Genomic DNA, 72,089 nt, shown 5'->3' with positions numbered 1-72,089 from the left:
TACAAATCAATTGCTTGGAAATATTTTTACAAAGAGCCTTGATGAAGACACTTTTGCTAGCTTGAAACAAGTAGAACATGGTGTTACAACTTCTCCAAATTTCCTTTAGAAATTACCCACAATCCAACTTGTCTATACTTATCACATCTATTTTCCTCTTGTTCTACCCATAGCATTTCAAACTTTACGCACCCAATCTTCATATGATCATTTTTGTATACCTTGCATATACCCTCACTACTTTACTCAAGCTTGATGTGAACATTTTTGTACATATGTGTAGGACCTTGGTTTTTTCACTCAAAGCAGCTAGAGGCCTTTATTTCAGTGGGGGTGTTGGAAAATGCTAATATCTCACTCTCCACTCAACATAGATTTGACCTATATATATGCACACCTACTCAATATGAACATTACTTTGGGAGTGCATATTGTGTCTTTGTTTTCTCTTCTCTCTACACTCTCAACAATGAGGAGCATCAACTACACATAGTTGGGAGGCCTATGTTGAAAAAGATTGCTTTCTTTCATTGGCTCACATTGCTATGTACTTTGTTAGAAAATCTTGCTTGGTATTAGGAATTTCTCGAATTTATAAGGCAACCCTACAAAGATAGAAATTTTTTATGTAAATGTGTCTAAATGAAGGCCCATAATGGGGTTAGTTTTGCTTTTTCAGGACCTATCTATTGTAGTACCCACCTATTATTATGTATATTAGCCAAACTGATTGCAGATGCCTTCCTAAGACTGTAGTCTCCAAGCCATCTACATTACTATCATGCATGTCTCACATCTACTCTACCACTATCACTTCTATATGGCCCATGACAATTGTCACATCTAGCTCCATCATTCCATCTATGCCTCATGAGTTGGCAATAGACCCCAATCCAATTTTTTGCCAAACCTTGCACTATAACATCACCATGAGAACAAATCAAGTTGTTCTCTTTAGAGTCAAATGAACCCATGAAGAGGTTTGATCCTTTTTTTTTTGGGAATTACCATCCGAGGGTTTGAAGTTGGGTCCTTACAAACCCACCCAAATGCTTTAACCACAAAGCCAAACCCCTTGGTGTATAATGAGGTTTGATGTTATATCGTAGCAATTTCTATCAACAATATGTTTGTCACTAGAGAGAGGGGGGGAGGGGGAGAAGTAGAAGAAGGTAAGAATGTTTCAATGTCATAGGAAAATATCCCTAGAGACCTTAATGATCTATCTCATTATTGATTTGCCGAATAGAGGCAATTGATGAGAGACATGTGCGCAAGCTAAGGGCGGGTTGAAATGATCTAAGTGGTAGATTGCTTGCCAAAACCTTGTTTTCCTCTTGATGTTTAGAAAGAATGTCAACATTTTTCATTCTTGCCAATAATAAAGTGTTGTGATTGAGTGAAGGGCAACAAGGCTTACACTTGATAACATCTAATACATGGAGGGTGGCAACTAGTTTCTTCCGAGGGGAGTTGATCACCAAATGAAAGCAAGGGTGGTTGCTATCACATGAGTTGAAATGGTAGAGCACACAACCACTACAACACATAGGCCCATTACCAGGGATAATACCGAGGGAGTCGTGTGTATTTTTAAATCCTAAAATAATCTTTGTGGTCTCGGAATAGCCTCGGAAAAACCCCCGGTCTCATAACCCCGGTAAAACCCCCGGTATTACCCTTAGAAAAACCCCCGAAAAAACCCCCGAAAATTAACTTACTGGGGGTATTTCCGGGGGTGATATCGGGGGTTTTGCAGAGAAGTACAGAAAACAGTACCGGGGGTTTATAGAAATTTTTGTTTGGGCAGAGTTTGATGGTTGAAAAACCCATCAAACTTTGCCCATATGATGGCTAAAAAATGCCATAATTCAACAACGCATAGCTGAATTTTGTGCAAATGTATATAAAGAAATAACATACTAGTTCAAAACAATTTAAACGAAGACAAAAAATTGGAGTTTGTATTCAAAATTTGGAACATTACAAAAATTTGTATTACAAAAAAAGCCATATATGGCGTCCGAATTGTGTTACAAGACCAAAACTACAAGCAAATACCACCTAAAACTTAACCGGAGTCGGAAACTTCGTCCTTTTGAAGAGGCGAAGGACATCCAGTTTCTACAAAACTATCCTTATTTTGCAACGCCCTCCTCACGTACGCATATCCTTTCGATGATGCGGTATCTTTTTCGAGCCGCGTTTGCTTGCAATTAAACTCCGCTATCTACACAAAGACAATACACACAAAAATCTTAGAATCCTATTTAGTTAAGCACAATACATAAATTTTAGTGTGTGCATACAATACTTACGAAATCTCGTTTCATAGCCGCCGCTCCCCAAGTGGCTGGTTTGGGCACTTGTTTGTTGGGCAAGTGCCCACACTTGTTGTTCAAAGAGGTTTGGATTTTCGTCCCTCTCATTTGCAATCATTGTCCATGTTTCATCTTCCAGCCAGTCGGGTTTTGGAAACCCATTTTTATACCTATCTCGCGCTTCCGAGTGACGATGTGACAGGAGCTAGCCCACGTACTGGAGTAACCACTTTTGTATGAATTCGGCATCCTTGGAAGGTTGAGGGAACTCTTCTTTGATACATTGTACAAAGAAGTCCTTCGTATCTTGGTTCACTTGTTTCCAATTTGTGAGAAGGTCATACCTAAATATGTTCATAGAACATGAACGTATAAAGGTCATCACCGCCTCACCATCATCATTTAAAATGATAGATCTATCGGCGGCAGCCAAATATGAATGACCTGCCAGAGTTTCATCACTGTACGTGTAGTGACGCCGAGGTGCCATCTACACATAGTGAAATTTATAAGTAGAGATTTATGTGAGTGCATACACACTAAATAATGTGTATGTGTATGTGCATACACACTAATTCGTGTGTATGTGTATGGGTTTATGAGTGTAAATACACACTAAGTGTGTGTGTGTGCGCGATATATATGTATACATGTGCATACACACTACTTAGTGTGTATGTGTGTGTTTACACACTAATTAGTATGTGTGTGTGCATGTGCGTGTTTACACACTAATTCGTGTGTATGTGTATGGGTTTATGAGTATGCATACACACTAAGTGTGTGTGTGTGTGTGATATGTGTGTATACATGTGCATACATACCAATTAGTGCAAACACACTAATTAGTGCGTATGTACACACACATACACACCAATTAGAGTGTATGCAGACACACATACACCCAGTGTGGGTGTATGTGTGTGCATACACACTAATTAGTGTATATATACACACACATACACACAAATTAGTGTGTATGTGTGTGCATACACACCAATTAGAGTGTATGCACACACACATACACCCAATGTGGGTGTATGTGTGTGCATACACACTAATTAGAGTGTATGCACACACACATACACACTAATTAGTGTGTATGTGTGTGTGCAGGATGAGAGAATGACAAGTGAGGTGCCACATGGGAAAGGTCAAGATCACAAAATGGATAGTTTTTTATGCATAGTTTTTAGAAAATTTTGGCATGAACTATTTGTATCAAGACCATTTTCCCATCGTAACATTCTCAAAGAGGTCTTACAATGCCTCTTATCATCAAAATTGAATAGAAGTAATATAGAACATGATTGAGAGAGATGAGTAGAGGTAGGAGGTAAAGACTCCCACTCTTCCACTTATTTGACTACAACTACCCTCTTTCAAAACCTCAAAATATTTCTCTTTCATTCATACAAAAAATGCTCAAAATTTGCATCAGATAAAGATTATTACTCCCACATTTAAAGACATAGAAGACTAGACTTCTCTTTATGCAAGCTTCTTTGTAAGCAAGCATAATATTTTTCTCCAAGTTGAGTTTGAACACATGGTATGAAAACATACCTTTCAAGAGGTCCCAAACTAGACAAAGAGATCTAGAGACGAGAGGAGCTTTCTTTTCTTCTGAAGAGCTACGGAAGGAGAGTAGTCTGTTTGGAGACTTCACTTCTCTCTCTTGCCTAATCAAAGAGAGTGTACCATAGGTTAAAAGAACACCATAGCATATAATTGAAGACATAAAATAAAATCTTTGGGCATCTTACCTTGACTCAGGCTTTCCAAGGTCTTCTCTCTCGGAGTAGGGAAGGAAGGGGAGAAAGAGCTTCAAGGATGAGGCTTAGGGGGGTTGACCTCCTCTTCAACAAGTGTTTTCCACCTTCTTCCAAGCTTTGGGGGAGCTTCCAATTGACCTCCACTTTTTTATTTTTGATGAAGAATGTTGACCCTTTGCTTGGCAAAGCACTGCTAGTAACTAGGAGGACTAGTTAAGAAATGTAAAGAAGAGGAGGGCTCACAAGCAAGCAAGGGGGGTGAGGGCTTGGCAAAGAGAACTCAAGGTGCACAAGAATGATTAATAAGGGCTGAGAATATCTTGTTAGCGCTTGCCTCAAGCTTAAGAAAACCAAACAAAATACTAGGGAAAACTCTATTTACAAGATGAAGCTAAAACAAGTGAAAGAAGGGCTCCATGGGCTTTATCTTCCTCAAGATTTCCATTGCTGAAAATCCCCTTTATGCACAACTTGGGGAGTGTTAGAAATATCTCAAAGTCAATTGGATCTTGACCGATTGAATTGGGGAAGAGCTTGGGCAGGATTATGACTACTCTAGGCACGAAAATTGTGTGACTAGCAAGCAAGGGGTATGTGTGTGTGTGTCAAGATTCCATGGCTGCCCCTTGATCCTTGGGTGCAAGAAAAGAAGGTGAATTGAAGATTTAATCTTGCAATTGATCAAGATTAGTGCCCAAGGAGTGCTTGAGAGCAATCTTGCATGGTGCGGGTGCCAAATTGGACAGGGAGAAGAGCATGAGAAAAGTGCGCACTTTAAAGGGGGGAAGGGCTGCTCCAATTTCAGCGCTTGGGTTGCAACTATGGTGGCTATCATGATTGAGAGGCTCCTCTACATGTGGGCAAGGGTTGGCTAAAGTCTTGTGGGAAAAGGAGATGGGGGGAGAGAGATATGAGAAGAGAGGGTTTTCTATAGGATGAAGCTTCCCATGAAAGCTTGGTTCTTCATCCTCTTCAATAGGAATAAGAAAGAATTATGCATTTTTATACTAAGTTGAATCTTTTTTTATAGAAAAGGGTGCTATTTTTTTGTGCCAATACCAAATTTTATCCATAGCCCCCCATTCCCACTCTTAATTGTTCTTGTTCAAAGAGATGGCTAACTTTTATGAGCTTTTTTGGGTACCCATATGAGTAAATGTTCAACTTCTTCTCATTAGAGTTTCAAAAAGCTTCCCTATCATTTGCTTTGATATAGGTTGAGTTTCCCAATTTCTAATTTAGCCTCAAGTCTTAAATATAACCATTTATGAAAGCTTTTTCTCTATCGTGCGGTAAAATTAACTTGAGAGTGATGGGGGAAAATCAGACCCTCATTTTTTCAGCCCTTCTTAAAGGATTAATGTAATTATTGTACAGGAGTTTGTTAAATAATGTTGGGTCTCTGCAGCATATGGAGTACCCTCTCGTGTGTACGATTGGGGAGCAGGAATGAAGGCTTCCTAAGGAGTATGGAGAAATCACATCCTTGCAAGGAGAAGAGGTGAGAATAGCCCCTATCCTAGGTGGCAAGGAGAATTCCACTTGGGTGCAATTACAATTTGCTAAAGGAAAATGTAAAAGGCAAAGGCAAGGATAATTCTAGTTTCAATACATGGAATATCAAACATGTAAATTCAAAGGTGAATATGGAGAGTTGATGGGAAGGACAAAATATGTGGGACCCAGGCAGTAGAAGGCCAAACTATGAAGTGAAAAGGCAAAGCATGGTTCATACACATCAAGTGTGAGGAGTAAAAGTCAAACATGAAGCCAAAGCAGATGATGCAGGCAAGGAGGCCTCATTTTCAAAATGCGCATTCTTGAGATTCCTTCTCTCTAGCTGGTCAATGGCCACATTCTCTCTCCACCTCACTCTCCACTTTGCTCCAAAGATGAAGACTTTCTCTATTTGGCAAAAGGTGGTTTGGCCAACCTTTTTTGAAGAAACCCCTCCCCCACATATTCAAATGTGATTGGACCATCTTTTCCCCTCTTGGCCTCACCTACAAAGTCTCCTAAGTGGAACCCCCCACATGACCAAAGCTTACCTTCACATGAGCTTGGCTTATTTCATGCACGGTTGAGGAGCCTTCATTTCTTTTTTCAAATTATTTAGCTACCACCCTAAGCTATAAGCCCTCCCAAAAATTAAGCTACCCCACACCCCCTTCCATCCAAGTTAGCTTTCTAAAAAATGAAAGTGGGAATCTTGTGACAAATTGAGACCTTTCCTCAATTTTTGAGCGCCTCACACACACATTCAAAAAATCAAAACCCCTCTCTTCTCTAAACCAAAAAATAGAGAATATGGAAGCTCTCTCTGCTCACTTTTTCCTACACCATATCCCCCAAATATTAAGCTTAAATAATTAATCCATTAGCCCATCTCTTCACCTATAAATAAGAGCCATTCCTATGCACAAAGAGAGCAAGTTGGGGGAGGCTAAAGAAGTTGATTTTAGCCATCTTAAGTTAGCATTGTGAGTCTTGAGAGCAAGGATGCCACTTATTTAGCTTCATATTTGGGTGTATTATGCTACAATTGATTGGGATTGAGCCTCCATTTAGCTCAATTGAGTGGGCATTAGGCCTTGGGGTGATCAATTAAGGGTGTAAGGAGTGATTTGCTTACTTCTTATGATATATTTTACATCTATATCACTTAGCGAGCCACTGGGAAGCTTGCATAAGTAATATAATCCCTTAATTCTCTCTCACTTCTCATTGGTGGTGGCGGTTACGGGTGCGGTGCTTCCATACCTTGCAAGCCTTCTACTTCAAATCCTTTGCAATGGTATGCTTTGTTAATTGATGTTGGAATGTCATCTTGTTTCTCATTCCTTTTGTTATGCTACTGAAATTTGAAGAGCAATCAAGTTGCAATTGTTGATTGGTTTGAATGCGAGGCTAGCATAGCCCCATTAATCATTAATGCTGTCGTAATCTCTTGTTAATTGTATGTTTTGGGAAGGCTAAAGTAGCCTTGATTTGAGTGTGGTTTGAGCATTGTTTTGATGTTAAGGCTAAAGTAGCCTTGCTATTGAAATGTATATGTTGTGGTTTGGGTTAAGAGATTAACATAATTGATGAGTATTTTGAGTGTGTATATGGACCACAACCCCGCGTGTGCGTAGCCCCCGAGCGTGTGGCTTGTGGAGAGCGAGGATCGCGAATAGGGGATTGGGGATCCGTGATTTGGATTGAGGTTTGTTGAGAGGTTTGCATGATTGAGATGCCCCATTTTTCGTGGGTGCTTTGTGATGATTGAACTAAGTCTTGAATTGTGAGTGTGTTGCATGAGTCTTACCACGTTAAATTCAACGTTTAGACTTATGAATCCTTGCAACCAAGCATGACCTTGAGTGAGCGTGACGAAGATCTAGTGGGAGGAGTTTGAGTGCAGGTGTATTTCTTGTTTATGTTATGGTGCCTGTTCTGCACAAGACCTTGTGAGGGCAAGGAAGACTTCCAAGCGAAGCCTTGCCAAAGCACTAGACCGAGAGATGACTTGACCGCACGAGTGTGTTTGGTATACACGGGCCTAGGTCCTCTTTCCCCTTTCCGTTTATGTTGTGTCGTGATCAATGTGGTTTAAGTTAGTAAGATAGCCTCACCCACGTGCTCGTAGCCCGCAAGGCCTTAGTGCTGACGCGTGCGGCCTTGATCTTGAGCACCCCGGGAGTTTGGTAGTCTTGCTAACGGACAACCGTTGTGACGTGATTCGCGTGTGCGCGTGGTGAGGATTCCGCCTTGACGGGTGAGACTCCAGCCGTTCATGAGAGAGTTTCCTTATTAGCTTCAAAATAAGGTGGCGCCCCCGCGTGTTCAAATGAAGCAAAGACCCCCGTGGTTGGCAAGTGTGCACGAGTCTGAGGTAGCCCGACTGCACATTTGCTCTCATCTTCTCCCCGCTTCACTGGGATTTGCCTGTATGATTTATTGCAAAGTCTCTCTCTTGAATTAGATGGAGTGAGGAGGCCTAGCCACAATTCCTATTTAATCCTTGGGAAAGCTTGTCTGCAATTGTGATTTGGATTGGTGTGGTTCCGTGATTCTTTGCAAAAGGTGCTCTCTGATTATTTGACTGATCATTGTGAAGTGTTCTGTTTTGATCCCTCTTTGTTGCAACCTACTCTTGACAAAATTTTCTGTTCATCTTGCTAAAAGAAAGAAAATCAATTCACATGTGAAAATAAAGGAAGCTTGGACCTAGTGAAGCTAAGGTGTCTTAAAATTATTTTGATGCACATTCTCTAGTTCCAGATCGCCATAGTTCCTTCTGTTTGCACTTCCTCTAGGATCAATTGGGAATCTCACCGTCATGCATGCTCATTTGATTAGTACAAATCAACATTTGGGAATTAAGAATCTTTGTTGGGCTTGTAACCTTTTTTGCATAGTGAAACTTTATGGCAGCAGACAACTAGCACACTGCATCCCTAGCTCCAGTCGTAGTTGATCGCAATCCATTGACTTTCATTTGGTGATTGTTTTTTCCTTTCTTGGTTTCCTTATTTGCCCAAAATAAGGTGGTGCCCCCCCACATTGGTACCCTCTGCGTGAGCTTGGCAGGTCAAGTTGCACGAGCTTGAGGCAGCCCGATTGTGCTTGAAAGCGTGGCTCATGTTTGGTGCCCCCACTGAGGACAAGCTAGATAAGACCTTCAGTTCACGGATTGCACATGCCAACGGTGCAAAACCCACATGTCTATCTTGCTGTGCAGATGCCCGTCCCATTCATAGGCACCATATTCTTCACTAGTCTAATTGAGTTTGCATCCCTGTTTGAGTTTAATATTAGCGTGGAATTTTCTTTGCATGTTAAGATCTAATTGTGTAGCCCTCTCAGGACTTCCGTCTTGTTAGTGCTACGCTTGCACGGCCACGCCCCACTGCCAGAGAATATCGTCAGCTGTGGGCTGAGAAGTTGCCATCGTCCACCAGGCCAAGGAGCGAAGCCACCAGCAGCAATCAAGGTGACCCTGAGCTGGATGCTGCCGCCAGCCTCTTGCTCAACCTACCCGAAGAAGATCTTGTAAAAGCTGTAATTAAAAGGCTAGCAGAGACTAGGGCTGTCTATGTAGTTGGTACCACCCTGCACATTCACACACTTCGCCTTTGCAAGAGGGACGAAGTTAATTCAATCCTCCTAGCCACTCACTTTGGAGTCGTGAACGAGGTCCGAATTCACAACTTCCACTTGTATCGCTATCTCTTTAGGGGAAATATACATGTTCGTATCGCCCAGTCTCATTGGGGGGCCGTACAAACTGTGTTGTCTTACGTGAGCCAGAGGTTTGGGGGGAAGAGGGGTAGACCGATAAAAATCACATTTGATGACTTTTTGCACCCAGCAGTCACCGCTTGGAAGAATGGGGAGCCTCATGCACAAATAGTATGTGACCTGCCAGAGAGTGTGGCAGGAAGCATAACCACTACCATTCCTATTCCTTTTAGACACCCCAGTCTGAGCTGTTTTGCCAGGGGATACTCCTCCGATGAGGATCGAGAGGTGGACATTGAGAATGACGATTATGATGACAGGGAAGAATTTGAAATCTTGTTGTTCCTAGGATACCCCTCTGTTCCCTATTTTCAGCCCTGAAGATTGTATTTAAATCTGTGTTCACTTAATGGTGATCAAGCCAGCAAACTTTGAGCATCGTTGAGTCATATCTTTTTGTTACATCCTTAACTGTGAATGTTTTCAGGCTTCTCTCCCCGTTAGTGCTGTACCTGGAACTCCTGAAAGATCAGAGCAGAAGCAGTGTGCAGGGCCCTCCAACCTTGCCCACGCAACGACCAAGCCGAGGTGCAGGGTTAAGCAAGTCCATTGGTGTCTGCCTGGGCTGCATTCGGTTGCCCAATTTCTACGAAGTGTGCCTCCAGAGGGTTTCCTTAGCACCATTGTAAGGAAGATTTCAGAGACCCGAGCAGTGAAGATTGAGGGTACCATTCTATATGTAAATCTCATCCGTCTTCGAGAGAGGAATGAGCTAAACCTCATCCTATTAGCTACAGGTCTACAGGTAGTGAGTGAGGTTAGAATCCACAACTTTCAAGTTACTTATTTTCTCACTGCACGAAGGCTACACGTGCGCATCACACAGGCCCATTGGAGAGCCTTTGGTTTTGTGTTGCCTTATATCATCTTGAGTCCCTGGGTAGAAAGTGAAGGCAAAAGAAAGAGAGCAATAAAGATCACATTTGATGAATTTCTGCGCCCAGCCGTAGAAGCCTGGAGGGCTGGGGAATGCAGCAACAAAGAGGGATCACTTCCCTCTCCCCTTCCAAGATAAAATCTTAAATGAAGTTGCCGGGCACGAAAGGTATACTGTATGTGATGGGTACTCAGGCTACTTCCAAATCAGCATTGCACAAGAAGATCAGAAAAAGACAACCTTCATTACGCCATGGGGGTGCTTTGCCTATAGGGTTATGCCATTCGGCCTCACAAATGCACCGGCCACATTCCAAAGGTTTATGAATCATGTATTTCAGCCATTTTTTGGGAAGTTCATTACGGTTTACATTGATGATTTTTGCATCTACAGCTCACGAGTGCTGCATTTGGCAAGGGTAGATGAAGGCTTGAGTAGATTAGCACGAATGGGAGGGCAATTGAATATGGCTAAGTGTCATATTGGGGAAACCCAAGTCACCCTTTTGGGGCATGTAGTATCTGGGGAAGGCATTCAGGTGGACCCATCCAAGGTTAGTGCACTGCTAGCCCTGACGTCACCAACTACAGTCAAAGAACTCACATCATTCATCCAGAAAGTAAGGTATTTTAGTAGGTTCATTCATCAATTATCCCAGCTAGCCTTACCCCTACAACGCTTGACCAATGCATCCACCTTAGTATGGGATGAGGAGAGCGAAGAGTGTTTCCAAGAAGTCAAAACAGTTTTGAGCTCCCTCCCCACTCTCCTTCCTCCCCTTTGGGATCAGCCGTTTTATGTAAATCCGAGTGTAGGATCAGATTCTGTGGGGGCTATCTTATTGCAAAAGGACCCCAAAACCCTTCTGATGAGGCCAGTCTACTTTGTCAGCCGAGTTATGAAGCCGACAGAACAGCCTTATTCAAGTGTAGAGAAGATGGTATTAGCATTGATGTTTGCCACTCAAAGGTTCCGGGCATACCTTTTGCCCAGGCATTTTATAGTCATTACCATGGAGGAGAATTTTCCACATGTATTACAGCACATGGATGTCTTTGCTCGCATTTCTAAATGGGTTGTGCAGCTTCAGGAGTTTGACTACACAGTGATGGTAGAAGAGTCCACCCGCGCAGCCTTGGCTGGCATCTTAACGCACCAGTTTAAGGAGAAGAAGCAGAGGAAAGAAATAAAGGGCATACCAAAACCACCACCTACACCGGCAAAGGAAATAGAGCAAGCATTTCCTCTCTATTTTGATGGAGCATACAGAAGGAAAGAAGGCAAAGCAGCGGCAGGTATTGTGGTGTTTAACCCTGCTAAAGAGAAAGTGATGGAAAGAGGCATAGCATTGCTCAACATCTCCTCCAATAATGAGGCTGAGTATGCAGCTTTGATTGCGGGGCTTGAGTGGTGTGCTTCTAATGACATCAGCCGTCTTAATGTGTATGGTGATTCTATGCTAATCGTAAAGCAGGTACAAGGTATCTGGTCTTGCAAGAGTGATAAGCTTGCATCAAAGCTCAGAGAAGTAAAAGCTCTATTCAGAAGGATCAAGTATCACCAGATACACTATGTGGGGAGGGCTACAAATCAAGATGCAGATGTTCTAGCTAATGAATGTCTGAAGGAAGTCACCATTGGAGCTGTCAAGCTCCAGGAGCCTAAGATGCAGGGGAAGGAATCCCTACAGGATGTTATAGGTTTTCTTCAAACAGGAGAACCACCACCGCATTTAACCAAAGGAGAAAGAAGGTGGTTGGCAAGGAAGGCAGTACGGTACCGATTAATTAATGATGATCTGTTTTGCCAAGGGAGGGATCAAGTACTCAGGAAGGTCCCTTCCCAGGAGGACATCCATCGAATCCTCCACTCATGCCACAATGATATATGTGGTGGACATTTTGCATACGAGCTCACTTGTAGGAAAATCCTACAAGCTGGCTTCGTTTGGCCATCTCTCCAAAGAGATGCGCATTTCTGGTGTAAGTCATGTGATGCATGTCAACGCACAGGTCCCAGACGTCTCATTCATGGGCCATAGCAACCAATTACATCCTTTGGGCCATTCGAAAAGTGGGGCATTGATGCCATTGGGCCACTGCCGAAGACTGCAGGAGGAAAGGAATACATCATTGTGGGTGTTGATTACATGACCAGATGGGCTGAAGCAGTTCCAACTAGCAGAATCACAGCTAAAGATGTCGCAAGGTTCGTCTTCAACAGCATCTGCTGCAGGTTTGGTGTTCCTCTTGAAATCATATCTGATAGGGGACCCGGGTTCAGAGGAGATTTGGTAAAGGAGCTAATGGGTAAATTAGGCATCAAGCACAGGCACTCCACCCCATACTATCCACAGTGTAATGGGTTAGTGGAAAAGGTTAATGGAATGATTTGCAAAATCATCTCCAAACACGTAGGGGAAAAGACACAGCACTGGGATAAGCATTTGAATGCGGCACTTTGGGCATAACGTACGTCATTTAGGACATCTCTGGGGTTTACACCATTCCACTTAGTGCACAGTCAGGAGGCAATTTTGCCAATTGAGGTAGAGCTTTCTAGCTTGAGGGTGTCACTGCGCTCTCAAAAGAAACACAAAGAATCAATGAAGAAGCGCCTCTTGGATTTAGAGAGGCTGGCATAAAGTAGGCAGGATGCCATTCAACATTATGCTAGGCAAGCAGAAGAAAGGAGAAAGAGATTCAATGAGAAAATAGCACCAAGAAGCATCACGGAAGGTTCACTCGTACTGCGCTACAACAACAAATTCGACTACAATAAGAGTCACAAGTTTGTGCCTCATTGGGAGGGACCTTTCAAAGTTATAGAATTATTTGACAATGGGAGTTACCAACTCATGGATGCCTCTGGAGGACTGCACAAGACTAGGGTGAATGGATGGAGATTGAAACCATATTTCTCTCAGGGAATGGGGGATCAAGCAGGAGTGGAACAGGTAATCCTCGACAGCAAAGAGCCCTTGGGGGTAAGTGCCCAAGACCCTTCTCTTGCACAGCATGTTCCCTGCATAGACATCATGAGAATAGGGCCAATTACACGGCCTTGCATAGACACGTTGTTTTGTGACCCAGGCACATCAATGGAACATCTTTCCATTGATAGAGAGGATGAGTGCACAAGCAGGTCACAGGGAAATTTCATTGCAGAAGGATTGGAGCAAGAGGTATGAATGCCTCTTGCGTCTGGGGGAGGGCTAATGATGGGGGAAAATCAGACCCTCATTTTTTCAGCCCTTCTTAAAGGATTAATGTAATTATTGTACAGGAGTTTGTTAAATAATGTTGGGTCTCTGCAGCATATGGAGTACCCTCTCGTGTGTACGATTGGGGAGCAGGAACGAAGGCTTCCTAAGGAGTATGGAGAAATCACATCCTTGCAAGGAGAAGAGGTGAGAATAGCCCCTATCCTAGGTGGTAAGGAGAATTCCACTTGGGTGCAATTACAATTTGCTAAAGGAAAATGTAAAAGGCAAAGGCAAGGATAATTCTAGTTTCAATACATGGAATATCAAACATGTAAATTCAAAGGTGAATATGGAGAGTTGATGGGAAGGCCAAAATATGTGGGACCCAGGCAGTAGAAGGCCAAACTATGAAGTGAAAAGGCAAAGCATGGTTCATACAAATCAAGTGTGAGGAGTAAAAGTCAAACATGAAGCCAAAGCAGATGATGCAGGCAAGGAGGCCTCATTTTCAAAATGCGCATTCTTGAGATTCCTTCTCTCTAGCTGGTCAATGGCCACATTCTCTCTCCACCTCACTCTCCACTTTGCTCCAAAGATGAAGACTTTCTCTATTTGGCAAAAGGTGGTTTGGCCAACCTTTTTTGAAGAAACCCCTCCCCCACATATTCAAATGTGATTGGACCATCTTTTCCCCTCTTGGCCTCACCTACAAAGTCTCCTAAGTGGAACCCCCCACATGACCAAAGCTTACCTTCACATGAGCTTGGCTTATTTCATGCACGGTTGAGGAGCCTTCATTTCTTTTTTCAAATTATTTAGCTACCACCCTAAGCTATAAGCCCTCCCAAAAATTAAGCTACCCCACACCCCCTTCCATCCAAGTTAGCTTTCTAAAAAATGAAAGTGGGAATCTTGTGACAAATTGAGACCTTTCCTCAATTTTTGAGCGCCTCACACACACATTCAAAAAATCAAAACCCCTCTCTTCTCTAAACCAAAAAACAGAGAATATGGAAGCTCTCTCTGCTCACTTTTTCCTACACCATATCCCCCAAATATTAAGCTTAAATAATTAATCCATTAGCCCATCTCTTCACCTATAAATAAGAGCCATTCCTATGCACAAAGAGAGCAAGTTGGGGGAGGCTAAAGAAGTTGATTTTAGCCATCTTAAGTTAGCATTGTGAGTCTTGAGAGCAAGGGTGCCACTTATTTAGCTTCATATTTGGGTGTATTATGCTACAATTGATTGGGATTGAGCCTCCATTTAGCTCAATTGAGTGGGCATTAGGCCTTGGGGTGATCAATTAAGGGTGTAAGGAGTGATTTGCTTACTTCTTATGATATATTTTACATCTATATCACTTAGCGAGCCACTGGGAAGCTTGCATAAGTAATATAATCCCTTAATTCTCTCTCACTTCTCATTGGTGGTGGCGGTTACGGGTGCGGTGCTCCCATACCTTGCAAGCCTTCTACTTCAAATCCTTTGCAATGGTATGATTTGTTAATTGATGTTGGAATGTCATCTTGTTTCTCATTCCTTTTGTTATGCTGTTGAAATTTGAAGAGCAATCAAGTTGCAATTGTTGATTGGTTTGAATGCGAGGCTAGCATAGCCCCATTAATCATTAATGCTGCCGTAATCTCTTGTTAATTGTATGTTTTGGGAAGGCTAAAGTAGCCTTGATTTGAGTGTGGTTTGAGCATTGTTTTGATGTTAAGGCTAAAGTAGCCTTGCTATTGAAATGTATATGTTGTGGTTTGGGTTAAGAGATTAACATAATTGATGAGTATTTTGAGTGTGTATATGGACCACAACCTACCACTAATTCTCAGGAAGGTCACTTTCATTTCTTTTGACCAAGAAGGTTTTGGCCAATGTCTTGAAGAAGTCATGGCTTTTACAATAACTTTGTTGTAAACAATGCCATCGCCGTGCATGTGCTTTGATGAGAAAGGAAGGTCTAGAAAAGAGCTTGTCTAGCCATTAGTTATGGCAGAGTCAGGTAGCAAAAAGGCCATGCTTTTCCTTCCTTAAACAATGTAGCCATGGCAAAGCTTCTACATGCTCAAAATAGGTTGCACAGTGCTATGCACAAATACCGCTCCCTTGAAGATGATCTATGCAAGATTGGCCCATGTCTTCAGCATATTGCCAAGCACATCTCATCCCTTGAGGTTGCACTTGAACCCCTATGATTGCACATAAGGGTTCGTAAGAAATGAGCTGGTAACATTGATAAGGAATTTACTTTGGTCTTTGTTGTGCTCAAGGATTTTGATGCCATGCATGATCTTGAGCAATCCCTTTAGGAAGACCTAGAGTATGACCTTTTTGGCTATGTTGGCTGAATTTCTTGCCTTGAAGAAGCTACGGCCTTCTTGTGTCAAAATTTCCCAATGGCTGTTGAATGGCTTCAAGAAATGGTGGACTTCTTAGACCAGAATCAGATCCTTCAAGATGCCCCAATGAGAAGAATTTCCTCTCATTTGAAGCTCTTGCAGGCATGTCACTCTGCTCTAGATTAGGATAAGCTTGATCGTGGGCTTCATTTAGCATCATTAGACAAGCTTGATAGTGAGTTTCAAAGGTTCCTTTCAGAAGATAGCTTGCTTGGTCTATCTCTTACCAACCAATTTGTTAGGAGAGTTGGTGCTTCAAGCAACAGGAAGCTTCTTGCTCAAACATTGAAGATGTATATTTTTAGCAGCTAGCCAAGCACAATATTTTGTTATGGTTCCTAGACCATGTATGGTGTTGGATTTCTTTACATGTACATATAGATTTTATAGTTAGTTGTGGTTATAATTGTTTCCTTGCCATTTTTGGAACTTAAGTTTTGGGCAAAATATGTTGTAAATGTGGCAAGCATGGCAATGTGTGCCATGCTATTGGAGCACCATTTGTAGTAGATGTAATGCTGGACATAAGACACTTTACTATGCAAGGGAAAACTTATCATTTTTTTGTGGTCATTGCATGTGTATGTCAAGTTTAAGAAGATCACCATAGCTCTCATTTGCATTCCATATCTTGTCTTCTTTTGATTCCAATTCTTGCTTGAATGTATTTGTCAAGTACAATGTCTCAAGGCTTTGTCTCCAAGGATCCTACTATCTTCTTCAAAAGCTCTTGCTATTGCACCAAGGGTGATGCTTCCAATAGCTTTTTAAGACTATGTATGTTAGATTGTGCATTTCTTACCACGTGTTGCACTTGTAGAAGTAATACAAAAGTTTTCTCAAGTGTACTAAGCTTGCTCTTGACTTTTCCTTTTTCAGCACTTACAAGATCAATTGGCAAGGAGCACTCATGCTAACATAGTGGTGCACTTGTTTGTGTGGATCTTTTGGTGTTTGTCTACCTAGCACATTGTGGTGCTTACTTTGAGTGCCAATTGTATGTGAAAACATGCAGAGCATGGAGAAAGCCCTTATAAAAAAGTTTGGGCATCAAAGTGGTGCATTCATTTTGATATTATTCATCATTTTCAAGCTCTTTATCCATTTGTGGATTGAATTAGATTAATGGCCTATTGCATGGTTAAGGTGGTAAGCAATTCAATCATGTTCAAATGGTGAGCTTTTGGGTGAGAGTTCTTGTGCACCATGATTTCATGAAGCTGAGAAAGTTACAAAAGATAATTGGGTTTGGCTAAAGGTGTGCCATCTTGGGAGGTGTTTGTTGCAGCATTCTTAATGACATTAAATTTTCTTAATACAATGCCTAGCTTTGCACGACATGTTCTGAGGAGCAATTAAGTTGCTTGATCATAGCTTGTGATTATATTGTTCTTTATGTGATGTTATGCTTCATGCCCATCTCCATGTCAGTAGGCTATGAATAACATGCCTCACATACGCCAAGCCTTTTAGCCCTTCTTATAGTATATGTGATGCAAATTGTCCTTTCCATGATGTTGTGTTTCATGTCTATGTCCATGTTAGTGGGATCTACATAAAATTCTTGACATGCCCCAAACCCATTTTGAATGTATGGATGACATTTTGCTAGTTGTATTGGTAAATGGTGTTGTTTGGTAGCCATGTGTAGAGGGCCTTGCCTTTGAGCTCCATAGTGTACATACACATTTAGTTTGTAGTGGTATTATTCCTTTCTGATGCATGCATCACTTCAAAGAGCTTGGTAATTCATATGAAAGTGTGATACATAGAAGGGAAGAAAAGTGTGTCACAATCTATACTAATACTATAGATAGCGACAATATGTTGAAGCCTTCTATGGTAGCTCTCACTAGAATCTATCAAGTTATGGTTCTTCTTGGAGCTAGGCAAATCTTGAGCTCTTGCAATTTCTTTTAGTGCTACATCTAGCATTATTGTCCATTTTTTTGTTGCCAACAATTGTTTCTTCCATTTGGTGAGATCAAAGGGGAGCTTTGTTCTAAAATTGGGACACTTGGGAGACTGTGTGTTAGAAACATGTAAGAATATATTTATATCTGAAAGGAGATAAAATCAAAGCTTTGTGCTTGCTGTGTTCATCTTTTGATGAATAATTTGTTGAGGGTCTTGTTCCATGTATATTACTTATCCAACTTGTAGTAGGAAAATGGAAGTGCTACATGTTAAAGATATTATTTGTTTCTACTACATGATATAACTAGGTGGTGGTTTTTCCATATGTAATCCTCGGCATAAGCCTCTTTACTATACAAGGGAAAGATTTATCATATTTTTGTGCTCATTGCATGTGTATGTACTTGTTTTCTAGTAATGTAATCAAACCAATTTTTTCAACAATAGTGGTTTAGATTGGTCTAGGCATACATTGTCTATTTGCATTAGCTTGTGCAGTTGGAATGCTTTCTCCCTTACCCTACTCAATGTAGACCAAGATATGCTGTTGTACCCATGTATGCTTAATGTGGAAGCATGCACAATACTGAGGATGCCTTTGATCATTTACCATATTGTAATGAGCGCTCATGGACATCACTCATTCAAGGATCCCAAATCTCTTTGTAAAACATGCCAAGACTTTGTAAACCATGCCACTTAGTTCTAAGATAAACCATGCCATCTTAAAACTAGGTGGCATGGTTTACAAAGATTTGGCATAGTTTACACAAAGGCTTAGGATGGCATGGTTTACAAAGTCTTGGCATGGTTTATAAAGGGCTTTGTCATCCTTGGATTATTGAAGTCCATGAGCACTCATTATCGTATGGTGAATGATCAAACGCATCCTTGGTAAATTGTGCATGATTCCAGATTCAACATACATGGGTACAAGATAATTGCCAAGCTCTTTAGTGGCACTAAGGTTCTTGTCTTTGATGAGCTGGTGTGCATGCTTGGGAAGAGCAATACTTGAGTGTTTGTGTGCCATTGTCCCCACAATGAGACAACTGCTAGTATTATTGTTGGGCTCAATGTTGCTCGAGTCATCAATATGCCATTTGTTGCTTCCATTGCCTATGGGCAGGACAAGAAGGGAGGGGAGAAAAATAGTCGTGTTTTTAACATGTGAGGAGGAACATTTGATGTGAGCATCCTTTCAATTGACAATGGTGTCTTTGAAGTCCTTGCAGCCAATGGCCACACCATCCAACCCAAAGCCCTTGAGTAAACCATGCCAAGGAAATTTGTGAGATAGATCATGCCAATCCAAAGCCCTCTCTAAACCATGCCATCCCATGAGATCTTTTGTAAAACCATTCCTACATACAATAAACCATGTCATAGCATGTATGAGATAAACCATGCCTATAAAAAGTAAACCATGCCTTAGAAGGTTTGAGATAAACCATGCCATCCCACTTTAGATAAACCATGTTGTCCCACCCTTTTTTTAAGACCACGTCCTCCCATAAAGTGCTTTTGTAAACTATTACCTATTTTCCTTCAACCTCATGCTTTCCTAGGAGTTCTTCACATTCACCTTCTTGAAAAGGGACCCCTTTATTGTATTTTTCCCTAAAGCACTCAACCATAAGAAGTTTTAGACATTTTCTCCTATGGGAAAAGATCCTTCAATCATTCACTCAACTGCTATACTAAATGTGGAAGCATGCACAATACTGAGAATGTAGAGCTCTAATTGGTGGAAAGTCTTGTTGTATATTAGTATTGACACTCACACAAAAAGACCCAACATGATTGATTGGAAGATAACAACTCCCATATTTTTCTATGAGCTTGTAGAAATGAAGAGTGAAAGATCCTTGGTTTTGATTTTCCTCCCCACTAGCAATTTCAACTTTCCCATCTTCCAAACTCAGAATTGCATCAAACACAAACTTGTCACTTGCCTTGAATGATGCAGCTAGTTCCTTTGTAATGTTAATCATGTTCGCTCCTTTATCTCTTCAATTTTTTGTAACATAGATAAAAGAAACAATGAACCTTAGTTACCAATTAATAACACATCCTTAGCACATGTTCCTTGAGTTCATTATTAGTAGGAAATTGGGCATGTATTTTCCTAAGCTATATCATTAGCACTCTAGCACAAACATACATAGTATGTATGCTTGTGGCTAATTTGTGATATAGACTATGGGGAAACAACATTGCACCATTTCCTTGATGGTTGCATTAAAGATGTAATTTGGTAGCTTTCCCTTAAGCACATAGATGCTAACAGTGGTTATCCACTTGCTCTTGTGCTACATGTATTAATGAAAACATAACATAGATTGAAAAGAAATTGAAAGAAACACCAACATGATATTGAGGGCTGCATTTATGAGGCCGCCTTCCCCCCTCAAAAGGAATTCTCATTGACTAATTCTTGAATAATTATAATCATAGGAGAGCTGGTGGCAATCATGGTTGTTTCTCAACATTGTTATGGAAGTTAGCTCCATAAAACATGAGTACAATTGTTAATTTCAAATCAAAATTACATGTTATTCATTTTTTACTGATGTAGTTGGGGTAGCATCACTTCATCCATCATTGATTCTTCATATGTGCTCCACTTTGCCAATTGGATTGGCATACATAAGCAATTTTATGAAGTAATAAGAGAGATTATTTATGTGCAAGCAAGGATGGAAGCACTAGTCTTTCTCTGATGATATGAGAGTAGCATATCACCTTGTAGAGGTGGCTAAGAGCTTCCAATAGATCCTATCAACACTCCAATCTAAGTTTGAATGAGAGAGATATGGCCAAAAGACACTCACATATGTGCTTAAGGCTCTGGCAACTAAAGTTAGGCAATAATGTGGGGGAAAGGGTGTGGAGGAGCGAGAAAGATGAGTGGGGAGCCCAAAAACAAGGGAAAAGACTCCCCTTTTGGATGCACATTTCATTTGTGGCCCTTGGATGGAGGTTGATTCTCCATTCCACCATCCTAGCCATCCATCTAGCTTGCGGCCACCCTTTTCCCACTCTTTAGCCCTCATTCCCACATTTTGAGCCATAATTATTCTATTTTGAGAGAATTTCTTATTCATTTTGAGCTCTAAAAATTGCCTTAGACTCAAGATAATATTTTTTAGACAATTATGCAAGATGTTCCAACCTCTAGACCCTTCCCATTAGTCTCAAATACATCCTTGTTGTCATATACCTTGGCCTCCTTGGTATTTTCTCTCTCTAGAGTGATAAGTTCTAGAGATATAAAATCATTATTGAGGTTAAAAGTGCATCAAAATAGACTTTTGATGACATTACCTCGCCCTTGAAAAGCATAGGCATCCTTGACTATGAATATTATGGGGTCAAATAGCTAGTTCTATACTTAGGATCCTCATTTGGGTATCTGGTCTCATTTTTGGACTAGATGACTAATCTAGTAGATGCTTAGGCGAGGTAATCAGGCTAAGTAGATCCATTCTTAAAACATTATAGCATTGTGTACACAAAAAACATAAAGATCTTTAGAATATTGTTTAATACTAAACCAAATATAAAACAATAAATTGTACAAAGACAAGACTATTAATTGCAAAATCATTGTTTATTGATTATCCACCTCATACAAAAATTTAATATTCTTCAAGAATATCAGAAGAATCTTTGAGTTGAGATTCTCTTGCATCCATCGAGCATCTTTATGAGGATAGTTTCTAAACTTGACCAAATAGTGTTTTAAAGTCTTGCCACTTTGTAATAGATTATCTTCATGCCTTAGGATAATGTTGGGCTGTAAAACTTCTTCTTGTTCTTTCAATTTGGGTGGGTATTCTTCTATTGGCTCCGTAGGAGGCATTCCTTTGAAAGTTTTAAGAGGACTCACATGGAAATCATTATGAATATGCCAAGTTTCTAGCAATTTCAAACTATAAGAGGTCTCATTTATCCTCTCAAGGATTTGAAAAGGACCATAATATTGTTTTATGTAATTAAGCCTTGGTAGGCTTTAATAGAACCCAATAATCTTTATTGAATTCTAATGGTTGTCTATGCTTATCTACAGCCCTCTTTTGCCTCAATTGCGATGTAGATATAGCTTCTTTTATCTTCTTAAATGAGTCTTGTATTTTGTGCACATACTCATCGGCAACAAATATGTTATGATTCAGTTTTAGCATAATAGGACGCTTTGGCTTCCCCTCAATCACTTCAAATGGGGATTTGCCAGTGGAAGAGTGCATCATACTATTATATGCATATTCCACATTAGGCAAATACCTTTTCCATTGATTTCTTTGGTCAACCTCAAAAACATGACTTTTTAATAAATCTAGTATCTTCGAGTTAACTATTTAACTTCATACCCAAATTTTCAAATAGATGTTGCCAAAATAAACTAGTCATCCTGGGATCTATATCTACTACCATGAATGTAGGTAACCCATGATATTTAAAGATTTGGGAAGTGAAAAGTCTAGCCATGTGGTGTGCTTTAATAGTCTTTTTAATAGGAATGAAATGAGCCTATCTACTAAAGTGGTACACAATAGTCCATATAATTATATTTCCTTGCATAGACTTTTGTAATCCAAAGATAAAGTCCATTGAAGTACTTACCCATGGAACATTAGGGTTGACTAGAGGTTGTAACAAGTGTAGAGCCTTGCATCTATTGTATTTAACCTTTTGACATACCATACACTATTCCATATAAGAGTGTATATTTCTTTTCTCACGGATGACCAATAGAAATAGGTTTTTATTGTTTGAGTCATTGCTTGAATACCACAATGTCCCACATATAGTGGAACATGGGATTCATACATGACTTTTTCTCTTAGGTTTTTTGTTATGTAGAGTCTAGAACCATGCAATAAGAAACCATCTTTGAGAGATTATGGTTCATGAGGTATGTCACTGAAAAGATTTTCTACAATGCTAGCATAATCTTCATCATGCACATAATCATTTACCATGCTTGTAGGGTCATGATGATGTGCAATAAAAATAGCATTGACCATTGGTTGTGGTGAGAGAGCATTTGCAACTAAATTGTTTTTCCCTGCAATATGAGCAATATGGAAATTAAACTAGGAAAGAAAGTTTTCCCACCTCATTTGCTTATTAGAGAGTTTGGTATGAGTCATAAAGTACTTGATACTGTGATGATCAATCCATATAATGAATGGTGTACCCAAAAGGTAGTGCTTCAAGGAGTCAAATGCATGCATAACTACAAAAATGTTTTTTCATAAATACCCAGTGATCGTTCTTGTGGTTCCAAATGGAAACTCTCATATGCTATGGGATGTCCTTCTTGAGAAAGGAAAGCTCCTAAACTCTCACCATATGCATCACAATGGACCTCAAATGTCTTTTCGAGATCATTAAGCACTAGCAAGGGTCCAAACATTAGTCTTTTCTTGAGCTCATTGAGGGCTTCATTCTCTTTAGTTGTCCATTGGAATTTAACCTTTTTTTTAGTTAAATCATGAAAAGGACTTGCTATTATAGAAAATGTTTCAATAAATCTCCTATAATAAGAACACATGCCAATAAAACCACGTAACTCATGTAAGTTGGTTGGTTGTGGTTATTCTTGGATTATCTTTAACTTGTCAAGATCCATGCTTATCCTCTCTTTAGAGATAATATGGCCAAGATACCTTATCTCCTTCTAAAACAACTCACTCTTCTTGGAGTTAACATAAAACTTACGTTCTTGTAACTCCTAGAAAAGCTTTGAGAGATGCTCTTTGTGTTCTTTCAACATTTTCAAATACACAATGATATCATTGAAGAAACTCCAGTGAAGAAATGATACTTGCAAAATATTCTATCCACTAATTGATTAAAAGTTGTGAGAGCATTAATGAGACCAAATGGCATTACCAAGTACTCATACAACCCGAATTAAGTCTTAAAAGTAGTCTTATGTATGTCTTTGGGTACAATCCGTACTTTTAAGGTCTATACGACTATAATAGATTGATCCTTGCAATTTTTCAAAGATATCCTCAATTTGTGGAATTGGGAATCTATTTTTTATAGTATTCTTGTTAAGTGCTTAATAGTCCACACACATATGGTATGAACCATCTTTCTTTTGCACTAGTAATACTGATGAACAATAAGGTGAAGAGTTGAGACGTATCATGCCTTTATCTAGTAATTCATTCTCTTGAGATATTATCTCCTCGTGTTGGGCCATCAAAACTCTATAAGGGGCTTTGTTAAGAGGTGAACTACCTTGAATTGGCTCATTTTTATGGTCATCATCTACCCTTATGGGTGGAAGTTCATATGGTATTTCATCCGCAAAACATGAATCATAATTATGCAAAAATTCCTTTAAGTGTGAACTGTTTAGTTCATTATCATTGTCATTAACTTGAGCATACACATTATCATGCACAGAATCATCATTTTTACAAGGGGGTTGGGAGTCTTTGACATGGATCATATAAGCAAAAAGGGACTTCTTTATTACTTTCTTCATAGCTTTGCTACTTACAATGGGGATGGTGTTCCCTTTGCTTTTAACCTTACTTCTATACTCCTTTCCTATATGTGTAAATGTAACTACCTTATCTCAAAACTAAATTTGTGCATATAAATGGTGAAACCATGGTGCTCCCAAGATTACATCTTGGTTTACAAGTGGAGAAATGTAAAAACCTGTGCTATTTGAGCAATTTTGAATATGAGAGATGCACTCTCCCAATCAATGGAGTGAGTGGTACTTGCTAACCTTCAAAAGCCCACAAAGCATGTAAGGGAGGTCCCTTCTCTTCACTACTTATTCCCAATCATTGTGCAAGATCAACTGATATAAAATTATAGGTGGAACCTAAATCCAAAAGAATAAAAGCACTTTGATCTATTATTCTACCCCAAGTATAACATAGTTGAGAAGGGATTTGCACATCCTTGTCATGGTTGGATAGAATGTTAGCTGCTTGTGGAGTTGCTTGATTGAGTATCTTCTTAGGACAACTACAATAATTGTGCCCATGTTCTCTTTATCTATAGCATTGGTTCTCCTTTTGATACTTCTCGAGATTTATAATGGTAATCAATGTTTAAGTGTTTATGTCTTCTAGTTTTTGAAACTAAGACTAAAGAAACATAAATTATTTATATAGTTGTTAAAGACACATCCTTAGCACAGTTCTTTAAGTTCTTTTTAAGAGGAACTTAGGCATGCCTTCCCCTAAGCTTATACTATTGTCACTCATACTCACAAGCATACATAGTATGTGTACTCATGGCCAATTTGTAGTATAGGCTTTTGGTAAGAACATTGCACAAGTTCCTTAATAGTTCCAAAAAACATTGATAGATAGCTTTCCCTTAAGCATATAGAGCCAATGATGGAGCTATTTGCTCTAGTGCACCACATAGACATGAATCATAGCATAAACTTGCAATAAAAATTGAAATAGACAAGACATAAGATTGAGGGCCACATTTATGAGGCCGGCCCCCCCTTGAAAGGATTTCTTGTTGTGTATTTCTTGATATTTACATTCAATAAGAGCTTGAGCCATCATGACTCTCTCTTTCCCACATCAATATGGGATTAGAGGCCCATAAAACATGAGTTGGAGCAATCAAATAAGTAATGAGTTTACCTGTTTTTCTTATTCAATGATGTAGATTAGCTTGCCTCATGTAGCTTGCACTAAATCTTTTGTTGGAGCTCTATTTCTTCAGTGGATTTAGCATAAATAAGAGAGATTATGAGGGAGTAGTAGAATCTAGGTATGTGCAACCAAGGATGGAAGCACTATAACTAGCCGGATGGTAGCAATATTGCATATCACCTTGAAGAAGATGTTAAGAGCTCTCCATAGCACTTGTTTTCACACCAAAAGACCTCCAAGAGAGAGAGAGAGATATGAGAGAAACATGATCTTGAGTTTTTGTTCATGCAAAGAGAGTCTCTAATAGCTAAGAATAGGGAGAAAAGTGTGGGAAAGAGTGTGGATGAGAGGGAAAGTGATGAGGGATGCCCTAAATGTGTGGGGGATCGCTCCTTTTGGATGCGCATTTCATCAAGGACCATTGGATGGGGCCTATCTCATCCCCCTTGCATCCTAGCCCTCTGTTTTGATATGTGTCCATGATCCCCTCTCTCTCTCTAGCCCTTGTTCCTGTAGTTTGAGCCATGATTCTTTGGTTGCAAGGGCATTTCTTACCTATTTTGAGCTCTGTAACTTGCTATAGACTCATGGTAAGATTTTCTAAATACTTATACAAGATGTTCCATCCTCTAGAACTGTCCCATTGGTCTTAGATACATTGTTGCTGTCTTATTACTAGGCCTCCACGATATTTTCTCTCTCTAGAATGATCAATTCTAGAGAGATAAAATCGTAGTTGAGGTTATAAATGCATCAAAATAGATTTTTGATGACATTACCCCACCCTTGAAGACATAGTCATCCTCGACTATGAATATTAGGGATTAAATGAGCCACATTAATAATCTATATCCTCATGTGAGTATAGGGTCTCTTTTGTAGACTAGATGGCTAATCTAGCAAATGCTTAGGTGAAAAAATCATGCTAAGTAGAACCATCATTTAATGAGAACATTGTGTACACAGTAAAACATAAAACAACATTAATCAAAAGTTTAACGTTAAACAACTCATAAAACAAGAAATTACACAAAGACAAGACTAGAAATTGTAAAAGTCATTGTCTTATTATTGATCCAACTCATTCAAGAATTTATATTCATTAAGAATATCCATAGAGTCTTTGTGCTGGGATTCTTGCATCCAACGTGCATCTTCAGGAGGATAATTTCTAAATTAGACTAGATATCATCTTAAGGTTTTGCCACTTCTTAACAAATTTTCCTCATGCTTTAGGATAATCTTAGGTTGTAGGATTTCCTCTTGTTCATCAAACTCAGGTGGGTCTTCTTCTATTGGTTCCGTAGGAGGTGTACCTTTAAAAGGTTTAAGAAGACTAACATGAAAGGCACTATGTATATGCCATGTGGGTAGCAACTTCAAACGATAAGAAGTCTCATTAATCCTCTCAAGGATTTCAAAAGGATCATAGTAGTGTTTAGCTAACTTAGCATAGAACTTATGATGGCCAATCGGTTCACCTTGCCAATCCTTACCTGTAGTATGTCCTAACCAAGCCTTTGTAAACTTAAGTAGAACCCAATCATTAATATTGAATTGCAAAGGCCTTCTATGCTTGTCTACAACCCTCTTTTGCTTGTGTTGCGAAGAAGATATAGCTTCCTTTATCTTTTGGAAAGATTCTTGAATATCTCTCACATATTCATGTGTAGCAAAAATATTATGCTTCATTTTAAGCATAAGAGGAGGCTTTAGCTTACCCTCTATGACTTCAAAGGGGGATTCACCCATGGAAGAATGCACTGTATTATTATATGTGTATTCCACGAATGGTAAATACATTTCCCATTGATTACGTTTGTCAACCTCATTAACATAACACTTCAATAAGTCTAGTATCGTGGAATTAACAATTTCGCTTTGGTCATCTTTTTGTTGGTTATAGGCAAAAGAGAAATCCAATTTTGTAACCAAGTTTTCAAATAGACCCTGCCAAAATCAGCTAGTCATTCTGGGATCTCTATCTGAAAGTATGGATGTGAGTAACCCATGATAGTTAAAGATTTGAGAGATAAAGATTCTAGCCATGTGGTGTGCTTTAATAGTCTTATTAACAGGGATGAAGTGTGCTTGTTTACTAAAGTGATCCATTATAGTCCAAATTCCTATATTTGCTTGCATGGACTTGGGTAATCCAAAGATAAAGTCCATTGAAATACTCTCCCATGGAACATTTGGAATAGGAAGAGGTTGCAATAATCCTAGAGCCTTTCCTCTATCATATTTAACTTTTTGACATACCATACATTGCTCCATGTATGTATGTTTATCTTTCCTCACGGATGGCCAATAGAAATAATTTTCTATTGCTTGCATAGTAGCGTGAATACCTCAATGCCCTACATAAGGAGGAACATGGGATTCATTCATGACTTTGTCTCGAAGGTTCTTTGTCATGAAAAGTCATGAACCATGCAACCAGAAACCATCTTTTAGAGAGTATGGTTCATGAGGAAGATCATTGGAAATGTTACCCATAATGCTAGCATAGTCCTCATCATCTACATAGTCATCAATCATGCTTGTGAGATCATTATGATGAGCTATTGTAATAGCATTGACCATAGGTCTCCTGGATAGAGCATCTACCATTAAATTGTGCTTTCCAACAATATGGGCTATGTGGAAACTGAACTGAGAAAGAAAGTTTGACTATCTCATTTGCTTATTTGAAAGCTTAGTCTAAGTCATAAAGTATTGAATACTTTGATGATCAATTCTAATAATGAAAGAAGTCCATAAAAGATAATGCTTCCATGAATCTAAAGCATGTATCACTGCTAGGAGTTCCTTCTTATAAATTCCCAGTGAGCCTTCTTGTGGTTGCAATCGGCAGCTTTCATAAGCTATAGGGTGTCCTTCTTGAGGAAGGATAACTCCTAAGCTGTCACCCAATGCATCACAGTGGACATCAAAAGCCTTATTGAGATCTAGAAGCACTAATAAGGGTTGAGACTTTTGCCTCTTTTTGAGTTCATTAAAGGCCTCATTTTCCTTAGTTGTCCATTGGAATTTAACCTTCTTCTTGGTTAAATCATGCAAGGGTCCAGCTATTATAGAAATTTTTTCTATAAATCTCCTATAATAGGAACACATGCCAATGAAGCTCCTCAACTCATGTAGGTTGACGGGCTCTGGCCATTCTTGAATGATCTTTAATTTATCACGGTCCATTCTTATCCCATCCTTAGAGATAATGTGACCAAGATAATGTATTTCTTTCAAGAAGAACTCACTCTTTTTGGAGTTAACATACACATTAGGGAGAGAATGGGGTCAAAAAGGGCCTCTTTATTTGCCATGGGACTAAGAAGGTGCTTAAGAGAAGGACAAATAGATACTTGCCATGTGGGCTGAAACCTTGGGTTGTCATATGCGTCATAAGAATCTTGAAAAGATTCTTTTCTTCTTCAAAAAGTGGGGGGGGAGAGTTCTTCCAAATTGAGTGAACAAGAGTGCATCACAATCACATTAGCAAGCTCTTTCCATAAACAGGCTACTTGATATAGTTTTGAGTTTACTATCACATAGTGCCATGTGGCATCCCATCCTCCAAAAATTCAAATTAAAAAAAAGTATCCGTTTCGAGGAATCAAATTAGAAAATGTTTTCCCTTAAGTGAAAAGATTTGACTTCCTTAAACTGCCAAATAAAGAGGCCCTCCTAGACTCCATTCTCTTTCTAATGAATTTATGTTGTTGTAGGTCCTAAAAGGCTTTAGAGAGATGCTCTTTGTGCTCCTCTAATATTTTAGAGTACATAATTATATCATCAAAAAATACTCCAGTAGACAAACAATACTTACAAAAAATTCTATCCATTAATTGGTTGAAAGTTACAAGAGCATTAGTGAGACCAAAAGGCATCACTAAGTACTCATACAACCCAAATTGATTCATCAAAGTAGTCTTGTGTATATCTTCAAGCACTATCCTTATTTGATGGTATCTGCTCTTGAGATCTATACGCTTGTAATAGGTAGGTCCTTGAAGCTTATCAAAAATATCTTCAATTTAGGGGACTAGAAATCTATTGTTTAGTGCATGATAGTCCACAGACATATGGTATGAACCATCTTTCTTCTACACTAACAATACCGGCAAACAATAGGGTGAGGAACTAGGACGTATCATGCCCTTGTCTAGTAATTCATTTACTTGGGCCATGATTTACTCTTGCTGGGCCATGGATACTCTATAAGGGGCCTTATTGGGAGGGGAACTACCTTGAATTAGTTCTATTTTATGGTCATTGTCTCCCCTAATAGGTGTAAGCTCGTTACGTATCTCGTTCGCAAAACATGAGTCGTATTTATGCAAAATTTCATTTAATCATAAATGGTTTGAGTCATCATCATTAACATGAAATTGAGTAGACACATTATCATGCACATATCTATCATTTACATAAGGGGATGGGGAATCTTTGACATGAATGATATAAGAAAAAAGAGATTTCTTTATTACTTTCTTTGCTACATCACTATTTACAAGAGGGATAGTGTCCCCTTTGCTTTGTGCCTTAATGCTATACTCCTTACCATAGTGTGTGAATGTAGCTACTTTATCTTGAAATTGAATCTTTGTGTATAAATGATGAAACCAAGGCATGCCCAAAATTACATGTTGGTGAGCTAGTGGGGATATGTAGAATTCTTCATTATCAGAATAGTTTTGTATATGAAGATGCAACTTGCCAATCAATGGTGTGACTTGTACTTTTTGGCCTTCAAATGGAGATCCCATTTCTTCAACATTGATTCCCAATCTTTGTGCAAGCTCAACTAAAATGAAATTATGGCTGGAGCCTGGATCTAAGAGAATGAAAGCGCTTTTCATCACTTAATCTCCCCCAACTGTATAAAAGTGGAGATGAGCTTGGCACTTCATCATCATGATTGGGTAGTATGTGTGTTGTTTGTGGAGTTCCTTAAGTCTTCTTGGGATAGTTGCGGTAAGTGTGCCCCTGATCCCCGCATCTAAAGCACCAATTCTCTTTTTGATGCTTCTCAAGATTAGTAGGGGATAACTTGTTTTGGCCTTTATACTCCTTACCCTCTTTCTTCTTGTTGTCATTTGTACATTGATCCTTGTTGGTAGGAACCTTGGGGTCTTTATTGGCACGGTCTTTTCCAAAGGTCTTCTCTCCATTATCTTGTTGCTTTATAAAACCCTTATTTGGAGTGAAAATCGTTGCGGCAACCATCGCATGATGGATAACCTCAGAGATGGTTTTGGGCTTCTGTGCATTTATGTAAGTCTTCATATCCTCATTTAAACCTACACAATATCGCTTTTTCTATTTAGAGAGGTTGATCTTCTTATGCACTATCACTTTGAGATGCAATTCCCAAAATTTGTCAGTGTATTTTTGCATTGATTCACCCTTCTCTACCTTGAGCCCACGCTATACCATTAAGACATCATCTTTGACTTGATCTGTTAAGAACTGCTTCATGATTTCCTGACAACACTCCTTCCACCTATGGGGAGCTATACCCTGTGTCCTCAAGCATGCCCACCACTGTTGTGCACTCTTCTGAAAGTGCATGGCTACAGAGCGTAGCTTGGATCTCTCTGTAAAGTGCTCCCCATCAAGTTCCACATCAAATTGCTAGACAAAGGCTAAGACTTTGTTCATTTGTCCATATGAGCCATCATATGAAAGGAAGGTAATATTCTTACCCCCTTCCATGAATGTTTCAAGCCTGTTTCAAGGAAGGTAATATTCTTACCCCCTTACTTGAATGTTTCAAGCTTCTTTTTTGTCTTCCATGCATGATATCATTCTTTGCACTTCTGTGAGGAATGCACCTTGTAGGAAGATCTCGTGGACAAAGAGGATTCTTTAGTCTATGTTGAAGGAGGAGAGATTGAAGGTGGATAGGGAGACCTTCTCCTCTTTTGAAGGTTTCTTCCTCACTTACTTCTCCCCTCATTCAAGAAAGAGTTTGGACTTTGGCTTGGACCGTGGCTTCTCTTTGATGCATAGTTAGGAGAACGGGGAATGCGTCTCCTTTGAGGTGCAACCTCAAACGAATATTCTTCCTTATTAGCATCTCTAGGGCTTCTTCCTCCTTTGGGGGAGGATTCAACCACTTGATTTGGTGAATCAACTTGGTTGTTGGGAGGAAGGACATTGTTTGAATGCATCAGCGCTTGCACCATAGGTTGCAGTGAGGGATTAGTTTGGGCATCATGTAATGATTGCACCAAATACCTCAAACCTTGAGGTCCTTCCATTGAGACTTCATCTTCCCTTCAGTTTATGGTGCATACATCAATTGGTTCCTACATATTATTAAGCAAGGTTTCTAACTTCATGTTCTATGAGAAAAACAAAGAGCTTATGGTAAGAGCACACATGTGAGCAATCCACGATTTGCAAGTGTTAGCTAGCTAGTGAGGGTTAATAGTGCCACCTCCAAATGACGGACCCAAGGGACTTTCCGCATGCTCACTAGCACTAAAATTGTAGGTAACCCTTTCGAGCATGCTAATAAGGCAAGGGCTCCCTTCGGTGATCGCGCAAACGGTTACGGAATAATAGCTCCTCAATTGACTCAGATAACTATTATAGATAGTCGTCTCTATTTGTGAACTTATCCACTCTTTTCTTTCAACATAGAAAAGAAATCTTGCGTTCTCTTACACTCTTATGCAATTCAAGGAAGCAAATTTTGTGTGCAAGGATTTGCACAAAAGTGGCATGCAAATGGTTTTGCTAGAGTATGTTCTTACCCCCTAGATCCTAAAAGCTCAATGGTATAAGTTCTCTCTAGGTACAAATCACTTACATGAAAGTGTATGAATCTTTGACACAAACTTGCTAATCCTTGCGCTTAGAATGCCTAAAGACCATTCCTTTCTTTGCAAGAAAAGAAAAACCTCACTCTGATACCAATGTAATGGTAGTCAACATTTAAGTCTTTATCTCTTCTAGTTTTTCAAACTAAGACTAAGGAAACATAAACCATTTATACCTTTGTTAAAGACACATCGTTAGCACAGTTCTTTAAGTTCTTTTTAAGAAGAACTTAGGCATGCCTTCCCCTAAGCTTATACTATTGGCACTCATACTCACAAGCATACACAATATGTATACTCATGGCCAATTTGCACTATAGGCTTTTGGTAAGAACATTGCACCATTTTCTTAGCAATTGCAAAAAACATTGAGAGATAGATTTCCCTTAAGCATCCAGATCCAGTGATTGAGCCACTTGCTCTAGTGCAACACATAGACATGAATCATAGCATAAACTTGCAATAAAATTGAAATAGACAAGACACAAGATTGAGGGTCGCATTTATGAGGCCGGCCCCCCCTTGAAAGGATTTCTTGTTGTGTATTTCTTGATAATTACATTCAATAAGAGCTTGAGCCATCATGACTCTCTCTTTCCCACATCAATATGGGATTGTAGGCCCATAAAACATGAGTTGGAGCAATCAAATAAGTAATGAGTTTACCTATTTTTCTTGTTCAATGATGTAGATTAGCTTGCCTCATGTAGCTTGCACTAAATCTTCTATTGGAGCTCTTTTTCTTCATTGGATTTAGCATAAATAAGAGAGATTATGAGGGATTAGTAGAATCTAGGTATGTGCAACCAAGGATGGAAGCACTATTACTAGCCGGATGGTAGCAATATTGCATATCACCTTGAAGAGGATGTTAAGAGCTCTCCATAGCACCTGTTTGCACACCAAAAGACCTCTGGAAGAGAGAGATGTGAGAGAAACATGATCTCAAGTTTTCTTTCATGCAAAGAGAGCCTTTGACAGCTAAAACTAGGGAGAAAAGTGTGGGAAAGGGTGTGGATGAGAGAGAAAGTCATGGGGGATGCCCTAAATGTGTGGGGGAGCCCTCCTTTTGGATGCGCATTTCATCAAGGACCATTGGATAGGGCCTATCCCATCCCCCTTGCCTCCTAGCCCTCTATTTTGACATGTGTACATGATCCTTTCTCTCTCTCTCTAGCCCTTGTTCCCGTAGTTTGAGCCATGATTCTTTGGTTTCAAGGGCATTCCTTACCCGTTTTGAGCCCTATAACTTGCTATAGACTCATGGCAAGATTTTCTAGACACCTATGCAAGATGTTCCATCATCTAGACCTTTCCCATTGGTCTCAGATACACCAGTGCTATCTAATTACTAGGCCTTCATGGTATTTTCTCTCTCTAGATTATCAATTTTAGAGAGATAAAATCATAGTTGAGGTTATAAATACATCAAAATGGATTTTTGATGACAAGATCTTTGGGACATAACTTGCTTTGTCCATTGTACTCCTTGATATTCTTCTTTTTATTGCCATTAGGTCTTTGATCCTTATTATCGATATTCTTATTATCCTTGTGAGCATGATCCTTACCAAAATTCTTCTCTCCAATCTCTAGTATCTTTGTAATACCTTTGTTTGGAGTGAAGATTTTTGTGGCAACCATCACATCATGGATAGCTTCAAAGACCATTTTGGGCTTTTGTGCATTAATGTTAGTCTTCATATCTTCATTAAAACCTATACAATACTGTTGCTTTTGTTTCAAAAGTCAATCTTCCTATACACTATTGTCTTGAGATGAAAATCCCAAAAGTTATCAGTGTGTCTTTGCCTGGTCTCACCCTTCTCCAACTTAAGCCCGTGCCATGCCATTAAAATGTCATCTTTGGCTTGATTGGTCAAGAATTTTTTCATTATCTCTTGACGACATTCCTTCCATGTATGAGGGGCTTCACCTTGCATCCTCAAGCTTGCCCACCATTTTAATGCACTCTTTTGAAAGTGCATGACAACGTGGCATAGCTTGGATCTTTTTTATCTGAAGTGCTCCCCGCCAATTGCCACATCGATTTGTTGAACGAAGGCTAAGACTTTGTCTGTTTGTCCATATGAGCCATCATATAAAAGAAAGGAAATATTCTTACCCCCATCCCTAAATGTCTCTAGCTTCCTTACCTGCATCCATGCACAAAAGGTCCCCTTGTGCTTCCTTGAGGAATGTGCCTTGTAAGAAGATCACGTGGATGAAGAGGATTCTGTAGACTATATTGAGTAAGAAGATCTTGAAGGTGGAGAGAGAGACCTTCTCCTCTTTTGAAGGTGTCTTCCTCTTTCACTTCTCCCCTCATTCAAGAAAGTATCAGGACTTGTACTTGGGCAGTGGCTTCTCTTTGATGCACGGTTAGGAGAATGAGGGATGCATCTCCTTTGAGGTGCCACCTCATACAAATGTTCTTCCCTTTCACTATCCTTAGGAATTCTTTCTCCTTTGCGTGAGGATTCAACCACTTGATTTGGTGCATCAACCTGGTTGGGAGGAATGAGATTGTTTGACCGCATCAACGCTTGCACCATGGGTTGTAGTGAGGGATTAGTTTGGGCATCATGCAAAGATTGCACCAAATGCCTCAAAGCTTGAGTACCCCTAGTTGAGGCTTCATCTTCCCTCCAATGAATGGTGCGTACATCAATTGGTTCCTGCATATTCTCAAGGATGGTTTCCAATTCTTAATAATTAAGAATTGTACGTTCTCTTACACTTTGTATGCAAATTCTTTGTACCAAATTTTGTTTCTAAGGACTTGCACAAAATCACATGCTAGTGTTTGTCTAGACTACGTCCTTAGCCAGGGTGAAAGAGCTCAATGGACTAAGTTCTCTCTAGGATCAAGAAACCATATGAAGGTGTATGATTCCTTACAACAAACTCTGCAACTCCTTGCACTAAGAATGTTTAAGATCATTCTTTTATGTAATAAGACAAGGAAATACAAAGCTTTGACACCAATGTAATGGTAATCAATGTTTACTCTTCTATCTCTTCAGGTTTTTGCAACATAGATAAAAGAAACAATAAACCTTTGTTATCGATTAATAACACATCCTTAGCACATGTTCCTTGAGTTCATTATTAGTAGGAAATTAGGCATGTATTTCCCTAAGCTACATCATTAGCACTCTAGCACAAACATACACAGTATGTAAGCTTGTCGCTAATATGTGATATAGACTCTGGGCAAACAACATTACACCATTTCCTTGATGGTTGCATTAAAGATGTAACTTGGTAGCTTTTCCTTAAGCACACAAATTCTAATAGTGGTTATCCACTTGCTCTTGTGCTACACGTATTAATGAAAATATAACATAGATTGAAAAGAAATTGAAAGAAACACAAACACAATACTAAGGGCTACATTTATGAGGTTGGGACTCCCTCAAAAGGAATTCTCATTGACTAATTCTTGAATAATTACAATCATATGAGAGCTGGTGGCCATCATGGCTCTTTACCCACATTGCTATGGAATTTAGCTCCATAAAACATGAGTAGAGCTGTTAATTTCATATCAACATTACTTGTTATTGATTATGTACCGATGTAGTTGGGGTAGGATCACTTGATCCATCATTGATTCTTCATATGTGCTCCAATTTGTCAATTGGACTAGCATACATAAGCAATTTTATGAAGTATTAAGAGAGATTAATTATGTGCAAGCAAGGATGGAAGCACTAGTCTTTCTCTGATAATATGAGAGTAGCATATCACCTTGTACACGGGGCTAAGAGCTTCCAATAGATCCTTTCAACACTCAATCTAAGTTTGAATGCGAGAGATACGACCAAAAGACACTCACGTGTGTGCTTGAGGCTCTGTCAGCTAAAGTTAGGCAGTAAAGTGGGGCAAAGGGTGTGGAGGAGAGAGAAAGAGGAGTGGGGAGCCCAAAAATAAGGGAAAAGACTCCTCTTTTGGATGCACATTTCATTTTTGGCCCTTGGATGGAGGCTGAGTCTCAATTCCACCATCCTAGCCATCCATCTAGCTTGTGGCCACCCTTCCCCCACTCTTTAGCCCTCATTCCCACATTTTGAGCCATAATTATTCTATTTTGAGAGTAGTTCTTATTCGTTTTGAGCTCTAAAAATTGCCTTAGACTCAAGATAATATTTTTTAGACAATTATGCAAGATGTTCCAGCCTCTAGACCCTTCCCATTGGTCTTAAATACATCCTTGCTATCATATACATTGGTCTCCTTGGTATTTTCTCTTTCTAGAGTGATAAGTTCTAGAGAGATGAAATCATTATTGAGGTTAAAAGTGCATCAAAATAGATTTTTGATGACATCCTTAGTCAATTGTATTGTCTTGAAATCCTTCTTAACTTTAAAACCTTCCTACAGTCGCACCAAATATGAAAACTTTCATTCTTCTATCTCCTCTTTCAAACACATATAGTAAATCCAATGCCAACTCCAACTACCTTCTCTACATATACAAGAAGAGATGATGATACCAACTCCACAACAAATGAATTCATTCTACTTGGGCCCAACATCTGGTGAAGCACCTCTTTTGATATCTTTCCAAAAAATATCGTAAATGAGTAAACACTTTCTTTTTTGCGAGGCCAAACATTGTAAAAGTCATCAGAAGGTAGGAGTTACTCACAACAATTTTTCTTGGAGAATTTCCCAAATAAAGTCACATAGCAAAGCCATGTAATCGAAGAGTATCATACAAACTACAACTGATGTAATGAAAGTAGCAAAAAATACAAGTGCATGCTTATGATCATTGCATTATTTGATGTCCAGATCCATGATGCATAAGATGTTTTGGATGAATCCCCACTAAACATCATGAGTCTCCATAAAGAAGGCATTGTATACACAAGGAGGTGCATTTGGGAGTAGGCAGCTACCAACAATCCTCTATCCTCAATGTCACTTCATCAGGTAGGCCAAAGCTCATGATGATGGCTACTTGAGTGGAAGACATAGGGAAATAAGCTCTATTCCCACAAGAAGTTGTCTAAAACTTCCAATGATGTTGAATACAAAAGGGAAAACACACAAAAGTCCCATTCCCACTAGAAAAAATGTCCAAAACTTCCAGTGGGGTGTCTCATGGGGCTCCATGCATCCATCATAGTCAAACACTCCAAAGAGAAAAGCCCAGTTGAAGGAGAAATTTGTATACCTATGATTGCTTGTATGCATGAAGCTATCAAATTTGGGAGTACCATATATTTCTCTTCATGGATGCTTTTATCTATGACTCACATCCTTCTATAAGACCAACAATGTACCCAATCATGAGAAAGACTCTCATAGAAAACCATGCTGACTGGCTCAAGTAGACATTCACCAAGCTACCACAAAAGGTGGGTATTGTGTAACTTATCTTGTTTGTGATCCATCATCACTTTGACCATATAGAACTTTCCCTCACAAGGGCACCATTCAAGGTAAGATCTTTTGTGGTACATAACCAAATGACATGCATCAAAATTGGCCCTAGGAAGCTCCCTAATAGTATGCTCAATCAAATGCTAAAAATGATCATGTTGCTTGTACATGTAAGTGAATTGAGGATCATAACATCCATAACAATGATCTTAAACAAGATATGCAAAGGATAAAGGGAAGAAAAACAATTTTTAGGTAATAAAAACCTTGGACACAAGGTCCTTGGAAAGCTATTTAGAAGATGAGGCTAGAAAGATACATGTGAACTTTTTTAGAACAAATTATCCAAAAATTAAGATGCTGCAAAAGAATCATCCAAAGAGCAAGATGCTATGACCTATGAACACAAAAGGAGAGTTTAAGTTTTGCATGAAATGTCATCACAACATTGCCACCATACATGATGTGCACAATGTCGAGTCACACATTGATCCGAGGGCTTGTAACAAGGCAACAAAATGACAAAACCAACCACCATATAGCCATTATTGCTATGGAAGTAGCAAAGGTCACAAACACCATGGAAGAGGGTTCCAAATGTAGAGAATAAAGATTATGCTTCAATGGATGTAATATTGACAAAACCATCCATATCCTCCAAGAGAGTGCACAAAATGTTGAAATTGTTATCTGTCTATGTACTAACAATGAAAGTCATTTGGAAATAGAACCATGGTTGATCCATAACCAATAAGTGTAACACATGGTTCAATATGATAATGTGTCAAGGAGTTGTGAAAGATCTCCATGAGAAGAAGAAGGAACCCTCTTTTTTCAATAAGCTACAACAATCAATGCACTCTTTATAGAGCACGACAACGAGAATAGAAAATGGGCTTTGTATTTGAAAACAACCAGCAATTACAACATTATGATACTGTGATAAAAATTACTCAACTTTGCACCTCTAACTAGAATCAATAGCCTCTTGTTGTTATAAATTAATGATTATGTATAAATCAATAAACAAATTGTGCTTTGTTTGTGTTCTCCTCACTGCTGACTAAATTGTTTGTGTTTTCATCACTAGCATCAAAAGAGCTTCCATAGAGCATCCAACTACATTTGCTTGTCACTTTGATCCATTATAGATTATACGAGCACTCTCGTGCAAAGGCAACAACTACACCATCACCTCGTAGGGTGTGAAGGCCTAGTTTAGGGACCCAACTCATCCACAAAAGTTCATTCTTTATATACCTCTTAAGTACAACAAAATTGGGATTCCTCTGTGCTTTGCACTTGGCACATTTGCCTGCGACTTCTCATGCACAAGGGCTATGGAATTCGGGTAGAATTTCACACCTAAGGATCTTGCTTTCCTCTTGCCTCATCATTATACATGTGTAATAGCTACAAAAATCATTGACAATGGTTGGGCTTTCATGTTGAATACATATTCATATAAAGGTAGCACATAAGGGTCTCCAAAAATGTTAGACAAATAAGCTAGAAAAATGAAATAAATAAGCAAGAAAAGCAAGAAAATAAAAGAATCTTGTCCGAGGCCCGGTTGGCCTAGACCGGATGTTTGTGCGTGTGTGCATGGACAAGGGCTAGTTAGCCAAGGTCCTAGCTCGGGGAAATATATCAAGGAGGTGTGAACAAAGGCTTAGGGGATGGGAGATATTTTTTTCCCATAAGCTTGTGGGAACCGTCTCTTAGAGGGGCCTCAATTAGCATTTCTAGGATACATAGGTTGCGAGGTGAGAAGCACACACATGTCTAATTTTCCCTCTTAAACTTGGTATCCGAGCATGCATGTTTCACCCTCAAGGAAGAATTAAGGATTAATGGAAGCTTAGCCTATCTTCTCACTCTACTCTCTCACCTCAAATTGATGCACAGTCCTTTTCTTGGAGAGAGGTGGTACTTGTCCTTCTCCTAGTCCCAAGACCTTGGGCTTTGACCCACACAAGCTTCAAGGGAAGTCCTTTTTGTGCCTCAAAAGGAGTGTGTACCCTCATAGTAGAGAGAGAAGGAAGAGACAGGAGGCTCACGAGCTCCAAGGCTTGTCCCTTTCATGAAAAGTTGTGTCCTTGAGCTCTCCCCATCATCAAAAGGCGTGTTTCAAAGTCCACAATAGAGAGAGAATGTGTCTCGCATCTAGAGAGAGGGTGCTTTCTCACTTTTTGAGTTGCAAAAGGTGTTTTTCATCCACACAATAGAGAGAGAATGTGCCCCACGCCAAGAGAGAGAAAGGGCATCACCCACCACCAACGTGAAGAGAGCTTGAGCCTTCAACACTTTTGTGCAATGAGGAGTGTGGCCTCCTTTGCTATATGAACCCTCCACTTTAAGAGGCTATCCTTGCATGTGGGATGTGTGTACCCCCATTTCCAAGCTTCTATGAGCTTTGACTCCTCCATTTCCTTCTTCCACATGAGTTGGGAATTTTTTGTGCAACCGCCTTCTACCTCAAACTTGGCACAAGCATAAGTAGAGCAAATGGGATCCGATTTACGAGCCATTTGTGCAAGTGGATATAGAGCACATGAAGGCCTAATTTTGGAGCAACCAAGGGTTAATTTTTTCCAACAAATTAGTGTCCCAAAAGTGCTCCCAAAACAAGGTTCCGTCACATGTAAGCACTACTCAACCACTTCGAGATAAAGCCACTTGGAAGACTTGTATGGTGCAAAGCATTTCGACACATTAGAATGGGAATTGGAGTGCATGTACAACAGTGTGTAGCTAATGCTTTGTAGAGATTTTGGTGTTTCAAGTGTCAAATAAGTGGTTATTGCTTAGTGTTCTTGCAAGGCTCTTTATGCATAGGATTTTGTGGGCATAATGCATCTTGAATGTGGCTATTTGATGAGCATGATATAGGAAAAAGATTGTACATATTGTGGCTGCATTTTGTACATCCTTTGAACATAGTTTTATGCATATGCTTGGTGTCTTTAAAGATGTCAGTTTATGTATTTGGTTTATGTGGTAAATTCTCTTGTATATAGAGAGTTTGGCAAGCAAGTTTGTAAGCCTTAGCCTTACTTTGGAATTGGTCTTTTCTCTTTCAAAAAAAAAAAACATAAACATAAAACATAATAAAATAAAATAAAATAAAATCAATCCAAAACCAACACTCTTTCATGACCAAACATGGAACAAGATAATCAAATGGAAGAAATTCAAGAAAATGGGAAAACCTCCACTATACCTAATGTAAATGCACATATCTCTATTCTGGAGACACATATGCAGATGCTTTTGGAGCAAATGCGTACATTGACTAGCCTAAGGGTGGGTATGGACACTACATAGTCATAAGGGTTGCCTAAACCCATGTTGGATGCGCCAGATGTCGTGTTAGAACCCCCTTATGCTTGGGAGGACATGATGGTAGCTCAAAGATTCACAACCCCCCAAGTATAATCACACTACTATGTCACTGATGCCTCATGCAGTGGAGCAATGGCTCTCCAAGTGGGAGCAGTGTTTCCATTTGTGCAATATCACGGACGATGTGGCTAAGATTCAACAAGCGACATACAATTTGCTTGACGTCGCTCATAGGTGGTGGCGTAAAGTTGAGCAAGATAATGCTAAACCCACTACCTGGAAGGAATTTAAAGTCATTTTCTATAATAATTTTGTCCCTCCAGATGAGCGCAACAGAGCCTTGGACTCTTGGTTCTTTATGTCATAAAAGAACTATTCAGTCCAAGATTATGCCGATAGATATCGAGAGATCTTGTTGAAAGTGCCAGAGCATATTCCCAATTTTCTACAAGTTCATAAGTTTGTTCTTGGTCTTACAGAGACTCTTTGGTCATTGGTATGCAAAGAGAAGTGCCAAACATTGAATGAGGCCATTGAGTTGGCTATAGTCCTTGAAGATGGCAAGCAGTTTCCCTCAGGACATAGCCAGAGATCTTCATGGACTAGAGTACCTCATTTTTCCTCTACGGTCACCCCCTTAACCTCTTCAAGTGAAAGCAAGGGTAAAGAGCCTAAACAACTTCACATGATTAAGATCGCAGTTGGAAATAAGTGCAAAGTCTCAGCAATGGTTGAGAAGGCTTACAATAGATCTATGCTCACTCCGCAGCAGCGAGACAAGGCAATGAAAGAAGGCCTATGCTATGGATGCCTAGGGCAACATCAATTCAAAGATTTCTGTAAGAAATCTAAGATCACTGCTAGTATGGTTGTAAACCCCATGCAAGAAGCAAAAGAGAGTGAGGAAGATCTTTTGGATGATGCGGATTAGAATTTTCCACAAAGAATTCTAGCAATTTTGGTCACCAAGAAGGTGTCTAGTGTGCCAGATGCAGTCTTGTCGCCTGTGCCACAACAGAGATATCTGTTTCCGAACACAGAGTTGATTGTATTAAAGGGTTATGCGCAAGAGCAACCCATAAAGATTCTCTTTGATACAAGATCAACTCACAATGTAATCAGTTCTCATCTTGTCAAGAAGCTTCACCTCCAGACACAGCCTTCTAACTATAGATATACCATGGAGTTGGCTGATGGCAAAGGCACAGAGATATGGGATCACCAAGTGGCTGACCTCCCATTCATGATCTAGTCATATCAAGAGAGAATGGATTTTGAAATCACTAAGCTTGCAAGATTTGACATGGTTCTTGGCAAGCAATGGCATGCGTGGAAGAAGCCTACCATAGGCTTCTCTTCTCATGTCATATAGTTTAAGCATGACGAGCGCCGATTGTTAATTCGCGAAAAGCCGGATCTCTCAGAAGCAAAGCTCTTGAAGGCCACCAAGATGCTCAAGTTAGAATGTAAGCTTTTATATTTATGTTATTTAGATAATGTGAACCTAGTTATGGATTCACAAGCTAGTGGGAGCTCCACCACCCCTGCTCTTAGTCTTTCTAGTAAGATTAAGGCAGAGTTTGCTGATGTTTTTAAAATTGAGCTTCCTATTGGATTACCTCCTCGCAGGAATGTGGAGCACCATATAGAGCTTGTGCCAGGGGCTAATCCAGTTACTCGACCACCTTACCGTATGAACATTAAAGAGGAGACTGAGGTAAGAAAGGTGATTGATGAGTATCTCAACAAAGGGCTCATCCGTCCTACCTTTTCCCCTTTTGCCTCACCTATCTTACTTGTCAAGAAGGATGGATCTTTTTGCATGTGCGTGGATTACCACACATTAAATAAAGTTATTGTAAAGCATCGATACCCCATGCCGAGGATTGATGATCTCTTAGATGCTCTTGCGGGAGCCACTATATTTAGTAAAATGGATCTTAAGAGTGGTTATCACCATATTAGAGTAAGAGATGAGGATGTATATAAAACTACTTTCAGAACTCGTTTTGGTCAATATGAGTATTTAGTCATGCCATTTGGTTTAACTAATGCTCTAGCTATGTTTATGATGTTGATGAATGATATTTTACGACCATTTATGGGTAAATTTGTTGTGGATTTCATTGATGATGTGCTCGTATATAGCAAGAACCTCATAGAGCATGAGATTCACTTGAATTATGTATTTCAAGCATTGCAGCAACAAAGTTTGTTTGCCAATTATGAGAAAACCTTTTTATGCCTTGCAAAAATTGAATATCTAGGTCATATTGTTTTTGCTAATGGGATACGTATGGATCCCAAGAAAGTGGCTGTTATTTTAGCATGGCTAGTTCCTCATAATGTTTCTCAATTATGATCCTTTTTAGGATTATTTGATTTTTATCGTAAATTCATAGAGTACTATTCTTATATAGTTGCTCCTATGATAGATTTGTTGCAAGATCAGGTGTTGTATACTTGGACCCCTATGCAACAAGATAGTTTTGACTCTTTGAAACAAGTAGTTTCCATGGCTCTGGTCTTAAAAATAATAGACCCAGAGAAACCTTTTGAACTAGAGACTGATGCTAGTGGATGGTGGCTATTGGCACCATGCTAAACCAAGACGGTAGGCCTGTTGCTTTTGAAAGCAAGAAGCTTTCTCCAGTGCAATAGAATTGGCCAGTACATGAGCAAGAATTGTATGCTATCATACATGCTCTTAAGATTTGGTGCCATTATTTGTATGGAGCCCAATTTCAAGTGTATACCAATCATCATACTCTTAAATATTTTTGTAGTTAGCCAAATCTTTGTGGCCAACAGGGTCGATGGACTGAGTTGATGCAAGAATTTCACATGGAAATTCTTTATCACAAGGGTCGTGATAATGTTGTCGCGGATGCCTTATTACGCATTGTTCATACTATGAGCTTTACTATTTTATAAAGCTCTTTACTTCAAGACATCAAGGATGTTCAGAAAGATGACCTTTTTGCAGAGCAAGTTAGGTCTACTCTTGATAGTGCAAAGTTAGCCTCGTCTATCTCTCCACTCAAAGTTAAAGCAAGTTTGTTCACCAAGTTTTGAGTGGAGAATGGGTGGGCTAAATGAAAAGGCAAGATTTATGTTCCTAGCGCGCGAGATCTCAGAACTAAAGTGTTACAAGAAAACCACGATAGTCCATGTGTGGGCCATCCTAGTTAGGACAAAACCATCCAGTTGGTTAGACAGACGTTTTGGTGGCCCCATCTACACAAAGATGTCCACAAGTATGTCCAACAGTGTTTTGAATGTCAAGCTATTAAAGCCAAAATAAATAAAACTCCAAGATTACTTCATCCATTATAGATTCCGGAATCAAATTGGCAAAGTGTGTCCATGGACTTTATTGTTGGGTTACCTAGAACCCATTCCTAGAAAGATACTATCCTCGTGGTAGTTGATCGTTTGAGCAAGATGGCTCATTTTATTCCTTCTAAAGAAACTGTGGAAGCTCAACAGGTTGTTGATTTGTTTATTTAGAATGTGTTTCACCTTCATGGGATGCCTTCTTCTATTGTCTCAGACAGAGATGTATGTTTTACTGGTCATTTATGGAGACAATTTTTTCTCTAAACGACATGTTTCTTTGAACATGAGTTTGGGTGACCATCCCCAAAATCTGGCCTTCCTAGAAAGAGTTAATCAAATTCTCAAAGACATTCTACGTGCATATGTCTCTGATAAGCAATCTGATTGGGACATTTATTTACCCCTCCTTGAATTTGCTTATAATAATCGACCTTATTAGGGCACTTGTTTATCCCCCTTTGAGATGAATTATGGTATGTCTCCTCCAGCTCCTGCTACCATAGGCATATCTAACAAATGCCCAAGTGCAGCTGAATTCCTTTCTTTAATCCAACATAATTTGCAATTTGCTAAAGACAAGCTGCTAGCATAGCTAAGCATTATATGGATCAGAGAAGATCCCCTCGCATGTTTAATGTCAGAGAAAAGTTTTTTTCCAAGTTTCGTTAAACTCCACCTCTTTATCTATTGGAAAGTTTCCTAAGCTTTCGCCTCGGTTGTGTGGACCTTGGCAGATTGTTCAAAAGCTTAGTGATGTAGCTTACTGGTTTGAGCTTCCACTAGGTTGTCATGTCCATCCGGTCTTTCATGTTAGTAAGCTCAAACATTTTATTTCTTGTGATACTAACTTGATTGATGGTCTTATTTCTTTGTAGGAAGATGCATCCTCTAACCATAGTCCAGACAAGATACTAGACCAAAGAAAGAAACGATTGCATAATCATACTCTTCGGGAGTTTCTAGTTTCCTGGAAGGGTCTTCCCTTGACGGATGCTACCTAGGAATATGAAGCTTTGATTCGTCAACATCTCCCACAATTGATCATTGAGGACGATGATTTTCAAAGGGGGAGAGAATGCTAGACAAATAAGCCAGAAAAATAAAATAAATAAGCAAGAAAAGCAAGAAAATAAAAGAATCTTGTATGAGGCCTGGTTAGCCTAGATAGGACGTTTTTGCGTGTGTGCATGGACAAGGGCTAGTTAGCCAAGGTCCTAGCTTGGGGGAATATATCAAGGAAGTGTGAAGGGAGGTTTAGGGGATGGGAGATATTTTTTTCCCATAAGCTTGTGGGAACCGTCTCTTAGAGGAGCCTTAATTAGCATCTCTAGGATATATAGGTTGGGAGGTGAGAAGCACACACATGTCTAATTTTCCCTCTTAAAAAAAAGGAGATACAGGTATTTCAATGTCTCTCCCAAGAAGAACAGCTCCATCTTGTCACACTTTGGGGCTAGAATGACAATCACATCATCAAGAGAGCTAAAACCACCACTCTGAATTTTTTTGTTGTGCTTGAAGGCTTGAAAAATCATCCATCCCCACTCCCTATAATTGTTGATAGATAAAGTAGTGATTAAGACTACAATTATATCTCTAAACTTTCAGTTTGCTCGATGAACCGGCAAGGGCTTACTTAGAGTCTTGAGTTAGTCAATACAAAATGAACAACAACTCCATAGTTTCATGATGCAGAATATTGTGTCAATCAAGAGGATTGATAATGATATCTTCTCTAAATTTTGCATATGTGTTTTCTCCACTCGACCCCTCAAGGTATGCCTCTTGCATGTACATCAACATAAACTCCTTACAACTCTGCATGTGCCATTGTTATAATATGCACCCATACACATGCTACAACAAATTGAAGAGGGATGGTGGATTACATCCATATGGAAGTAGGCAATTTCAGGAGCAAGACCAATGGCACTCACAACATACATCTCATAGCAAGTCTTGGCCAAATCTTGTGCCAGTTGAAAGTTTTCTTTGTCATGAGCAATAAACAAAACCCTGTGTATGGCTTGTTGTTTTGCCAATCCCCATGTTGTGCCCAAGGCCAAGTTCCCAGCTAAGAAACACACTTTAAAAACAAAAACAAGATGGCAAATCTACACAAAGGTACTGTAAGAAAAACTCATTGCAATCATACAAGAAGAAAGCATACCACATTATCCATTTTGGGACTAAAATCACCCATCAAACCTCCAAGTAGTGGTCAAACAAATGTTAAACCATTTGGTTTTGACTTCTTAAGCAAGTGGCATTTTACCCCTTCCATAGCCTCCTCATACATGTCACGTAAAAAGCTAATGTACTCGCTGTTTGAAACAACGCCACCTTGCCTCGGCCATACTTTTAGCAAGTACTCATAATAACTATTGTCCCACAAGAGCCTAGCTTGATGTTTCCTCCATAGAAGTGTCCAAAGTGTGGACTACACAAGCCATGTGAGATAGGTCATTAGCTATAATGGATGGAGGATAAAGGTCAAGCCTACAACACCATGTAGTTATTGCAAATGATAAAGGATCACAAATAATATTAACCTATCACATAAGGATGCGACAATGGACATTGAAAACAATTGCAGAAATGCTAGCAAGACAAAACCAACAATTTGTAGGTGTTCAATTCAAGTAGAGAAAATAAGTTTATATCATCTATGTTGGTCTCCACCATAATTTCACATACTCCTTGCATCAAGGCCATAATCGGGCAGTACTTGCAATCGCAAAGAGGATCTGGCTCATCTATAAGTCTCCTACCTTGCTTGACTTGTATGAATGCCATTGAATTGATAAAAGAATACTATTCACTTGTTCTTCAGATCTTGTGGGTTTCCATGGTAAATGGAAGAGATTCTCTTTGAAACCTACTGTGAATGCAAATAGCTTGCATTTGAAGAAAACACCAGGGAGACCCAGGCACAATTTGATAAGGTAGGGATGAATAGGATGAGGAAAATTGTGCTTCCTTTAACGTGCTTCCATTGCCTACTTTTGCTTCAGGTCAAGAGACTTCCACGTAATAAAGTGACATAAGTTTTCCTATGGCAATCCTCTCATAGCCTTGAATTTTGAGACTAGGAAGCTCTATGACATCATACGGGTTGCATTCTAATGTTAGGCACTTGTGAAAAGTGCTCATAAGCCTGAAGATGGGCTCTTAAGGCCCGCACATTGCACATTGCAAAACAAGATACAAGATCACGTAGTGAATTGGCAAGAAAAGAAAAGTTGAAGTGAAAGGGAAACATTTACAGCCTCCCAAAAAACAACCAAATCTTACATGAAAAAGCTTGACTCAAGAGATCACCCACATCCAAACAAGCCCCCAGGGGGGGGGGGGGGGGGGGCGGCGTCATTAAGCAATTTGGCATAACTTCACCCATTTACACATAAAGATCTGTTGTACTTGCTTAAGAGTTTGTTTGCATTTGTCAATGTTTGCAATTGTGATTGGCACCACCAGAATGCACATATCGCTCTTATTGAAAATTAGAAGCAAATTACCTTATGTAGATGGGAACTAGGCCATCTGTTTTAGGCAAGCCTTTGAAATGCTCTAGAACACGCATGGTAGCGGCATCATTCTTAGGGTCACCAAAAACTTCACTCAAATATCCAAACTCCATTTGTAGATTTGGGGCCTCAGATGTGCCGCTTGCCCTACCGTATGTATCTGCAACATGAGTAGAATTAGATCTCAACACTACATCTGAGTAGGGGATGGTTGTCAAGCTCAATGTAAAGGGTGCCATGAGCCAATCCCCCAAAGCTTTTGCTAGTCTTTGGGGGCCATTTGTAGCTTCACACATGTTGTCAATCCTGATCCGAGTAGCATAAAAGACATACGTCTTCGCTATTCTAAACCTTCAACCATTGGTGGTAGCCATTGTGTGCATGTGTGTGTGTGTGTGTGAGAGAGAGAGAGAGAGAGAGTATGGATGGAAGAGGACACTGTGTACACACACTGAGCTGCGAGAATTTTTGAATTTTCCCGCTCGAGCCCCCTCTCGTCATCCTACGTGGCATTCAAGAAGGTGCCACATAGCCATCTATGTCAGATTTCATTAGTGGCATAGTTTAGCTCTTTGGCATGGTTCAGATTTCATTAGTGGCATGGTTTAAAACAATCTCCATCGGACGGTTTTAGAAGCCTCTCCCAAATCGCGGTAGTTTTCTCACCATCAATCCCTTTACGTTACTTCAATGGCGGCCTGTGCCATTTAGTGATGAGGATCAAATTCCTCTTTCAAAAGCTGGTATGACTTCCAATATTGATCTCAAACGTCTTTCCATGATTTCACTCCCTTCTTGTGGAGCTTCGAAGCCTCTTCTTCCTGTTCTTGCTCTAATGGTAGCCCAATCAATGGTGGCTACAAACTCTTCTGTAGATTGCCAGAGGGAATCACATTCTTCATCTTTAACCAACTCTTCCAAATGGAGCGGGACAGTGGGGACCCTTTAGGCAAGATATCATATTTGCTAGCCTAGATTGTGATAAAAGGACTAGTGTGTTGTAAAGACCGTGAAAGTAGAAATATAGAGCCAAAGAAGTCCTACTTGGCTTGGCTTATAGCATACAGAGCAATCTAGACCAACAAGAAGGCTCTCAAAGTAAACAAAGGGAATGGGCTCAGCCAGAGATGCAAAAAAGAAGAGAACAACATCCACATTTTCTTTCAATGTGAATGTATTGTTTCTACTCTGGATCATATCAAGAAGCTCATAAAAAGTCATGAAGGAAGAGCTCCTTGGTCATACAAAAGTTTACTTATTGGTGAATGGGTCAGGTGCTCAAATAGTTTGTGGACGATGATCAGAGTAGAAATTCTATGGTGGTTGTGGCTAGCAAGACTAGACGCCATTTATGGAGGGCTCAGAGAAGATTTTGGGGTGCTCAAAGATAAACTAATAAAGGTAAGGAAAGGATACTACTCCAGAACAACTGTAGAACTAGAAACCGAAATCGAGAAACTTCCCAGCAAAAGTCGAAATGCTGAAGAATTTGTAGAGCTAGAAAGCCTAAGTAGGAAAAAACAACTTCTAACCCCAACAAACTTGAGTTTTATCCTCAAATTGTAGTATCCGTAAAGAGGTGTGGATGTGAGGTCTCTCTTGTATATGATTGTCTTAAAAGAAAGCTGGTATGACGTGTACATGCGTGAGTGCGTGTGTGTGGGTTGGTTTTCTTTAAGTACCTCTGGTTCACACCAAAGTTCACCCGCATCAGTTTTAAGTCATTCGACTGCTTGCTTGCTGCTAATTGAAGATGGGCTCCCAGGTGCGTATATTGTTATGAAAGAGCTGTCCATGCCACGACACGGCCACCTCTTTCTAACCCCTACGTGCTGCGTTTTTGTTGCAGGTTCCAGTTTGGGCTGTAGAGAATCGGGCTCGCTTCCTGCGTGCTGCAAAGGCTAGCGACAGCGCTGGCAAGGCACCGCTTATCTCGGCGGCCTCGGTCTATCGCTCCCTCTATAGCAATGAGGCTCTCACGCGAGCGGGGGTGAGCGTGGGGAAGACAGATGGCTCCGCCATGCTGACCACCGCTGCAAGGATTTTACCACCCCCGATAGATGTGAAGCCCGAGGAGGAGTACTACCGCAACGAAGACAACCACCCGGATATCCTAGCTACTATCCTGGAGACTGCCCGAGTGACTGCCGGCTATAACCCCGCGGCAGCTGGAGCAGCTAACACCCCTGAATTGGCCGCGGAGCAGCACGCCGCGTTCCTACGCTTCCTAGAGGAGGTAGACTTGTACTATGCTTATCTGACGCTGGCGGTCATGGACACTCGACAGGTGGTAAACACTAGCCTGGACTGTGAGGGCCTTGTCAGCGCCGTGGCAGATGTGGTTTTGGCGGCTATGGGGGAGGCGGGCCAAGGCCTGAAAGATCGCATCGCGAATACCATCAGAGCGGCTGCGGAGCGCGTCACCAAGAACGTGACCACCAATAGCGTGGTTGACGTAGGCTACAACAACGTGAATCTTCCGGCTCCCACGACTGAACGCCCTAACAGAGACCCAGCTAGTACGCTCTGCTTCTCTATCGTGGGAATGAGCCGCACAGTGCAGAACAACGGGTTTCTGAAAGGTACTACTGACTCCTCTAGCGAGTATCTCTACATAACAACGGCCACTTATCGCATGAGGAGCTCGTCTGTGAGTGCGTATGCTTCCTATCTGGCTGGCTCCACGATCATCCCTGCTGAGCGTGTCATTGAGAACTTTCAGACGGTCGGGTAAAGCGAATCCTCCGGTTTTCATGAATAAGCCTTTGGTTTTCACGGGAAGACTTTCCCTCCCTTGTACAGGCAATACAAGTGGCCTAACACAAGGAACTTTAGACACTGAACTAGATGGTAAATAGACTTGTATCTAGTAAATGCTGAAATTTTTCTAGTTGGTAACTAGGGTTTTTAAAATTGGAACTAGGTTTTTCATTTTACTAGATAAATGTGAAGTTATACCTAGTAAAATAAGTCTCTATATGGTAAAGTGAGATGAATTTGTATATAGTGCCTAATATAGCCATGTTTACTCGAAATTTTTATGAAGCTATGAATAGTATAATGTTTATGCACATTAAACCAATTTTGTTTTGTATATAATATCCAACGTAGTCATGCTAAGTAATAGACACCACAATCGATAGGCTTAACCATCAACCATGTAGACAATCTCAAATAAGACAATGTGGATACACACTTATAATGTATATGTTTGTATGTATCCAAAATATTTCATTGTCACATTAAAACAAAGAAGAGTCTCATTCAATTCAACTCAATGACATGGCTCTAAATCTTGAAATTACCCTAAAATTCCCTTCCAAGTATGGAATATACCTAGCATCAATACATCACAAACAGTTATCAAAAGTTATTTGAGCCCCTTACAAACTAGAAGCACACCCATCCATTAGCAAAATAGAAACTCTTGAAATTGTAATAGCTTTTTCCTTAAATGAATGGCATCAAACCTCATGAGCATGTGGAAACCTGAAAAGGGGAGTTCTTAGTAGATGATCATGACACATAGTCTATTAACTAGGGCAGCTATATTAAGTGCACTAACACCAACATTTCCTACTGACATGTGACTTATACAATCCCTCTTTCATGCATGTAGCATGTTTAGGGGGGTGTGTGAGGAGTAAGAGATGATGGAACATAGACCCAAACATAAAGCAATAGAAGAAATATAATAGGATGGAGATGGATTATGCTAATGTTGTCATTGCTAGCAGGAACATGGAAGAGCTAGAGAATAAGGTGTGGGATGACTAGAAATCTTTCAGTGAGAAGAAGAGAGTCACCATGGAATTTGGAAAGCAAGTGATGTGTGCATGAGTAGTATTATTGTTGCCGTGCATTCGGTAAAGCTATGCTAAGTATTCTCTATGTGACATGTACATGTATTTTAAGGGAAGGTCCCCCTTGAGGATGAGTTTGCTAGATGGTTTTGGTTCACCTTTGGGTCAAACTAGTGCCGACATTGTTGTGCTTGTCAATAGGTTTCTTTTTTGTCTTGCTTTCATCTAAAGAAAAAATAAATTGGGTTTTGGGTTCAGTTTTTTGGTTGAAAGGGAACCTTGTTTACTTGGTCTCATGCAATGCCGATTTTATTCCTGAGGAGGTATTGCAAATTGAATGCCCAATATGGGCTAGTTTTCATGGACTTCCTCCCTTGCTAGATGGAGAAGTTAATGTGCTAGTAGAATCTTTAGGTAGAGGGCTCTATGTTCTTACAAACAACATCAGCTAGTGGAGCAAGCGGCCTTTCATAATTTGGGATAAGAAGAAGAAGATCCTTGAGATGCTCTAGCTTTATGATTCTAATGGGATTGAGTCGCTGATCAATGTAGAATTCTCTCTCTTCTTGGTTACATGCTTCATATGCAAAGAACGTGGGTGCTTTGCAAAGGAATGTCCAAAAAGGCATGGAGCTAAGAAGTACCCAAGGAGAAAATATTGAAGATAAGGAAGAACCTCCTGCAACATAGTCACAAAAGAAGAAAAAAGTAAAAACCTCATAGATTGAGAAGGCTAAATCTATGAAAGCAAACAACCCTCAAAAGGAGGAACCCAATTAACAGTCAATCCTAGAGATGCCAAAGTTAAAGCAAGATGGAAATAAAGAAATTCAACCACCAAAGTCTTTGGCATTTAATGGAGGTGAGAAGGAAAGCCTTTCCCTTTAAGAGCTTACTTGCAAATGTTTGGTTGACAAGAATATTTTTCTATTCAGGATTATGGAGGCTCAAACAAAGATACAATGTTGATTAGTTGGCTCTCTATGATCTCTTGGAATGTGAGGTGCCTAGGAATTCCATCTAAGAAGGATCAATTTAGTTGGAGAAAGAGATGGAAGCCAGTCTCTATTTAGGTTCAGAACCTCCTCTCTAGAAAGGGAAGGATTCAAACCATAATTGAAGGATTCTTGGAAACAAACCAACAATCCAATGGCTAACCCAATCTAGAACTAGATGAGATCCATAGCTATCATCATTGACATTGCCAAGATGTATGACAAAGATCAAGATAGACTTCAAAGAGGGTTGTATGTTAGTAAAATGTAGGGAGTATATTATTATGGCTCTTACTAAGTGTTTTGATGATGGGATGTTTTATCAAATTCTCAAAGAAGTGGAGCATTCAATTGAGGATCTGCAAAAACATAAAGTTGAAGTTGCAAAAATTTAGTTGAAGGGCAATGGTATCTTATGGGTGAGGCTCCAAGTAATTAATTTTATAAATTGATGGAGCAAAAGAAGCAGCAAAAGCTCATCACTACCATAGATGATGGAAGAGGAATCATGGTACTTTTGTAGAGATATTTTAATCTCTTTAGGATGTATTTGTAAATGGTCTATGCTTAACTCCATCTGAGGTAAAGAGGTTGATGGGAAAGGGTGTCCCATCGCCCCACTACTCTTTGCCATAATCACCAAAAACCATGAAGTGTCCTCAACATGGGATGAGTGAGTTTTTCAAAGAATGCTTTGAAGAATTATTCACCCAAGGTTTGAGACTAAATAGTGGTATCTACACCGTCATTCTCACTACTTTCTCATGTGCAGAAATTGGAGGCTGCTATATATGTAGCCATAATTGCAACCATCAAGAAGGACTAAAGGAGAGGAGGAATAGAGGCTTTTGGTTGCATCAGTCACTCCACTAGATGACTAATGATGAGAAAAAAAATCCTCCAATGGATGTCTTGCAAACTCCTCTCTCTCTCTCTCTCTCTCTCTCTATGTACCTCAACACATAGTATTTAGTTATGGATACATTCTAGTTGTCATATCTATATATTAATAGTTTGCTTGTTCAATCAAAGACAAGCTATTCCTAATTGACCATCCACACACATTCACATTTTCATCCAATCATATCTAGAAAAAACTAGTTACCATATATTGGTCATGAATTGGTATTCATATTTCCAAAAACCTAGATAATTGGTGAGTGTTCACAAGCATATTCTAATATATGCTAGTGCAACAATATCAGGGACTATGTTAATTTAATTGTGTTTCTTTATAAAATGCCAAGGTGAGAGAGGAAGGGAGGCCCGAACCTAAATTAATTTTTAACAAAAGTCGATATGGTACTTCAATTCAACATTTTTCTTTAATGTAAATTGAGGTGAAACATATAAAATGCTTGTGCCTTGATATGCTAGAGCCAATGCTTGTGTGTTATATGGTGAATTTAGACAAATAGATGGTTGAGTAGAATTGAAAATAGAGAGAAGATACCATATCAACTCCTGCAACTTATGGTTGATCACATAAGGATTCTGAGCTAGCTATTTATTGCTTTTCATTCTATTATTGTTACTTGAGATTACAAGAATAGTTTCCAAAATGATTGTCTACCTTAGAGATGCAAAAGATTAACTTTACTTTTTTATATATTTTTGGAATTTGGACTTTTTCACTTGAATAAAACTTGGTCCTTTGGATTTGGGTTTGAGGGATGCCCTATCAAGCAACCACCCTACCATAGCATGTGCTACAAAGTCCAATTACAGCCCTTATAGAAAGAGTACGATTTTTTTTCAAGCCATATGGGGAATATCAGCTGCCCAAAGAGGATAAAAATTCCGTACCACACTTTGTTAGATTTATACCAATCATTTAAGGAATATAGGCCAAATACCTTCCCATGCGCTATTATGTCTGGTTCTAAGAGGAAAAGCTAAAGGAAAGCTCATAAATAGACTTGCATATGTGTAAATGTCTTGTCATCCACCTCGTATTTAGGTGGCTCCTCACCCACATTGTATGTAAGGGGCATAAGCCCTTATTGTGTATTTACTTGAGTTTGGTGTGAGAGATAGGGAGGGGAAGGAGGAGGTGGAGCGGAGGCAAAAATAAAAGACATGGTCTCTTCATCTTGGTTTTGCACATTTCACAACCAAGTTTGCTTATTCTGAAGTTTCAAGGAGCGGCCACTCTCCAGCAGATGTGTCAAGGATTTCTTCAAGCCTTTTCTCATTAATAGCTGCTTAAACCATGTCTACCAAACTAATAGCCTGCTTGCCTATGAGAATTCAAAGGATCACAATCTATCTCTATCAACAATAATATAGTGAGGAAAGTTATTTGGGATCCATTAAGGACATGAAAAAACAAAACCTATCTAATATAAACATATAAACTTAATAGTCTATTGGAAGTTATAAAAAATAATAAGTAAAATTTAGGTTTAAATCAATATTCTTAGGATTCACCTTGCAAGGTAAGAGTTCAACCAATGTAAACTTATTGGATTATTATTAATATAAGGTTTATTATTTTAAAAAACTACGGATTACTATGTTTGAAGTCTAAAGAACAGGACCCGAGTAGTATTTACATCTAACAAAATATTATACTAGACTAAGCTAAAATGAATTCAATGCAAATTTTTAGAAACATGTATATTTCTACTAAAAAGAAAAAACTCCAAAATATAATCCATTATTGGCCTTATTAAATATCAGGCGCCTAAAATTATTGTCATGGGGTGCATGTACACATCCTATTCAATTTCTGTTTTGGATTAAAAGGGCTAAAACTTTGTTTGTCTTGAAGAAATTTGATGTAAGGGATTACCATCACATATGATGTCCTTGTGAAGTAGAACCAAAATTCATGTGTCCAACTAAGCTCATTGTTTCCCAAGGAAAGATTGGATAATGTTGTGTGGGGACTCTTTGATTGACTACTAGAGGACCTCTTAGGGTTTTAGAGGAGGCATTGTGCCCAATCTTGTGTCAAGTACTCTCTCTTGCTTTTTTCATGATTCATGCTTTCTCAGGTACTCTCCTAAATTTTGTATATTCAAGTTTTAAACTATGGCAAAAGATTTCAATAGCCTCAACGATCATCCTTAGCATAATGCCCTCCCAATTCTGTAGACGTAACATGCATTTGGAAAATATTTAAATTTAATGTTCAAAGCCACTTCAAGCCCATGAGGGTGAAACACCTCCATACATTTGGATGGCTCTTGATGCCTCTCCCAAAGAATTCGAGTTTTTCTTTATGGTCTAAGAGTACCATAGGAGGAGGCCATAGTAGGCACATAGAAAATATGCCCTAGTACTTCTGTAAGAGCATGCACTACACCATCCAACTAGACACGCATATCAAGGAAAGAAATCCAACCCACACACTTATGTTGGACAACCAACTTAGATGAGAAGGCAGGACACTATAATAGAGCAACTGCTACATAATCTAACTCCATAGTTGTCTTCTCACTTACTAACTTCTTCTTTCTATTTTGGTCATTCTCACCAACAACCACCCCAAATTCTCGTTTTCCAATAAGCTCTCTTGCATGCACAAGAAGAGTGGCCATGTGTTAGGATGTCCTTAATGTTGCAATAATGGCTTTAGTGGCCTTAATCGTTATCCCTTTCCATGGCTACCACACACCCTTGAGCGAATTCGGTTAACTTATCTATGGGTTTGGTTTTGAACCATGGTTAGCATCATGCCATTTTTCCTTTCATCAGGTAGGGCAATGCTACTGCTGCTGCCACCATTTTTGTCCTGCCGCGCGGATTCCGATCAGAACTGTCTCACTGCAATCGACGACCTCTTCCACCTACGGTATGTTGAGCATGCCTCCTGCAATCGACGACCTCTTCCACCTACGGTGAGCATGCCTATTACTACACCATTTTTGTCCTGCCGCGCAGATTCCGATCAGAACTGTCTCAGTGCAGTCGACGACCTCTTCCACCTACGGTGAGCATGCCTCCTCCATCTTTCCTTGCAATCAGTTTTGCAACAGTGAGAAGAAAGCCTTGTTTGTTTCTTTTCTGAATTGCTATGGCACAACGAGCTGCTCCTTTGCGGTCATAGCTATTTCCAGACAGACTCCTCATGCGCCCTGAATCCTTTGAAAAGGTAGCATCGTTTGCCATTATTGATATTCTAATTAGGCATATGTACACATTTGAAGCCATGTACACAGAGAATCTAGACAATTAAGGAATTCTTGGCACATAAGAATGTATGTATTCAGCGAGAGAATGAAGCTAAACGAACGAGAAGCACTTGAAATGTATTGGTGTTTGTGCAGACAAACTTCCATATTTCAATGGTGATGTTATATTTATCAATCCTGACTTGTCGTATACTGAGGTTGTCAAATCCCAAACTTGTGTATTCTGATAACTCAACTAGAAGACCCAAAGAAGTGGCACAAGCTTGTGTTTTCTTCCCTAAAATGATTTTACTAAGTTTTTTATATCAATGACGCGTTCTTGATTTTCAGCTTCAATTGAAAAAGGCTATTGGGCTCACAACTGGCAATGCAAATGGGCTTGCAACCTTGCAAAGGGCGATGTTACAATGACTCCAAAAGCATTGGCATGTGTTGCTTATTCACCTGATGCAGGCTGACTTGTTACTTCTGGAGAGGTATATATCATCTACAAAATGATAGCGATTTCGGTCCCCCACCAATAGTTAGTTGAAAAGTCCTTATGTAGAGAATTATAGGGCTAGAGGTTTCCTAGCACTAAGCTGGGTGGTTTTTTGTTGTTTTAGTCTGGGCATCAACCAGTTGCTTTGTATTTGGGATGTAACCGATGGGTCTTGCCTAGCTGAGCTGAAATTGCACTAATATGGCATTTCATGTGTGCAGTTCTCTCCTACCATATGATGTTCAACAAGAATACAGTGCCTTCTACATCATGGACTTGCATTGAAAAAATGGGTTAATCTTAAGGTATCCTCTGATGCAAGCAAAGATTTCTTTGTGGTTTCCTATCTGCTGCAGACATCAACAATAGTTTCAGTTGCTCGTTGCAGGTTTGGCAAGACCATGGTTTAGCCATTTCAAGTTTGGACGTTGCTTGTGCATGCAATGATGGTATTTTGTGGATTTTCATGCTTGAGTCTCTTGCACTTGCTGCAACTTTTCCTTGACCAACACCATTTGAATTCCATGACTTGACAGATACAAACACATGCTCCTACCTTGCCGCACATAATGTAAATGGGATCTCATATCTTGATGCTGTTGCTTGACGATTTGCAACATCGCACAAGCTTAGTAAGTTTTATTTTGAGATAACATTAGTGAGTCCATACACTGAGAATAAGCTTAAAGCTGCTAGGCATAAAGTGCTTCATTTTTGATAATACATTGGTAAGGTTTCTCTTCAATCACTATTCTTACACAAGATGTTTTGGTTTTTCCAGCTGTTGTATATGTCGATCATAGTTTCTTTGTTTGGGATACTCACAACTTTTCAAGGCCAGGTACTTTGTTTTAGTATTGTTCAATCCTATGCTTCTTAGAAGTTGTTAAGTTCTCTGTTGAGAGGGAGATTAATGGTATCTGTAGCCTCTTTAACAATGTCTCTTTTGTGACCTTGGGAGGGTTTGTATTGCTATTAAACGACTTGTAAGTAATAACTTAAAAATGCTTGGGATTGCATAGGATATATTTGAATGCATGAAAGGTTGGAAGTTATTTTCATGGAAGGTTACCACAAGTCTTATATTGAAACATGATTGGCTAGTATGTTAAGTCATTTGTCTTGTATGGTTTTAGGACAAAGCACCTACATCAACTAAAACACTATCCCCGCTTGAAGTTGAGTCCATGCCTGGTGGCTCATTAAAATGAAGACCTCAATAGGGGGTAAAAGTACATTTTGTGGCAACTCTACTAGTAGGAAGCACCATTGACTGAGGCTAAATGTTTGAGATATGTGCAAGGTAAACCATTTGCATGCCAAGGAAGAGAAGGATGTAGAGGAAAATGTTGGGTCAACATGGAGGAAATGGAGGCTACTTCATATTGCTTCTACCATTACCAAGGTATATTGAGCTTGTATTGTCATAGGCACATGTTCTTGAGAGCAGTCTTTTTCATTTTGATTACATTTCATTCTATGGTGTCTCTTGCCTTAAGTCTATATGGAGCCTTATGTATCTGACCAAGTATCATTCACATACTAAAAGTGGGGCATGTATACCATCACAAAATGGGAGCGATGATGTCTAGCAATGGCACTATGCATTAGTAGATCCTTGAAATGGAAGGGACGATACAAGCTCTTTGACTTTATTGATTTGTTGAATTATATTCTCATGAAACTCGATTATATTTGCTTTCGTTTTGAAAAACCTTATGGCTGGCAGATTCGCACCATTACAATATGAATAATGCTTCAAGAGTGTTTGCTCATGGAAGAGAATTGAACTGGATTCATAGGGTTTTTTTCTAGAAGAGGATGAAGAACATCATGAAGCGCTTGAAGATGCTCATTCCAAGTCTTGGCGTGAATCAATATGCCATCAAGCCAAATGAGTAAGAGATTTTTGTATTAAATGATGAAAAATTGTGTTGCCCGTGGAAAGTGTTTGAAGGATTGAAAAATCTAAATAGCATCACAAAAAAATTATACAACCCTTAAGGTGTGTAGATGTCTTGTGAGCATTAGTGGGATTTAAAAGTATTTGTTGATTGCTAGAAGCCAAGCCAATGGATGCCAAAACTATTGATTGTCCAAGTTGCTCCAATTGGGTCTATTGGTTGTGTCAGGATCTCATGAAATATTAAAATGCTAACCACCACTATATTGCAATCAGTAGAACATGCTCTAGCTTTATCAATAGAATGGGAGCTAAATAGGGTAGTTGGAATGCCTTCATTTCAAAATTAAGAGAGGCTAAGAGTGTAGAAACCAATCACAGCGAAGCGTGATTGAGAAAGCTAATTTGGTAAAAGGTATACTGAATGTTAAATGTCTGAAGAGTGATACACCTATCCATAATCCCAAAAAGAATAGAAATAAGTGTTGTTGCTTGTGTTGGAAATTGTAATTGCTAAGCGAGGATTGCCCTAATGAGTGAGAAGGACCTATGGTTAAGGAGGTTTCTAAATTGTGATTCTAGATTGTTAATTGTATAATAGTTGCTAATCTATTTGCCATTTGAGAGGAATCTTGAGAGTACAAGTGATGTGCTTTTACCAACCACTTGTTTATAGGTTTCTCAACAATTCTCCAAGTGTGGCTTCTTTTGCTTTAGAAATTGCAATATTCTAAACAACCCTAATGTGACTTGAATTTTGTGGATTATTTTTTGACTTGATCAGAATTATTTCAATAAAAACATTTTGGGCAACCTTGTCTATCCTTGACTGGTAGTACTTGCCTATCTGTGAGTTGGATTTTTTTTCCCATATATGAGTAAAAATTATCATTTTTATTCTACTAATTAACTTGTATTATAGTTTTGTTCAAATTGTTAATTCTATACAAGAATATTTTGTTGTATAAATGGTTCCGACTAGTTTTCTTATATAGGAAAATTTTACTATATCTATGATTCCAACTAGTTTTCTCATCTAGGAATAATTTACTACATCATCAACTAGAATTTTAAAAATTTTCTATATAGAAATGTTTTACTATATCACTAACTTGTAAAGTGTTCCACTTTTACTAGTTGAGACTTTTTCTAGATACTTTGAGAAGTATCTAGAAAATTTCTCTTTTTTTACTATATGGGATAGTGTTCAAAGTTCCTTGTGTAAATAATTCTTCCTCGGTTTCTCTAGCTTTCTTTTTTTTGGGGCGTTTTTGTCGAGTCATTGAACCTTCATGCTCGTGTAATTGAAGATGATTAATTCTTGCGATATGGGGGTATGTTAGGCTCGATGAAAATGCTACCCGACGGTTTGGTTTCTTTGTTTGTTTGATTTGTGAGCACGTTATATTTGAGAGCTGGTCATTGCACCTCCGTGTCTGCGCCATCAAGGATATATTGATTGATTCCTTCAAGGTGGGGTATGTTACACTTTTCAAAGCATCTCCAATCCTCCATAAGCATCGAGCATATCTAAGAATTGGCCATTGTAGCTTTGGTTTTGGGCGATTGAGGACGGTTGATTCTCTCAAGGTGGGGTTACTTACACTTTCGAAAATCTCCATATTGAGTAGCGTGTGTGTACTTTTGATGGCCACCCTTCCTTCGCAAAAATGATGGATTTTGAGTGGGACTATCCTTTTTCATACATTTTAGTGTATTTTGTGAAGAATAGATCAACTAAAATGTATTTTTGTGAATAATAAAGATCAATTTTTCACTTGTAAAGAATAGTTTAGGGACCCCTCTTGCGTAGAGTGTATGGGGCAAATTGTTAATTTCAAGGAGATGTCTATCTACTATCCTTTATGTCTTTCCCACTACTCACTCTAACATGGTTTCACAAATCATGGAGTGTTTCTTGATGTTCTTGACACACAGAGCAAGGAGAAAGCTTGTTGTTTGTATTGCAAGCTTGAGTTGTCATGTTATAGGTGAAATTTCACTTGCTTGATGTTCGTACTTTCTACTTTGTTGTGTGATGAAGGAGGTCTCCATTTTCCTTAATTTATTACAGCTAGCTAGCATGACCCCCATATTAGTGAATCCTTTGGAGGCTATTTGATTATACGTCAACTAAATTTTTTTAACATGTCACATCACCTTTTCATATCATTTATGAGCTATTATAGGGTGTGAAGATAGAATGAGTCCTTAGAATGCTATAAACCTTAGGCTTCTTCTCAATGTGTTGAACTAAAGAAACCTTGGGATGATCAGGCATCATACTTTCACTTTAGAGCAATGGGCACTATTTATGTTTTGGATGATAGAACACTTATCTCTACACATTAGTAAAGATGAAGGTTAATTGTCTCTTCTTTCATTTGAGTTGGATACTAACAATAAGCTTTTTGACTAGGATGTAGCTTTTGATCCTTTCTCACTTGTTTGGAGATGCCAAACCCCAATTTGGCAAAATGCTTTACTTCATAATTTGCGCATGGCAAATACATTCCCATTTTCATTTGATAGACTTCAAAGATAAATGCCATTCATAGTTGTCAAAAAACTCTCCAACTTGAAAAGATCTTGGTTACTTGTTATTATCTATAAGTAAGAAATGCTATGTTTCTATGTCCTTGGCTCACTACAATAGGGACATGTAGACTTATTCAACAATTTTTGAACCTCAATAAACATGAGGTTTTTTCTTTAATACATGGCCTTGAGTGTAAGAAAGATGTGGCAAAAAAGGAACTTGATAATGGTGCTTTCAAAGAAAAAGATCTTGAATATGTGGTTATGGGAGACTTAGAAGCTCAATCCTTGCTCTCGGAAGGGGGTTTAAGGTTCAAAATCAATACAAACATGTTTTAAATCAAAGATTATTTGGTGAAGAAGCATTGTTGTAGCAAAGAATGATATAGTGATTGTCAATAAAGAAGTTGAGAGCGGGTCTTCTAAGATGGAGGGTCTTTTAATAATTAAAGTCTTCTAAGATGGAGAGTCTTTTAATGAAGCAGTTTTTGTTGGAGAACTCTAGGACTTCTTACCTTATGGAGATGAGACTTGCAATTTCTTGTAATGCAAAGGATCCTTAGTTTCCTTGTGTAGGGAATAGATGGAAAAAGAAACCAAACACTCTTAAAAGTACTTTGATGAGGTATGTCAATTTGCTAGGTAGATAATCTTGATGGAGAGAGAAGCTATTTGACAAATTTAAGGTACATTTTAAATAGTAGCAATTTGATCTAAGAATGGAGCTTTAACTTGCTAGTTCAACACTTTTCAAACCTCAAAAAACTTGAGACGTCTTCTTTGCTACATGGTTGCAAGAGCAAGAATGATTTGGTATAGAAGGAACCTAATAGTATTATTGTAGGAAGAGATACTTAAGGTTGAAAATGAGCATAAACATGTTTTAAAGAAGAGGTCATTTGGTAAAGGTCCATTATTGTAGCAAAGAGCAAAATATTGCTTACAAATAAAGAAGCCTATGTCTTACTTGTATGCAGAAGTAAAGCCTTCTTACATGGATGATATTTTAATTAAGTGTGTGTTATTAAGAACTTTAGGATCTCTTCTTTTATAGAGATAAAACTCATGATCTCTTGCAAGAAAAAAGATCCTTAACTTGCTTACTTCAAGAATAGGAGAGCAAAGAAACCTATTACACTTGAAAATCTTTGATGGGGAAGGTTAATTTGCTAATTGTACACCTTTGATGGAGAGAGAATTAGTTTAGAAAAGAGAGGTACATACCAAGTAATAACAACTTGGCCTAACTTGAAGCAATCTCTGATGGGGAAGGTTAATTTGCCAATTATACACCTTTGATGGAGAGAATTTGTTTAGAAAATAGAGGTACACACCAAGTACTAACAGATTGGACGAAGTTGGAGCTTCAACTTGCTTCAAAGAAAGTAAGTTCTAATTAGTTTATTATCCCATTCATCTTTGAACTTGATAGTCTTCAAAGATGGATTCTTTCAGCAAGCATCAAATATTTTCCAACTACAAAAGACCTCAGTTGTCTACTACCATCTATAAGCAACAAAATCTCTCTTTCCATATTATTGGATGATCATAGTGGGGACATGTAAACTCATTCAACCAACTTTGAACCTCAACAAATCCAAGGATTCTTCTTTGATACATGGTCTTGAGAGTAAGAAACATTTAGTAAGGAAGGAACTTTCTAATGGTACTTTAGAGAAGAAAATGCTTGAACAAGTGATTGTGAGAGACTTAGGAGCATATTTGTTGCTATAAGAAGGGACTTGAGATTCAAAAATCAACACAAACACATTTTAAAGTGGAAAACATTTTAAAGTGTAACTCCTTGACCACAACATCTACCACTCCCTCAATGATTTTGGGAGGTGGTACATCGGGAAGGTGTAGATGTGTTTGATCTTTGTGAAGAAAGTCATGAAAAATAGGTGAAGGCTAAAGTTGCCACCACATGGATCTCTGATGAGGCAAACCAGGGTCACGGCTGGAAAGTCCCTACTATTTTGCTGAAAGCCCAAGGCTATGGGAAAAAGTGGCAGGACTATTGGGTACCCAAATCCTCATACATGAGACATCCATCGTCAAGGAGTCCCAACAGGAAGACCAAGGCATCTCATCCTTTTAGGACGCAGCCAATTTACAAATGGGTTCCCAAAAGCTCAATTCCTAAACCCAATCCCATTCTTAAACCGCAGAAAGCCACAGGGGAGAAGCCTCGTTTACAATGGAGACCTAAAAGGACGAACCCCTCAGCTAAGCCAGCTTCTTCAACTCCCACAAAGACACCTAAGCAAACTTCAACTATGGAATGGAGACCCAAGCTCAAACCAACAAGTGCTTCCAAGCCATTGATGCTAGCCATTCCCCAGGGCATTAAGAAGCCAAATCACGCCACGCAAGTGAGGCTAACTGCAAGAACATCCCCAAGTCAATCGACGATACAATGGAGGTCTCAAATGCTGTAGCAACTCTTGCAACACAAGCTATTGCAACCAGTGGTAGCCAATCATTTTTCTATGGCCACAGAGGCTATTTCCCAATCCCTTACTACTGAAACGAAGAGCACCTTCCATACTCACAATGCACGAATACCCCCAACCCGTACCTAGCGTATTATGGGCAAAGTATCCCACCGTTCCCCACACAAAGTCATCGATAGCAGGAGGTGTTCTCTCCTGCAAAGCCCCTCAACTCGGATGGTTTTCCACACGACTCGAGTACCAAAGGCATCATGCACTGCATCATGAGTAAAACATGTATTTGTTTTCAAGCATACATAGGGCCAACCAAGGCCACTGCATAGACACATTGCCAAGTAGACACCCATGCACAATGTGCCCAGGAGTGCACCACATCTAGGAAGGGGGGAGGGCAACAGGGGCAACACCAATGCAAGCAGGCAAGCGGGAGGATAAAAAATGATGAACAGAGTGTGCGACAAGAGGAACCCTTGGTCAAACAAATTTCAAAATGTCCAAATTGAGATCCAAACACATAGAAGGAGTCTACAAGACAAGGGCAACCCACACATGAAGTCAAAATTGCAATAAAGTCACCGGAGGGGACAAAAACCCAAGTCGTGTCCAGGATTCAAGCTATCTGGAGAGTTTTTTGACAAAATTTGACTAGCCACAAGTGAAGTATAAGGCAAGGGCATCAAGAATATCAAGTCAAAGTTGAAAAAATATGTGCAAAAATGCCAGAATCTCAGTCGTGTCCACGATTTTGCATAGGCACAGAGCTCCAAACTTAGATTTGAGTACATCAATGAGCTTAGAATGAAGAGATAAACAAGATGGTCAAGTCAAATTTTGCAAAAAAGTGCTTAAAAAGTCAGTCGTGTCCACAAAACCAAAAAAGTAAAAAAAGAGGCATTTCAAGCTCTTCAAGCAAATCAAGCAAGAGGAGAGCAAGGAGAGCAAGGAGCTTGTGAGAGATCGGAGTGCGCTCATGGGCCACCTACGGGGTAGCATCCACATTTGGTAGGTCACCCCCGCGCACACACATTTTCCTTATTCGAGCCCTCGTGCTCTTTGGGTTAGATTAGGTACAGGTACCCGGGGTGGTAGGCCTGAGTGTTGCTCCGCCGCCATTTCCCCATAGCACTAGTAGCGCCGAAGCGCTGCCGAATTTTTCGCAGCCTCTGGTAGTGTCACGAGCACGCGAGTGAATGCAAGAGCGAACGTGAGAGCGAGCAAGAGACGTGAGGCTATGCACGAGACATGGGTTCCTCCTCGGAATCCAACATCTCCCTACACCAAAGCCCTTCCCCCGACACAATCCCCCCACTATCACTCATTAGAAGCACGTACAAAGCAGGGTGGGTACCACCTAAAATAGTACGTAGACACGCAAGAGCAGCATTCCTCCACGACGTATTCGAGACCCCACAACAGAGGTCAGTGGTCGTCTTTGTACCCACCGAGGCCTACTGGCAAATAGCCAAGTCCCAGTCGACCCAACGCATACTCGAAGTAGCTAGCTTCTGGAGATTCTTTAAGTTGAGGCCTTGGGGATTGGATTACAGGCGAGCATGGGAGCTCCAATGGAGCTTAGAAAGAGACGGGCTAGCCACAATGACTGGATTTGATGGCCATGCCATGCAATTCACACTAACTCGCCAGATGGTAAGAGAAGCCCTACACACCGGTGGAGCCTTGCTCCCGGAAGGCAACCTTGCACAGCATGAAAAGAAGATGGTGACCGGCCAAGACTGCCTCACCTTCGCCAATCTGAAGCACAAGGAGGTGACCTTAGCCCTCCAATTGTACATGCAATTCTTCGGGATGGCTCACACCCAAAAGTACACAATGCCAGAGCCGCGCATGGCACTACACCTCACAAAAGCTTTCTTGGATCGGGATATGCTAGAAGTGGACTGGAGTGACCACATCCTCCAAAACATCCACCGTATCCAAGAAGGGAGCCGCCTCTCAGGGACCAGTAAATCCAAAAAGAAACTACCACTGGCCCTGGGAGCGCCATTGATCCTGACGAGGCTGGCCTATTATGCCATGGGGGCTATCCATCACCTACCGCCTCCGCTTACCTACGACGCCACAATGCCCTTCTATAGGCGTCCTAATATCATGCGGTCCCCCGTCAAGAAGCAAGAAAGGGAAGGCAAGCCAGCAAGGAAAAGAGAAGATGAAGAATCCTCAGAAGAGGAAGAAGTGGCCCCCTTACGAAAGCGCATGAGAGGCACAGTCCCACCTGAGCAAGCACCACCTGTCATGCCCTCAACTCAAGCCACACCTAGAAGAGAAGGCGGCCAAAGTGCCCAGAGTCCCTCAGTTAATGTAGATGACTTTATCAACCTCGAGACTCTCAATCGCATGATTGATGAGGACAACGCCAAGGCTGCAAGGAGGGCTGAGCTAGAGAAAGAAAGGGAAAGAAAGGAAGCAGAAGAGCTTGAAGCCGCCAAGGCCGAAAGCCTGTGTGTGGCCAAGGAGAAGAAGAAAAGACGAAAGGTAGAGATGAGAACCAAACACCGCCAAGAAGGGACCTCCACCTCTACAGCTCCCCACCCCTCCTCACCTAAAGAAGTGCCCCTAACTACTCCCCAAGAGATACATGAAGAGGCGTAGCCTATGGAAGTGAAAGAAGGAAAGGTGCACAGGGAAGGCAAGGCTCCCATGACAGAAGAGGAAAAGAAGCCAGAGCCAGCCAGACAAAAGACTCCCAGGCCTTATTTAGAAGAAGAAGAGGACGAGAACCAAGGCGAGAACCTCCAAGACTATGACAAATATGTCGGTGACTCGAGTCATGAAGAAGAAAGAGAAGAGGAGGATGAGAAAGAAGAAGAAGAAGAAGGTGAACAAGGCCCCTCCCCTCCAAAATAGTTCAATGTCCATCATTTAGAGGTGGAGGTGGATATGAGAGTACAGTATGAGATTAAAGACCGCGTGGAGGCTGTAAAGAGCAACGCTGTCTACCAAGCCCTCCTCGCATTTCAAGAAGCAAGTGAAGTTATAAAGGCAAATATTTATGATAAGATGGAAAGCAAGGCAAAAGAAGCTCAACGCCAAGTACCCAACCCAATTTATGCTCAGCAGGCAATGCAGAAGGCGATGAGTGGCATGCTAGAGCTTAGCATGGCCACTATGTACAAAGACGCCATGAGCAGAGCTGTGAAGGCCAACTTTGAGAAGGCCATCCGAAACTACTATGCCAGATCTATAAACATGGCAAAGCTAATCGACGCAATAGTAGACCAGAGAGACCACTACCGCAACGAAGGGCTGCGTCAGAATGAGCTTGTCAAAGACTCACTAGAGCAGAATGCTCAACTCAAGAAACAAAAAGAAGAATTGGAGAGATAGCTCAACGCAGCAGAAGAGGCCTAGCTGAACCATCAAGAACTGTATGACATAGCAGTCGAGGAAGCCTCAGAAGCAGTCAAGGCGCAACGAGCCCTTGAAAGGATAATAGAGCACATGGAGGCAGAACAAATACCGCAGACGTTGAGACTAGCCGAGCTTCAGAACGCCATTCAAGCCAAAGATGAAGCAATGAAGCTATTGGAGAAGAGCTACCAAGAAGTGAGTGAAGATCGTCAAGCAATCAACACATTGCTCTCTCTCTCCAAAGTCCAGCTAGAGACAAGCCTGCAAGCCAACAAAGTTTTAGAAACCAGAATGCAGTAAGCTACCACAAGCTCTACAGGAAGTACGAGTAAAGAGGCCGAGCTCGAGCAACAGCTAGCCCTTTAGAAGGCTCTAGTCGATGCTCAACCACTAGAGACCTACAACATGTTCATTGAGCTACAAAATGTGAAAGTTGAGCTCGCCTCCCTCAAGCATTCTACTCTACTGCAACCCATGCCTACTCAATAGAGCCTACACGCCTCTAAGGCTGCAAGTACGAGCTCACCAAGGCCAACACATTGCTCTCTCTCTCCAAAGTCCAGCTAGAGACAAGCCTGCAAGCCAACAAAGTTTTAGAAACTAGAATGCAGTATGCTACCACAAGCTGTACAGGAAGTACGAGTAAAGAGGCCGAGCTCAAGCAACAGCTAGCCCTTCAGAAGGCTCTAGTCAATGCTCAATGACTAGAGATCTAGAACATGTTTAGTAAGCTACAAAATGTGAAAGCTGAGCTCGCCTCCCTCAAGCAATCTACTCTGCTGCAGCCCATGCCTACTCAACAGAGCCTACACTCCTCTAAGGCTGCGTCAAAATGAGCTTGTCAAAGATTCACTAGAGCAGAACGCTCAGCTCAAGAAACAAAAAGAAGAATTGGAGAGACAGCTCAACGCAGCAGAAGAGGCCAGGTTGAACCATCAAGAACTGTATGACATAGCAGCCAAGGAAGCCTCTGAAGCAGTCAAGGCGCAACGAGCCCTTGAAAGGATAATAGAGCACATGGAGGCAGAATGACTACCGCAGATGCTGAGACTAGCCGAGCTTCAAAACGCCATTCAAGCCAAAGATGAAGCGATGAAGCGATGAAGCTATTGGAGAAGAGCTACCAAGAAGTGAGTGAAGATCGTCAAGCGATCAACACATTGCTCTCTCTCTCTCCAAAGTCCAACAAAGTTTTAGAAACCAGAATGCAATACGCTACCACAAGCTCTACAGGAAGTACGAGTAAAGAGGCCGAGCTCAAGCAGCAGCTAGCCCTTCAGAAGGCTCTAGTTGATGCTCAATGACTAGAGACCTACAACATGTTCAGTGAGCTACAAATTGTGAAAGTTGAGCTTGCCTCCCTCAAGCAATCTACTCAATTGCAGCCCATGCCTACTCAACAGAGCCTACACGCCTCTAAGGCTGCAAGTACGAGCTCACCAAGGCTAGGTCCTTCAGGACCAGTACCAGACGCCTTCAGTGACATCCCTGCAAGGCCTGAGTACGAAGAACAACCAATCCCAACCCCCTCAGAAGGCCTACTACTCACAAGGAGACCGGGGGATGACAAGGGCATAGAGTACCGAAGGAAACTCATGAATGAAAGGTAGGAAACCTTTGAAAATCAATGCTACAAAGCCCTCTCCACCCTTTGGCCTGAGCCACATGAAGTCACATCTAAGATCTGGCCATCCATTATAGTGATGAAGGCCCAGCTGGCAGCTTATTTCCAATAGTGGCACGAAGACAATCCAGTGGATGAGCTCAAGCCAGGCTACCAAGAAGTAGATGTTGACAGATGGCAAGTCAAAGAGGTGATGGAGAGACAGCCCAAGTGGCGTTTCCAATTCCTTGCCAGGTGGAGGACAATAAAGGAATACAAAGAGGCACCCAGGGCACTCAGAATTGACCCATCCTTTTGCCCAGTGCCCAGAAGATACACATGGGACCAATTTGAGGTGCTTTTGAAAGACAATCCTAACGCCCTTAACTACCCTCTCTGCCCGGTACGCCCGCATGACCAACCCTTAAATGAAGTATGGTCTCTAGAGGCATGCATGGATGTTGAGGCCAAATTCAAGGATGCCATGGACCTCTCATGCCAGATGCTCGTCAAGATTGTCCAGCTTCTGTCCACATGCATCAACGTCTTTCAAGACATCCAACACCAAAGGACAGAATGGTATAAATATGACGAGCCATATCAAGGCTTGGCTTTTGACCTTAACGAGCTACCCACAGAGGAGCAATTTTGGGGTTTTTATGCAAGGCTTCAACACCTACCGAGCCACTTCATGGGGACGTGGAAGGAAATGATGACTACCGCCTTTTTTGACCCCGCTCCCCTGGCTTTCTATGCTACTTGCCAACCACTACAGACAAGATTTGTGGCGTAGAGGCAAATGCAGTGCACTGCCATCGGAGTCCAAAGTCACCTCCCCGCCAACGTTTCTATCCGCCAAAGAGAAATTTATGACACTCTCAATGCCAGCGTCCAGCTAGGAGCGAGATCAGCTCGGGGACGATCTAGTCGAGGAAGGGGGGAATGATCGGGGACTATCCAAAGGGCAAGGCTACACGAAAGATCAAGTGCTAAAGGATGCTCGCCCCAGAAAAACCGAGAATTATTTCGGGAAGCTGGCCCGTAAAAACAGCTTATGTAAAAAACCCGCAACTCATTATTGTAAATCTTCTATTTTTTGGGCTCTATGAGTTCCAAGTTGTATGTTTACTTTCCCGTAATGCAGCCTAGCCATGGGGATGCTTAGATGCCTAGAAATAAATTAAGTGACTAGTGCCCGGGCGCCCAAGTGTGTAGTGGACACTTGATTTTGAACAAAAAGGGGCAAAAAAGCCAAGTTTAGGGATCCATTTGTAGCTAACTCAAGTGAAGGTGAAGAGCTCTCAAGCTTTCATGGCTACCTCCATCTCCTTCTCCACCCTTACTCTTCTACTACTTGTATGAGCTAAGCTCTTTTCTCATTAATCAATGAAGCAAGCTTCTTCTTCTCTACTCTTATCTTTTCTATGTGTGTGAAGCTACTTCTTGCTTGTGTGTGTGCTCACCCACCCTCTTCCTAAGCTCATGTGGGTTCAAGAATAAGCTTCCCCATAGCTTATCTCAAGCCCACTTGAAGATTAGAAGAGCGTCCTTGAGCTATAGGAGTATGGTGTGTGTGTGTGAAGCTCACCATTGAAGCTTGAAGCAAGCATGGTGTGTAGTGTTCATACATAGGAGTGTAATAGTGGATGAATGTTGTTTGAAGTGTTGTAGTGGGCTCACCAATTCTTTCATCACACTTGATAGAATGAGGAAATGAGGAGTATTTGTGTGTGTGATTTTGTGCGTGTGTGTGTGTGTGTGCCGGGAGTGCTCGTGGATCACAATAGATCATTGTTCTCTCTCCGGGTGAGAAGAGCTTCCATGCTCACCAATTTGGGCCGTGTCCTTGGATTGACAAGGGATTAAAACCCCTATTGTTGGTCAAGACCGTACTACCTATAGCTAAGCGTGGGTGGCGTGGAGCCCCAACAGAGACCCTTTCCTTGAAAACTAAATTCCTAAGAGTTTAATTTTTAAAGATAATGATGGATGCCCAAGTCTAGGGTATTGTATAGGGCCTCTTCTAGGAGACCTCTTATTTTGAAATGATATGGAAAAATGATGAAGGTAACAATGTAAGTAATTCATGCAAGGTATAAGTGAGTCTATAATGTGAAGATGTGCTTCATATGGTTATGTTATCAAGATTGTGGGATAGTAGTGTATCGTGAATGCAAGATGTTGTATTTTTTTCAAATTCTGGTTATGAAGCATCAAGTGATGCTAGTATGGTTTCCTTGTGATAGTTGAAAGCTCTCCTAGGCTATATGACTAGTGGGGTTGAACGCAATACTCTCCTCCGAAGATGGCAGTATCGAGGGTTGCCGCGGAGGTTGAGCTCCAACAAGCCTAAGAGCTTAAACCCATTAGTTTCCTTTGATTTGGTAACTAATGGGTATGGATCCCTTTGGGACACTAGCTTGACTGAGGATGACTGATGTTCATCACATGATGTGATGGCAACGTGCCCCCATTGCTAGGATGCAGGTTTCTTCCCATTTGTAGTTGGAGTGAGAGGATGGGTGGATCAATTGAACCCAATGGGGTTCGATGCTTCAACTGAGTAGCTATGTAGCTAGTATAAATGTATGTGAAGGTTAAATTGATTCTAAAAGTGGTTGTGTTGTAGGTAGTCTAGATTGAGAAAGCTTTATTGAAAGATTAAAAATGTACTAGGGTTCTTTTTGTATGAGTGTATAATGTACTCAGTCCGCCTGTGGACTCAGTTGATGTTACAATGTAGGTTGTATATGTTCTTAATGCAAAACAAGCTTCAATAGCTACTCTATGCATAGTGTGTTTGATCATATAGTCTCATTTTGCAATGTTATGCTTCTTTCCTTTCCCCCTTTCTCTTCAATTCTCTACCTAATTTCATCCGAGCATTACCCCCAAATCTATCCCAAATCAATCCACTAAACTTGGCCAAAA

At 40.1% G+C, this 72,089-nt stretch overlaps 2 protein-coding genes and 1 pseudogene across 3 annotated transcripts; 2 read left to right on the top strand and 1 right to left on the bottom strand.

Moving 5' to 3' along the window:
* Positions 1 to 39,056: 39,056 nt before the first annotated feature.
* Positions 39,057 to 48,167, bottom strand: LOC148039367 (mannosyl-oligosaccharide 1,2-alpha-mannosidase MNS3-like; annotated as a pseudogene).
* Positions 48,168 to 49,479: 1,312 nt separating this feature from the next.
* Positions 49,480 to 50,769, top strand: LOC148039366 (uncharacterized). Its single transcript, XM_087675238.1, has 2 exons — positions 49,480 to 49,636; positions 49,721 to 50,769. Exons 1-2 carry the CDS (start codon positions 49,625 to 49,627, stop codon positions 50,603 to 50,605), a joined length of 897 nt encoding a protein of 298 aa, XP_087531364.1. The 5' UTR covers positions 49,480 to 49,624; the 3' UTR covers positions 50,606 to 50,769.
* A 143-nt stretch (positions 50,770 to 50,912) lies between these two features.
* LOC148039365 (uncharacterized) lies at positions 50,913 to 59,927 on the top strand. 2 transcript variants are annotated; one of them, XM_087675240.1, is made up of 7 exons: positions 50,913 to 57,284; positions 57,511 to 57,594; positions 57,678 to 57,738; positions 57,826 to 57,921; positions 58,071 to 58,130; positions 58,593 to 58,694; positions 59,092 to 59,927. In XM_087675240.1, the coding sequence occupies exons 4-7, from the start codon at positions 57,865 to 57,867 to the stop codon at positions 59,185 to 59,187; spliced, it is 315 nt and encodes a 104-aa protein (XP_087531366.1). In that variant the 5' UTR covers positions 50,913 to 57,284; positions 57,511 to 57,594; positions 57,678 to 57,738; positions 57,826 to 57,864; the 3' UTR covers positions 59,188 to 59,927. The 2 variants fall into 2 exon arrangements, with proteins under 2 accessions (XP_087531366.1, XP_087531367.1); XM_087675241.1 differs by having other exon boundaries at positions 59,019 to 59,927.
* Positions 59,928 to 72,089: the final 12,162 nt, after the last annotated feature.

The sequence above is a fragment of the Lygodium microphyllum genome, chromosome 3, assembly GCF_053477565.2.
Source record: "Lygodium microphyllum isolate KBCC chromosome 3, Lygodium_microphyllum_v1.1.10, whole genome shotgun sequence".
Taxonomy (NCBI): Eukaryota; Viridiplantae; Streptophyta; class Polypodiopsida; order Schizaeales; family Lygodiaceae; genus Lygodium; species Lygodium microphyllum.
The sequence above is the reverse complement of the archived record's forward strand: the minus strand, read 5'-3'. Positions and strand labels throughout refer to the sequence as shown.

Bases quoted from the DNA above. Each gene is read 5' to 3' on its own strand.
- LOC148039365 (XM_087675240.1), top strand. From the start codon at position 57,865: ATGGGATCTCATATCTTGATGCTGTTGCTTGACGATTTGCAACATCGC. The intron at 57,922-58,070 runs GTAAGTTTTATT...TGGTTTTTCCAG, and splicing joins TGCAACATCGCACAAGCTTA to CTGTTGTATATGTCGATCAT. The intron at 58,695-59,091 runs GTATATTGAGCT...CTGGATTCATAG, and splicing joins TTGCTTCTACCATTACCAAG to GGTTTTTTTCTAGAAGAGGA.